Raw genomic sequence first — 72,089 nt, 5'->3', positions numbered from 1 at the left:
AAGCTTTGACACCGATCTAGATGACTCTAAGTCTCGATCTAGATACATATCGAAAGTAAGAGAAATTAGCTAGACTAGCTCCGTGCAAAGCATTGTAGACATAGAAAATTTGCAAAATACATACGGCTCTAAATGTGGCAGACCCGTTGACTAAATTTCTCTCACAAGAAAAACATGATCACTCTTTGGGTGTTAATCACATAGCGATGTGAACTAGATTATTGACTCTAGTAAACCCTTTGGGTGGTAGTCACATGGAGATGTGAACTAATCACATAAAGATGTGAACTATTGGTGTTAAATCACATGACGATGTGAACTAGATTATTGACTCTAGTGCAAGTGGGAGACTGAAGGAAATATGCCCTAGAGGCAATAATAAAGTTGTTATTTATATTTCCTTATATCATGATAAATGTTTATTATTCATGCTAGAATTGTATTAACCGGAAACTTAGTACATGTGTGAATACATAGACAAACAGAGTGTCCCTAGTATGCCTCTACTTGACTAGCTCGTTAATCAAAGATGGTTAAGTTTCCTAGCCATGGACATGTGTTGCCATTTGATGAACGGGATCACATCATTAGAGAATGATGTGATGGACAAGACCCATCCGTTAGCTTAGCATAATGATCGTTCAGTTTTATTGCTACTGCTTTCTTCATAACTTATATGTTCCTCTGACTATGAGATTATGCAACTCCCGAATACCGGAGGAACACCTTGTGCACTATCAAACGTCACAACATAACTGTGTGATTATAAAGATGCTCTACAGGTGTCTCCGATGGTGTTTGTTGAGTTGGCATAGATCGAGATTAGGATTTGTCACTCCGTGTATCGGAGAGGTATCTCTGGGCCCTCTCGGTAATGCATATCACTATAAGCCTTAAAAGCAATGTGACTAATGAGTTAGTTACGGGATGTTGCATTACGGAACGAGAGTAAAGAGACTTGCCAATAACGAGATTGAACTAGGTATTGAGATACCGACGATCGAATCTCGGGCAAGTAACATATCGATGACAAAGGGAACAACGTATGTTGTTATGTGGTTTGACCGATAAAGATCTTCATAGAATATGTAGGAGCCAATATGAGCATCCAGGTTCCGCTATTGGTTATTGACCGAAGATGTGTCTCGGTCATGTATACATAGTTCTCGAACCCGTAGGGTCCGCACGCTTAACGTTATGTGACGATTTGTATTATGAGTTATGTGATTTGATGACCGAAGTTTGTTCGCAGTCCCAGATGAGACCTGTGACATGACGAGGAGTCTCGAAATGGTCGAGACGTAAAGATTGATATATTGGAAGGCTATATTCGGACATCGGAAAGGTTCTGAGTGATTTAGGTATTTTTTGGAGTACCGGAGAGTTACAGGAATTCGTATTGGGCCTTAATGGGCCATACAGGAAAGGAGAGAAAGGCCTCAAGGGTGGCCGCGCCCCTTCCCCATGGACTGGTACGAATTGGACTAGGGAAAGGGGGCGCCCCCTTCCTTCCTTCTCCTTCTCCCTTCCCTTTTTCCTATTCCATGTAGGAGGTGGAATCCTACTAGGACTCCACGCTTTGGGTGCGCCCTATGAGGGCCGGCCTCCTCCTCCCTCCATCCTTTATATACGTGGCCATGGGGCACCCCCATAGACACACAAGTTGACCATTGATCTCTTAGCCGTGTGTGGTGCCTCCCTCCACCATAATTCACCTTGGTCATATCGTAGCGGTGCTTAGGCGAAGCCCTGTTCCGGTAGCATCATCATCATCGTCATCACGCCGTCATGCTGACAAAGCTCTCCCTCGACACTCTACTGGATCATGAGTTCGTGGGACGTCACCGAGCTGAACGTGTGCAAATCACGGAGGTGCCGTACTTTCGGTACTAGGATCGGTCGATCGTGAAGACGTACGACTACATCAACCGCGTTGTCATGATGCTTTCGCTTACGGTCTACGAGGGTACGTAGACAATACTCTCCCCTCTCGTTGCTATGCATCACCATGATCTTGCGTGTGCGTAGGAATTTTTTTGAAATTACTGCGTTCCCCAACATATACTACTCTAGTGTCATCGAACGTTAAGTGTGCGGAGCCTACGGGTTCGAGATTCATGTAGACATGACTGAGACATCTCTCCGGTCAATAACCGATAGCCAGTCCTGTATGCCCATATTGGTTCCTACATGATCCACGAAGATCTTTATCGGTTGAACCACGATGTCAAGGATTCAGTTAATCCTGTATGCAATTCCCTTTGTCTAGTGATATGTTACTTGCCCGAGATTCGATCATCGGTATCTCCATACCTAATTCAATCTCGTTACCAGCAAGTCTCTTTACTCGTTCCGTAATACAAGATCCTGTGACTAACTCATTAGCCACATTGCTTGCAAGCTCTTTACGATGTTGTACTACCGAGAGGGCCCAGAGATATCTCTCCGTCATACGGAGTGACAAATCCTAGTCTCGGTCCATGCCAACCCAACAGACACCTTCGGAGATACCTGTAGAGCACATTTATGATCACCCAATTACGAAGTGACATTTGATAGCACAAAAGGCATTCCTCTGGTATCCGTGAGTTGCATGATCTCATGGTCTTAGGAATATATACTTGACATGAAGAAAGTTGTAGCAAAAACTAAAGTGATACGATCATATGCTAAGCTTACGGTTGGGTCTTGTTCTCCTAATGATGTGATCCTATTATCAAATGACAACTCATGTCTATGGTTAGGAAACCTTAACCATCTTTAATTAACGAGCTAGTTTAGTAGAGGCTTACTAAGGACACGATGTAGTTTATGTATTCACGCATGTATTTAAGTTTCCGATCAATACAATTCTAGCATGAATAATAAACATTTATCATGAACGGGGAATATGATAATAATCATTTTATTATTGCCTCTGGGGCATATTTCCAACAGAGGATCCCTAATTTTTTAGAGAGAAGACGGCAGCGTGTATCAAAGCAAAAACGGCACGTACATGATGGGGTAGGAGTTAACCTAGCTATTTATTTTACATTATTGCATTGTTGTATTATTGGATTGTGATGAATTTATGCTATATGATCGAGGTGCGTGAATTTAAGAGTATCAATATAAGAAATATGGCTATCCGATAAAACTTTTAAGGCGTGACCTAAGGTCGAGGGGTACTGGGGATATATGATCTCCACAAGAATTCAGGATGTGAGGAAGAACAATGATAGGAGGACAAGTAGGTGAGATTAGGATGCGAGAAGGGTCAAAGTTCATCTCATACACACCCAACACGCGAGCACAACTTCATCTCATACTTTTTTCACTAAATTTGTTGGTAGCCAATTATCACTCGAGACATCAATTTGTGTGCCATCACCAACCCTCCATATATAGCCCCACTTGAAACTTCAAGACCCGACATAATACATCGCCTTGTGAATAATGATCCACTTTTTAGTTTAGATGCTATTTTTTTAATAATACTTCCTCCGTCCGAAAATACTTGTCGAAGAAATGGGTAAAAATGGATGTATCTAGAACTAAAATACGTCTAGATACATCCATTTCTCTGACAAGTATTTCTGGACGGAGGGAGTATATGATTGTGTGCATTTTTTTTCATGTGAAGTATGATGACAATATCAGAATTTGCGAACTAACCTATGGTTGGATGGTTAGGAGGACAGTGGTATCCCTAGCCCACCACAGGTCATTTATTGCAAGATTTTCGACGGTACGTGTTCAGTGGGAGGAGACGTTTCCATCGACTGCACGGTGACTTCGTAAAATCTCAATATGATACGCCGGCTCAGTTTCTCGAAGATGCTTATAGGTGTAGGATGTGCGTGTGTGTGGTCATATGAGTGAGTGTATACATGTATATATATGAGCGCTTACGTATGCACTGTGCTAAAAAATAACATCAGGATTTTTCTATCAGGCCGGAAGGTATCCTTCTTTTTCCATAAAAAAGAACATTTTTATCTACTAATAAAAAGAACAAAATCCATCACGGACCGGGTCAGGCCCAACCGGAGCCTGGCCGCAAAGCAATCTGTGTCTCGACCTAATGGGCCATGAACATCCGATCCTGATCCCAATCCCTAGTTCGACCGGAGGTAGGGTTAGCATCCGCCTTTATATGTTTAGCCGCCGCCGCCGCCCTCCTCCTGCCACAGATCCCCATCAGATTAAACTTTGCGAGGCGAGTAAATTCTGCATCAAGGATCAAATCTGCCGATGGCCGGCACCACCACCAAGCGCCTGCTGGGGCGGTGCACGGCCGAAGAGAGTTCCTCCAAGCCCACGCAGCACAAGTCAGCCATCGACGGGTTCGGCACGCCGGAGCGATGCACCACCGAGTATCCTTTTATGAAAAGGAAGGCGAAGGAGGCAGATCAGGATCAGGATGAAGAGCAGGAAAAGGAAAAGGAGATCGATGGGATTCTGGCCACGGGAAAACTCCCCAGACGCGCTGATGTTGTGTCCGTGGCCGCCGCTGACCCTATGGTGGCGGAGCAGGACATCTCCAAGGCACCGGTTTCTGAGCCTCAGGCTGAGGCAGGGACCGAGGAGCCTGTTTCTGAGCCTCAGGCTGAGGACCAGGATGTTTATGATGATGACGATGCCGATTATGATTATCAAGATGAGTATGATGGTTATTATGATGAGGATGAGGATGAGGATGACTATGAGTCTGAATATGAGGATGATGATGATTATGACTGGGAGTCTGAATTTGCGAAGCACCGGCCAGTGGTCAGGGAGACGCTGTTAAGCTTCCCCGAGGCCGCCAATCTGGAACCTCCAGAGCTGGACGCCGCGGTGGAGAGGGTCCTCGAGCAATCAAGCCCGAGTACCAGGACGTTGCCGCCCCAGGCAAGATTCGTCTGTTGAAAGACGACATAAGTCTGATCTTGGCCCATGAGAGGTTGCCCCCAATCACCCATGACCTTCGTTCCACAATATACCCAGCTGATATGATCCAGAAAAGCAAGGAGCTGGACAAGGAATTGCTGCCGGTGTACAAGAAGGCCCAGGACAGGTTTGAGAAGTTTCAGGCCAATGTCCGCAAGGATCTGATCGAGAAGGGTACGCCGAGGTTGACGAAGACTACTACGACAACAGGGACAGATTTTGGGAAGAGGTGGAGGAAGAGTGGAAAAAGATTGACTCCAGCCGCTTCCGCATCGCCAGCAGCGCTGACGGGATCATCCGTTATTCTGGAGGGCGTGGGGATTATAAACGATGATGAACCTCTTGCCGTCAAACATCATGTCTGTCCATGTATACAAGTAGTACAAGCAGGCCTGTATACAACCAAGTTTGTTGGTTTCTTCGTTCGTTGTGCCCGTCTGCCTTATTCACCCGTCCATGTTTATTATATTGATACTGTGATCCATCTTATGTTGAACCTATGGTATGTGTTCGCCTGGCTGTGGTAAATTCGACGCCTAAAATAACTATTGTACAACTCTCTGCTTGTGTTCATGTGTGTTTGGTTTACTGATATTTGATTGGGACCACTTTTGGGGGAAATCGGGAATTGTTTCCTAGTTGCGGTCGAATTAATCTTCTATCTACCATCTGCATCTTAAAAGTTCATCATCCTGTGTTGTTTTGTGGCTCGTTCCTATTGGCATTTAAGATTTGCTATATTTGGGCATCTATAAAACTCATGATCTGTATTGCCGGTTGTAATAATTAAACAAACAAAAATTATTTTCTGCTGAAGTTCACTTGTTCGTTACAGAAAAATCGTGAACTTCTAACAATATGTTATGTATGAAATGTGTCAAATACTATAAGCTTTTGCATATTGTGTCCCTGTGGTTGGACCTTGATCCATGTGTGTTCATCATTGGATAAAGTTTTGATTGATCTATAATGAAACATGCAATGGTTGTTCACTGATTCTTGTAGTTGCTCTGTGTACTGATGCACCTGCAACATCTTATCACTCGCTGTATAATTGATGCTAATTGATTCACCGGCTTTATTCTTCTACTATAGAAGACAACCATTGCATTAACCACGCATGCCTCGTACTCACAGTATCACCAAGGCCATCCATTCCATTTACTGTTAGCTAATTTTTTTCCATATTGCTCGGTGACAAAAGCTACAGCAGAGTGTATCTAAGGTGTGTGCGATGCCATTTGCTTCGATGGTGGAATGCCTCCCTCACCCCTCCCAGTCCGCCTTTTTCAATGGGCGTTGTATTCAAGATGGTATTCTAATTTCTAACTCTTCAAGAAATTGTTCACGAGGTTAAGGTACGGTGCCAGAAAGGTGTATTCCTTAAGTTAGACTTTCAAAAGACATATGACCACCTTGATGGGCCTTTCCTTCGCTTAGTTCTTGAGCAAAGGGGACTCTCGATAACCGTCAGTGTTCCTGGATAATTTAGTTGATCAGGAGTGGTAGCACCGTGATTAATATTAACGGGCAGGTTGGCCCCTAGTTTCGACCTTCGCGTGGGGTGAGGCAAGGGGACCCTATCTCCCCTCTCCTCTTCCACCTTGCGACCATTTTCGATAAAGCTAAGATGGCCAGCCACATCTGCGGTGTGGTTGGGCATATTATCGCTGGAGGTGGTCTTACGTACCTCTAATATGCGGATGACGCCATGATCATGGTTGAGGGGTCGAAACATGAGATATCATCAATCTAAAGTTCCTTCTCCACTGCTTTGAAGCCATGTCTGGTCTTAGGTTATGGTGTTAGGGTACCCTATTGATGAGTAGCAGCAGATTGCGGACAACCTTAATTGCAAGCAACTTGTCCTCCTTCCCCATTGCATACTTGGGAATGCAGCTATCTGACTTGGTTCCCATCTTGGATTTTTACCTGCTTCTGAGTCTTGTTGCTTCTAGGTCCGAGCCATGATTTCGTCAGATTTACACCCAAAGGGAGTAATAAATCCATGCCTGTCGACTTGTGCCTTTTCTAGTCTACTAATGTATATGATTGGGCTATATCTTGCTGAAAGGGGAGCATTGCTCCTTTGATAAGGAGATATCACGCTTCTTCTGGTAGGCGACTGATGGACGTTAGAAATATCATATGGTAAGTGGGCTGATATCTACTTTCTCAATTATTCTTGCATCCCGTCTCACGAACGTGGCCCTTGTGTTGAGATGGTTTTGGATGATCCTCGGAGAAGATGGGGGCTCGTGTCTTTTAGCTAATCAAAGCAAAGTATCTGTGGGGTTGCCCCTTCTTGCGTTTAACCGTAAGAATCTCATTTTTTGAGTCAATTCAGTCGATCAAGAGTGGGACTCGTCTAGGGCTCTCTTATCTCCATAGGCATAGGAGATGGACCCTCTTCTACCTTTAACCCTTTGGTGAGTAGATCTCCGCTCTACGATGAATTTCCATACTTATTTAATATCTTCTTCCTTACTTATTTAATATCTGCGTGAATCTGATGTTGTTGTCCTCGGCGGCCAATAATGGGAGTTGGAATGTCTCGTCCCGACGAACATTTGGCCCCGAGGAAACCGTTTGTTTTTCTAGTGCGTTAGGCCTTGTTTTAGAGTGGCGTAGGTCCCCTTACTTTGTCGGCCCGCCCTGAGGCACGGATGTCATGAAAACACTAGGCAACCTTGCCAGCAAGATCAGTCTTTACAATTTGCACTTGGAAAGTTTTATCTCAAAAAAGATCTAGTGGCTGATCTTTCATAGACAGAGTTATCTCTTTGTAATTTCAAAATATTCTATCAAAGAATGAGCTCAGACTTTAAGCTATGTCCAGTTCTAAACCTTTCCTGATCAGCATCAAATGTACTTTTATTTAGCGAAATTGTATTTTGTTCCCCTTCTTTTTGCATATATCGATGAATCAAATGGTGTTCTTGATGGCCACAATTATCCTATCCATATCTTACAAAGTTTTGATCTCATGTCTCGGACTCTCAACTGCACCAGGTTCAGATTACTAGTTACTGGTGTCATAATAGAGTAGAAATTACTTGTTTGGTGCTGTAATTCAGAAACTTTTGTGTAAAACTCTCATGTCATAAAGTAAATGTAATAGATGACCTCATAATATAACCATTTGATGTGTGAAAATTCATTAATACATTGCATCATGCTTGGTTTCCTTAAAACAGAATTAAGGGTTTAAGATTCTTTTTATCTGAAGGGTTTATGATTTTCACATATATGAATATTTATGATGATACCAATGACATTTATTTTAAGACTTGTTAAGTTTTTTCAAATAAAGAACAATTATTTTATGTAGTTTTACAGATATTATAAAACACAATTATACTACAACTTATATAATTTATTATAATAAATAAATTATTCAATATTCAATGGAAGGATGTTTTTTTGCGAAAACGATGGAAGGATGCTTGTTTAGGTAACACAAATTTCTACCATTTCGAGTGAAACAATTGTACAATGCATAGGACGCTACAGTGTTTGCCCTCCTACATTTTTTAGTCTAAACACGCTCATCTTTATTGATTAATGAGGATGTTCATGGGAATGCAATTCAAGTCTGGGGGATGAAGCAGCCACAGGTCACGTCCTCCGGGAAGACCTAGAACGAGCTTAGCAAGACTTTGTGCCTCGAGATTTCAAGATCTACTATCATAAATAAAATAACAAGAGGTAAAACGATATATAGAAGCTTGAATCTCCTTGATAATGACGCCATGCAAACCAGTCTAGTCAACATTTGATGTCTTTCACCAGATGCTTGCAATCAGTAGCGATCAATATGTGCTTGATATTAAGATCAACCGCTAGAGCTAGTCCTTCCCGACATGCAATGACCTCCAACGTGGCCGGACCCACAATAACTGGGAGTTCTAGAGCTAAGGTTCCCAAGTAATGTCCTTTTGAGTTTCTACATACTGCCGACGAGTAACCTTCCCGCTGTTTGACGCACACAGGCATCCTACAGGGGGCGCCTATGTCCCACTTACGCGAGACAATAGGACTTTTCCCTTCAGGCAGCCGCCAGATTGGCCCGGCCCAGCGTGGACCACAGCTCTTCAACTTTTTTCCTTCTGGTTTTTTAAAACATTTTTTCGTTCATTTTTTTATTTTTTTACTTTCCTTATAGTTCGAAATATTCTGAATATATATATATTATAAAAATCAATTTATGAAAAAATTTAAATGTTATAAAATAATTTTAAAATTATAGAAAAATGTTTCTTATATGAAAATTTTACATTGTGTAGGAAAAAATAGACGTCAAAACAAATATACAAAAATCATTTAACCATGTATTTCAAAAATGTTAAATGTGTATATAAAAATGTTCCTAATGTGTACATAAAATGTAAAATGTTTATGGGAAAACTAGATATAAATAAATATGTTAAAAAATCATGTATTTTCTGTTAATCGTTTCTATAAAAAAATGTTCATCATGTATTTAAAATATGTATAATGTGTATGGATAAAAGTAGACATAAAAAATATAAGTTTTCAAAAATATTAATCACGTATTTGAAAAAAATAAATGAGTATATAAAAATGTTCCTGATATAAACTAGTAACGTACAATGTGTATGGAAAGTAGACATTGAAAAATATATGTTTTTGAAAAATTAATCATATATTTAAAAATGTTAAACATGTATATGTCAAATGTTTCTGAGGTGTACAAAAAATGTACTCTCTCCGACACAAAATAGTATCGTGGTTTTAGTTTAGTGGGAGTACTACGTTTTTGAAAGAAGTATACATCAAAACATATATGTTTTTAAAAAAAGATTAATCATGTACATGAAAAAATGTTAAACATCTATATGAATTTTTTTGAATGTGTATGTAAAAAATAGACATCAAAAGAAATAAAAGCAAAAAACAAAAACTGAGAAGGACAACGCTACACCTACGGACAATTTGCACGAGAGTCAGGTTACGGGATGAGCTGTTAAGATGGGATAGGAAATCAAAGAGAGAGGGGGGCCACCACTAGAAATCAGGAGGTAGATGATTTTTTGAGAAACGGGTCTGTAGGCAAAAGCCGTGGAAACCATCCGTAAGTTTAGCATTTTTGAACTGAGAAACAAACAAAGAGAAACGAAACAAAGTAAGGAAAAAATCGGTAAAACCAAAAAAGAAACGATGAAAATCAAAGAAAACGAAAGAAAACCGATGAAGCAACAAAAAAAGGAACAAAACCAGTACGTGAAACCAAGGGAGCGAGCGACCAAAGCACGAGCAAAAGACCTGAGCTAACGGGCCGGCCCTATATGTGCACGCCTTCGGGCAAGACGGAAGTTATTCTCGCTATAAGCGAGATATAGCATCCGCGGTCCTACTGGACCTCTCCCGTAGCGTTCGTTCACAGGCCCGCCGACTCAACGAAATCGTTGATTGGAGAAGGGATTCTCAATCGCATCTAAGCTGCGCCGCCAGCAGCTCCACGCCTCAAGTCCTCGTCGCTGCGTCGTCTCCACGAGACCACCAGCACGATGACGCCTCACAGCCGTCACCGGAGGTTCCACCGTCGCCCAAACGACGCCACCGTCCTAGCTCTAGTCCCGCATCCCGCGCAGCCGACGGCGTACAGATTCCATCGACCGCCGGCGCCGTCTCGTTACCAGACGCGATCATCTTCGACATCCTGACCAGAGTGCCGGTGAACTCGGCGTGCCGGTTCCGATGCGTCTCCAGCGAGTGGGACGCCCTCATCACTCAAGATGGCAACGGGGCCCCGAAACCCGCGTCCCCGCGGGTTTTTATCCTAGTAGGGAACGGGGATGGGCATCTTTTCATCCCCGCAGGGCTGTTGTTGAACGCATTATACAACCCGGCACGTTTCATGGGTTTGCACCCGTTTCGGTAGTCCCCGAACCTGAAACCCGGCAAACCCGGCAAAATATTTTTTTTTACTGAAATATGCTCCTGTTTGTTGCTGAAATATGCTTATCTTCATTGTTGAAATGGGTTATAGTTGTGCTGAAATAGGCTTCTTTTAGCTGATGTTATTCCTAAGTATTGTGCTGAAATTTGCAGTTGTTTTGCTGCTGAAATATACTATGTTGCTGCTGAAATGATATCATTGTTGCTACTATGTTATGTTTGCTGCCTTCGAAATATACTATGTATGTTGTTTAACTCTGCTAAAATACACTCTATATAGCTGTTGAACCATCTATTATTGTTTTTGTTGAAATTTGCTCCAGTTATGCTGCTGAAATGTGCTTGTTTTGCTATTCAAATGTTATTCTTGTCGCCACTATGTTTGTTTAAATATTTTTATTTTCTCGTGGGTTCCCCGTGGGTTCCTCGAAACCCGGTGGGTTTAGGGGACGGGCGAAAAACCAGCCCCGCACATGATGATGAGGATGGGGATGGGTTTGTGATTTTCTTGTGGGGATGGGTTCGGAAAGACAAAACCCGATGGGTTTCGTCCCCGTTGCCATATGGACTCATCACCGATCCGGACTTCGTCGCCGCGCACAAGTCCCGCCACGCCGAGCCTCTCGTCGCGGTCTACTCCTTCCGAGAAGAACCCAGCAAAGGGACCGAACTACGGCTGGTCGACACGGACGGCAACACTGTGCGCGTGATCAAGGTCAAGGATGGACTTGGATCTAGCAAGCTCCCCCACCATGACCTCCTCTGCATCACGGACGACAATTCCGACGCGTGCCTGGTCGACCCTGCCACCGGAGAGGTGCTGGTGACCTGCCCGTGCCCTCGCCCGAGACCGAAATCGCTCGTCATGTGCTTCGGCCGGGCCGTCCCGTCCGGCGCGTACAAGGCCATGTGCTTCGTCCAAGGCGACGAAAGGTTCCACCATGTTCTTACTCTGGGAGACGCCGTCGGATGGAGGCTGATGCGGCCGAGCCCAACCAGGGCCGCCTGCCACCCGGGCTGCGCGGCCATCGTGAACGGAACCCTCCACATGTTGGCGATGGTTCGGGAGGATAGGATACATTGCTTTGACCTTGAGAGCGAGAGGTGGACGAGGACGATTGAAGGTCCGCGGAATGCAGTGGGGCACGAGTTGTGGAGGAACACGACCAAGATGGTCCGCGTGGCTGAGCTCAATGGCGTCCTCTGCATGGTCCAGTCAGAGATCCGATTGATCAACATGTGGCTTTTGACTGATTCTCGTAACAGCACATGGGTCAAGGCATACACGATCCCGACAGACCTGCACACCTATTTCCATATGCCTTTGAGAATGACGCATGGCGGCGGAAGGCTGCTCTTCCAGTGCTCTCTTTTTGGCGGCCGAGCACAGGTCGTGCGAAGCTATGATCCTTGCACCAATACATGCACGGATGTCATGAAGGCACCGGGCAACCATGCCTGCAAGATCAGTCTTTGCAACTTGCATTTGGAGAGTTTTATCTCAACAAAGATCTAGCTAGTGGTCGCTCTCCCATGCATAGTCGAGCTATCTCTTTGTATTTAGAAAGATTCTATCAAATAATAGGCTCAGAAGAATCTAAATTATATCAGGTTCTAAACCCTTGTTGGTCAGCATCAAAACATACCTCTATTCGTAATCATTAAGATAAACATCAACAATACCTCCTAAGAATTACTTGAGAAAATGCACTTTGTCCCCTTTCTGCAAATGTTGTGAATCAAATGATGATCTCAGGTCTCGCACTCTCAGCTATATCAGGTTCATAGTATTGGTTAATGGTGTCATAATATAGTAGAAACTGCTCTTCTTGTGTCGTTCATAATTTTTGTGTACAGTGAATAGTCATATATCAGGAATTCAGGATGCAAGAGTAAATGCCATCGATGACCTCATAACATGATCATATATGTGACAAGTCATAAATCCATTGTGTCATACTTGGGTTTTTAAACAAATATTAAGGTCTTACGATTTTTCACATATATGGCTATCTTATGATGATGCCGATAACCTATACTTTATGACTTGAAGAGTTTTCTTCACAAGTTTATCTTGACTGACTGATATTTGTTTGTAATTTTCTTCTTATTGTAGTGTTCTTCAATATAGTTACAACGAAATAGGAGCAATTAATACAGTTATCCGCTCACACAATCTGGCTAGCATGGATAAATTCGTCCATTTTTTAAGATGCGTGATAAGCTAATCGGTCTTAACTTTAAAATAGAGAGCAATTATTTTTATGTAATTTTGCACATAGTATAAAAATATTTATATTACATCTCAATCTAATTTTAGTCATCAACTTCAAGACTTACTATAATAAATAAAAATTTAATAGAGGTTGTTTGTTGTGACTCAAGATTTCCTCCATTTCAAATGAAGCAATTAGAAGTGGAAATGTTCAGCCACGAGGATAAACAAGTGACAAATTTTACAAATAACAATTACTGTTATGTAAAGACCAAAGATCTTGCGCGGCAGGTCCGCCAGAAAAACTCAAAAGAGAAAGAAGTCTCGTTAATCTCTTCATGCTCGTTCCAATCTTCTTTGAAGTTCTAGCATGTGCACATGCACGGGTTGATGATTGGTGAATATGAATTGCATGCGTGCTCATCTTCCTAAAACTCCCATTACAGCAGAAGAGTCGTCAAATGTTTAGGTATATATTGCTGTGCCCGGAAGATATGACTTCTAAGGATTGGCAGTTTTTTTTACTTACAGCAGCCATGATTAGACAACTACAAGTACTTAGCATGCAAGATATCAAGAGTAGCAAGCAGTGGAAGAGTAACAGTCTTGCAAATAAGTAGAAGGTTGGGTTTGTAGAATGGAAACACTCGTCAGGTGATGATTTCTTCTTGTGGTTTAGATAGTTAGTGTTATATTACATTCACATTGACGGAGACTTCAAACCAAAGAGTTCTAGGATTCAAGGATCCCGGTTGCATCGCCCACACTATTAGAATTTTACTCTACGCCGAGTGCCACAAACTCGCGGAGAAGTGCCAAATAAACTCGGCAAAGAATACTCGGCGTACACCTCTTAGGCAAACAAAATTTTGCCGAGAACCATCCATCGGGTACTCGGCAAACAGTTTGCAAAAAACGAAATGGGACCTCTCGACAAAATAAAGCAACTTCACACAACCGCTGGTGGAGGAGGGTGCCGTCAGGCAATTGCCGAGAGCTTAGGTAGTACTCGGCAAACATATGTTCATTGCCGAGAGCCAACACTCGGCTTACCTGGAACAAGCAGCTCCCAGCAACTCCCATTTACCGAGTCCCTTTCTCAGCCTCTCAGCAAAATGGCAACCTAGCTATTAACGCATGCCATGTGTCCTTTCTGTCAAACGTAGTTCTCGGCAAATGTACCTTTGCCGAGTGGTGCTCTTGGCAAAGATGGATTGTTAACCTGGTGTCTCCTTCTTTTTCAAGTAAGCTTGTAGAGAAAAAACAGATATAACAATAACATCCACTTAGAGAAATTTGTATACTTTATAAGGACGCGGATTTTGTGTACTTGCGGCCACGCACTGCCGTTATCTCGTGCGTCCGCGAGCGCGTCGTGATCGGCATCTAATATAGCCTCGCCTGCCCCACAGGAAAAACTGCACAGTGTTAATGCTGGCCAAATGTGAATACGCCCGCTATACGCTTGTACGAATGGGGCCCATGAATTTATGCTCGTACCAAACAGCCTTGTATGTTAGCGGTGTGGCTGCCGTCGTCTTCATTGATGCACCGCGTGTTAACTGAAGTAATTAATTCATGTTGGGTGTCATTATTCGGGTGCAGGGGAGCCTGCTGGTATTGATGATGCGCTGAGCCTTGTCTTATTGAAGCATTAAAGCCAATTGCGGGTGATGGGTCTCTCTGCTGTCGTTGTATGTGCGTTTACTTCTACATGGTTACGTTCGTTTTCTTAATATGGGTTGACTAATTACGTTGTGGCAGTTGTAACAGTAAGTAGATGATTTATTGATAGACCAGCTCGCAGGCTGCGTGAGCAAGCTTAACATACTGATGGGTGCATGCAGTCCACGACGCAAAGGTAAATCGTGTGGAAATGCAGTGCACTGAGCACAAGAAGAAATACATATATGGCTACAACACAGTGTACGCAGGGGGAAATGATACTACAGGGCTTGTCGGCGCTCCCTACGCAGAGGGAAATGATGCCTTAAAGCTTGTGGATGAAGATCATGGCCATGACCACCAAATTCACGAGGCACAACACCAAAACGTTCTTCAGCAGCGACTGGTTCTGCTCGAGAAGTGCGACGTGGCGATGGACCGACGCGTGCAAAATCAGATGCCACCACCGTGCGCTGAAGTACTTTATGTACTTGTTCTTCCACTTCTACACCCTCCAAGCTGCGGTGGGAGGAAAGATTAGCACGACGTGGAGGAGAAGGAATGAATAGATTTTCATAAAATCTTACCCGGTGTTGCATTCGGGGCAACAGATGAGTGGGAGTGAAGGCATCGCATTGGCAGTTTGGTGTGATGAAGATGGTGTTGAGCTGTTCTGTGACATGAAAAAACACATGCTTTGGAAGTCGCCGCAAAAATTGAGAGGGATGGGGAAGGGGAGCAACTTCGACTCGCAAGCTGAAGCAAGCGAGCAGGGCGAATAGACAGAGAAGAGCTTCGTGCAGCTAGCCGTTGCGCCTGATGTGTGATCAGGACCTGTCTCGTTCCCGCCTAGTGCAGCTAGCCGTTGGCACCGCCGTGCAATCAATTCCCAGCGACGACCCCAACGTTCCAATGCATAGTGCCATGTGGGCCATTCACTGTGGGCGCGGAGGCAAATACGAGCTAGTTTACGCTGACCCCAGGAGGTTATACACGAACGACGTATTTGATCAGCACGAATCACGTGGGGGTGAGAGGCTGCGATAACGACCTCGCGTGGCCGCATGTACACACGTGAATTATTGACTTTATAAGGATCTTAGTGTCAAAAGAATCTTATATTTTGATACAAAGATGTAAAATTGTCTTATATTTTGCTATAGAGGGAGTAGTTATTTAGCACGAGTGCCTTCTCACTAAACAACAAAGTGGTCAATGTACGCTTCCATACGATCACATATAAAAACAATACCACAGTTAGGACAAACTGAAAGCGGATTATCAAGTTCTCCAATCCACTCAACCCGATAAGCTTGCATGCACCTGACCATAACGAAAGTTGCGTCATCAGAGGAAGCCATAACTGCGAGATCGGCCGGTTCTAACACCTTTTAGCACACAATTGAAAAAAAATATAAAAATCAAACATCAAAGAATACTTTTAATCTATGCATCGCAAACCTACAAAGCTAATTTATTATGATTTGTGTGCTGACTTCGAGATCGTTGAGGCTCTCTTCAACAGCTTACAACTCTCATCTCTCAAGTTGTTATATATATAGTGGACACTCTGTCGACTGTTGGTGATGGTCAAGCCCGTGAGCCCGTCGTGCGGTACCAAGGTATCACAGGACGAACTTGCCCAGATCGACAGCCAACGTCAAAAGTCAATTTTTTTTCCTTTGGGAACGTCTCTTACAAGTCTCATCTCTCATGTGCTTGTATATATGACGGACACTATCTCACAGGTATTTTGACTGTCGGTGATGGTCGAGCTGGTGAGTCCATCTTGCGTTACCAAGGTATCACATGATGAACTCGCCCAGATCGAGCGTCAACGTCAAAAGTCAAATTATTTCCTTCAGGAACATCTCTTACAACTCTCATCTCTCAGGTGGATCTGAGTCGAGTAGACTTGTACGTGGTCTTTAGGATCCATGCGGGGCCCATGTGTTGAGCCCGCGAGTGGATGCCTATATATATAGTGGAAATGCGGCACGAATATTCAGTTGATCGCTTCGGCATTTTGTGCTAGGGCTTTGGATGTGTTGCAATTATTCACCTCTACTCATCGCCGGCTATACAATCGGATCTAGCAGTCCGCCGCATGGCGATCCTCCTGCACGTGCGGATACCATTAGAGGCGGTGCACTTGGGTCGCTCCGGCGAACCTACTCTTTGGATCCGATCGACTACGTGGGAGATCGACGAGGAGGAGATGACTCCAGTGATGTGATGCCATGACTCTTCTTCCGATGCCCAGCACTGCGCGTCGAGTGGTGTTGATCTCTTGATCCATTTCCCATGACATGTTCATGTTCGATCTGCGTTAGAAATTTTTTATATTGAAGTCGATGCACCTACCGTAGCCCAATAAACTTGCCATGGGTGTGAAGTTAAAAGAACGCCATGGGTATATGGTAAATATACATAGAAAAAATAATTTATATACATAGCAAAACTATTGCACATGTTGTGGTATTTTTTATTCAGCACAAATATCCATGGCCAAACAAGTACATTAAATAAATTTGTCATGGTGCGTGAACTAAATTTGCCATGATCCAAAAAAATAAATTTGCCATGGCATATACGTTAACATGATGGCAAAATGTTTGCATCAGTAGTTTCGCATGGCAACATTCTTTGAATTGAAAATGGCAAGACACGGCAAATATTGCCATCATGACAACATATGCTTTTAGTTGCCATGGCATACACATCTTTTAAATTGATAAAATTACATATGATTTTAATTGCCATGGAAACACATTATGCAACCATGTGCTCTAAGTTGCCATGCATTTACTGATAAAATTTAATAACGTTATAGTGAGTTTGTCAATCACAAAACCTATGTGCAACTCCTGGGACATTAAATGGCAATTTGAAAAAAAAATGAACCGGAAATGAAAACAGAAGGGTTATGCAATGTAACACCCCCAGTGTCATGCTACAATAACCTCACCCTAATGATGCCAGGTCACCATGCTTACTGAGCTAATTATCACTTGATGAAAAATCAAAGTCAAATTCAAATTCGAATTATAAGTGAATTTAAAAAATACACAAACATGAAAACAAAAATGTTCATCTTGTGGAAAAACATCACTAGTTAATATTGGTGAATGTTCATCAACAATACCTCCTAAGAATTACTTGAGAAAATGCATTTTGTCCCCTTTCTGCAAATGTCTGTGAATCAAATGATGATCTCAGGTCTCAGCATATATCAGGTTCAAAGTATTGGTTAATAGTGTCATAATATTGTAGAAACTGCTCTTCTTGTGTCGTAAATTGATATTTTTTGTGTGCAGTTAATATGTCATATATTAGGATGCAAGAGTAAATGTCATCGATGACCTCATAACATGATAATATATGTGACAAGTCATAAATCCATTGTGTCATACTTGGGTTTTAAAACAAATATTAAGGTCTTACGGTTTTTCACATATATGACTATCTTATGATGACGCCGATAGCCTATACTTTATGACTTGAAGAGCTTTCTTCACAAGTTTATCTTGACTGACTGATATTTGTTTGTACTTTTCTTCTTATTGTAGTGGTCTTCCATATAGTTACAACGAAATAAGAGCAACTAATACAGTTATCTGCTCACACAATCTGGCTAGCATGGATAAATTCGTCCATTTTTTAAGATGCGTGATAAGCTAATCAGTCTTAACTTTAAAATAGAGAACAATTATTTTTATGTAGTTTTGGACATAGTATAAAATTATTTATATTAGATCTCAATCTAATTTTAGTTATCAACTTCAAGACTTACTATAATAAATAAAAATTTAATAGAGGTTGTTTGTAGTGACTCAAGATTTCCTCCATTTCAAATGAAGAAATTAGAAGTGGAAATGTTCAGCCACGAGGATAAACAAGTGATAAATTTTACAAATAACAATTATTGTTATGTATCTTCTTTGAAGTTCTAGCTTGTGCACATGCACGGGTTGATGATTGGTAACTATGAATTGCATGCGTGCTCATCTTCCTAATACTCATGTTACAACAGACAGGAGTCGTCAAATGTTTTGGTATATATTGTTGTGCCCGGAAGATACGCAACTTGTAATGTACCCAAAATAGTTTGGAGATTGCATCTACATTTTTAACGTGCCTTTGGCAATTATTTGTGTGGTGACTTTACTCCATTGTTAGAATCAACAGAGGTCCAAGGACTAGGGGGGAGGGGGTGAATAGTCCTTCTAGCTCAATTTTTTAAGGATTGGCAGTTTTTAACTTAAGCAGCCATGATTAGACAACTACAAGTACTTGGCATGCAAGATATCAAGAGTAGTAAGCAGGGGGAAGTAACAATCTTGCAAATAAGTAGGAGGTTGGGTTTGTAGAATGGAACATTTCTTCTCGTTGTTCGGATAGTTAGCGTTATCTTACGTCCATGTTGATGGACACTTCAAACCAAAGGGTTCTAGGATTCAAGAATCCCGGTTGTGTCGCCCACGCTACTAGATTTTAACTCTACACCGAGTGCCACAAACACTCCTAGAAGGGCCAAATAAACTTGAGAAATTCTTTGCTGAGAATTGCTCTCGGCAAAGAGCAATCGGCATACACCTCTCAGGCAAACAAAATTTTGCCGAGAAATATTCATTGGTTACTCGGCAAACAGTTTGTCAAGAACCAAATGGGACCTCAGCGCAAAATAAAGCAACTTCATGGCCGCTGGTGGAGGACAGCGCCATCAGGTATTTGCTGAGAGCTTAGCTAGCACTCGACAAGCATATGCTCATTACCGAGAGCCAGCACATAGCTTACCTGGAACAAGTAGCTCTCAGCAACTCCCATTTACCGAGTCCCTTTCTTCGCCTCTCAGCAAAATGACAACCAAGCTGCCAACACATGCCATGTGTCCTTTCTGGCGAACGTAGTTCTCTGAAAAGGTACCTTTGTTGAGTGATGGTCTCGGCAAAGATGGATTGTCATCCTGGTTTCTACTTCTTTTTCAAGTAACCCTGCAACAAAAACAGATATAACAATAATATCCCCTTCGAGAAATTTGTATATTCTATAAGGATCACATACATAACAACAAACTCAAAAATCATTATATATACTCCGCACAAGCTTCATATGAAGACACAAAGTACTCCCTTCGTATCAACATATAAGACACTTTTTGACACTATGATAGTGTCAAAAAGGTCTTATATTTTGATACAGAGGGGGTGCCTATTTAGCATGAGTGCCTTCTCACTAAACAACAAAGTGGCCAATGCATGTTTACATACAATCACATGATAAAAAAACAACACAATTAGGACGAACTTTGCTCTTCAGTCTCGCCGACGGCACACCGGTGCCATTGTTCGATCTCGGTTGTCCATGCCTTTTCGGCCGTGCCGACGACTTTCCACGGCTAGCTGGTGGGTGGCCCCGTGGACTCCCCTGCCTTGGTGTTGCGAGGTTTCTCCATGGAGCCACTCGCTTGGCTTAGGCTTGGAGCTTTGGTGTTGGCCGGTTCGCTTCTCGATAACCTCCCCCTTCCTCTCCTCTTGATTTGTGTGCGTTTTAGCTTGGGCAATTGGCCCTGTGTAATCTTCGCGCCTCATGGGCGCTCCTACCAGTTACCAGTAATGCTCCTACCATCCTTACCGTGTGAACCACGGTTAATTGAAATGTTCAAGTGGGCAGTTTCGGCCTCCCGTTGACCCTTGAGAAAATACGGTTGAAAAATCTGAAATAAATCTTGAATTCATACTTGAAGTCTGAACTGAACCCTTACCTCTTGATCCCTGAAACCGGCACCCTGTGTTTATCAATCCCAGTAATCTCCGCCCTAGACCTATTTGTCGCACCAGGTAAAAAACAATCCCGGCCGGGTTTACTCACTTCTCTTGCGACTAGTTTAGGCCTACAGCGGCTGACCGCTACAACATCGTCAGAAGGCTGCTGAAGCTCGACCCCGGCCTCCTCATCAAGCTCACCATTCTCTGCCAAATCAGTGTGCAAGTCGCCCTCAGGATAAGAACACCCGCTTCCTTGTGCCACTGCTGGCGAGCCCTCCCGCGCGCGAACCTTTCCCGCTTCCTTTGTTAGTATCTTGTTCACTAGTTTTGAAGCCAAAGAAACTTTAATCGTAGAATGATAACTGTTGATAGTTCTCCTTATGATGAAGAAAAGAATGACTTCCTTTCTAAATTACATGCACTTTTCTTAGATGATCACTCAACCATTCTGATAGGTGCCGATCTTAATATTGTTAGATATATATCAACAAGATAAAAGTAATGATATCATAGACCACAGGTGAATGCCTGGTTGGAAATTTGGATCCTAACGGAAATCTAAAAACCTGGCATGCAATTCACCTAGGCAAACAACCAGGTTGATCTTGCCATGTCCACAATATAGCTTATGTTTTGGATCCTCCTGGAAACTATGAACAGTTCTGATGGTTGGCTGGGCAAGCTTCTGTCCTACAATGGTAGATTAGTGCTTACAAAAGTTCATATGGATCAAGCCTCTTGAATGATTTTGAATGACACAAAAAGCCTCCACCTAGCTAACTGGGGGCTTATTTGCATGGAAAAGGAATTTGAGGATTTGGAGCTAATCTAAAAGATGTGAATATGCGCCTATTAGGATCTCTGATAAAAAAAATGGAGATGAAAAGTTGTGGAAACAGCCATGCATCCCTCTCTATTATGGCTAACCTAGAAGATGTGATGTCCAAAGTAGATAAAATTATGAAGAGAATTGATGGTTGGAGGGGCAACCTTCTGTCATGCAATGGTAATGGCCGACTACTGCTTACAAATGTTCAGATGGCTCACACCTAACTACTACTGCTCCACAACATTGATTCAGATGGGGCAACGATGAAGCACTTCACTATCATCGTGATTGATATGCTCCACAAAATTGATCTGTATTTCTTTACCGGCCGTCGTCGTTGATGGTTACAATACTAAATTAGTGGGACCTACTACTGACATAACCCTAATTACTACTGACAACCATAATTATTATGAAAAATAGATAAAAGTAAACAACAATATTCTTTAACTTTATTGGGAGGAGTCGGACCCTTTATATAGTATAAACAAGAATTGATAACAGTGCAGTAAGTCCATTCAATCTCTAATACAATCACTAAACTTGTTGGACTCTATTCTAACAAATAAAAACCCCCATGCTTGATGGGGATGACCCACATAACAAACAAGTGAATAGTTTTCCCACACGAATCTTCCACGAGATGCGCTCATCAAATGAAAAGGGCTACGCTTGCCCAAAACAAGATAAAAGGGCCTAGGCAGGAAGACCATCAAAGAACTTCATGTAGTCGTCAAATGTTTCACCGTGCCTGATCTTAACAATGGACCCATCGTCCTCTACCTGTAGTGCAAAAAAGACAACAAATTGGTTCGAATGAACATCCAGCATAAAAGAGGGGCAAGTACATCGATGGCGAGTAAAGGAATAAAAGTTCGTCTCCACAGTTTTGGGTTGAGAAAACTGCGAAGCGATGTGTTTCAAGCAACAATCACCAAAAATTGCACAGAGAAGAATAAGCAAATAGTTTGTACCCAATACTCGGCTGGCCTCATCTTCAGGTTGTAGGTCGAAGCCATGCTCATGCAGTAGGCTCCTGCGTCGTGGACAACCAAACCAGCTCCCTACAAAAGCAATGTCAGAAGGGTGCAGACATGTAGGGGGTTAAAGTTATCTGAAAGGAAACATAGATGGTACGGTCAAACCTTGTCAGGTGTTGGAAGCTCCCTGTCTTTGCCAAGGAAATCTGCAGATTCGCAGACTGGCCCAACAATATCGAAGGTTGCTACTTCTGCACCTGGAGAGGGAGAAACTAGTTCTATATGCTGCAACACAAGAATTATGATCAACAGGTAAATAATGATACACCTGGTCAAATAACTGCAGCTGTTGATTTTGTGTATATAGGTTCCAAAACAAAGTAATACCAGACAAGAAGCAGTAGTACTAATTATTTCGTTGTAACTCTAGACAAACCTGATATGCTCCATATAGACTAGGCCTGATGAGCTCGGCCATGCTGCCATCAACTACAATGAAATTCTTCGTGCCATTCGATTTTACACCAGTGACCTTATTGACGAAGCAGCAAGTATTGGCGATCAGGGATCTTCCAGGTTCAATAATGAGAGTAAGATCCCGTGAGAGGACCAATTCCCGGACCTACCAAAATTGTGATACCAACTTTTCAGCCTTTACCATAAAATACATTGTGATACCATAAACAGAGGGTGAGCTCTACATGAAGAAACTAGAAAGCATCTGTTCCTACAAAGATATAAAGCATAAACATAATATAGATACTGAAGCTCACAGTGTTGATAAGATCCATAGGTGTAGGCAAGACTGCACCAGTGTGGTGGTAGTCTATCCCCAAACCACCTCCAATATTCAGGTACTCCAACTCAAAACCTTGTGCTCGAATTTCATCAACAAAGTTCACCATAAGATTTGCAGCGTCTCTGAATATATCGACCTAAACAAAAGGAAGTCGCAACTTGGTTCAGACACACACAAGCTACTTGATTTCAACAGAAATACTACATGTTAAAAACTTAACTGAAGTGACAAGACATGTATAGCAAATTCACCTTTATATAAAAAGAACTACATGTATAGGATGAATAACGAGCACATATTGGAAGGTTCAAGGGAAAAAGAGTATGAATTCAGTATTCTGCACATAAAGAGCCAGTTCAGCAAATGGGAGGAAGCTATTGTGTATAGGTGATACTGAATTCAGTGCAAACTAATGATATCCAAGTGCAATTCATCAAATGGACTAGCCCCAGCTAGGGTTGCAATCAGGTAAAACGCCCACACCCAAACTTTAATGACCTGATGGGTGCCGACTGCACATACCCAGTTTACCCATTTCCTATTGGGTAGGCAGTGGATAATCACAATATTCACCTTAGTAGCTAATATGGGGGGTGTCTGTCTTCCATCGAACACTTATATACAGAGTGGAATCAAGGTTAATAGTGCACTGGAAGTAGTGTGATATGAACCAGAACCACCCCTCTATTCTAGAGGTCACAACTAAACCATCTTCTACACAATGATTTGTTCATATGTAGCTCAGAATAGTACATTAGCTGATACAGAACAGAGTATTCCTTCCATAAAAAGACACATTTAATGTTATGTGATGCAGCATTACAGTTGTCCCATAGTGCAACAAAAAGTAAAATCAACTCTGTGCTAAAGAGTGCCGGTAGGCCTCGCACAAGATGTTGTCGCCGCACAGAAATGCAATTTAAAACTAAGCTTAGTACACCAAAAATTTAAGCAACTAAAGAAAAAACTTATTATCAAATGGTGCAAGACATTACCTTTGTAATGGTAGATCCAAGATGGCAATGAACACCCACCAGTTTGATATCATTTGAATATGATTTAATAGAGTCTAAGAACCACTGCAATTTTTCATTGCGAATCCCAAATTTGGATGTTTTGTTTCCAGTGGCAACGTAGGGATGAACCTGATGACAAGAACATAAATACAACAATCAGAATACCGCTCCACAACAGAAAATGCCTTATATGATGTGCAGAATTCAATGGATCATACAATCTTCCACATGATTAATTAAAGTAAAAAGAAATATGCTTTGATCATCGTTTACTACAGAAAGCTATAATGCCTCTTCTAAATTATAACAAACGCACGTACGACACACAAACAACAAATATTTAAAAAAAAGGTAGCCCAAGTAAATAGAAGGGAAAAGAAAAATGGAGTCCATAATCAACAAGTAATTTGATTTGCCACATAATCATATTTGTCATGTGTGTGCTTTGGAAGGGAGGGATAATTGTACCTGTGGATCCACATCTGGATTAATTCTGAGCAAAACAGGCACTTGCCTTCCTGCAACTCTTGCAGCAGCGACAATATTCTCCAAATCAAATTCACTGTCTATATTTACAAATACTCCACTCTCTGCGGCTAAAATAAGATCTTCCAATGTCTTTCCATTTCCATTAAATATGCACCTGATCTTCAAAATATACAAACTCAACATGGTTAGTTACCTTCTCTGTAGGAAAGTTTCTCATCAACCGATAACAATTAACTGTTCCAGATAAAGGGTTTAGACCAACATACAACTTGTAAAGAATGTTCTATTGTAGGATTCCATCATGGACTGTCGAGATGAAAGTTATGTACAATACAAATACAAATATCAGACTGTAAACCTTGAACTCATCCTTGTAAAGTGATTTCTAGTAAAAGCTCTTTAGGCCAATGGAATTTTACATAACCAGGGTATGTTTGACAGCCTAATTTTTCCTTATACTGTTGCCGAGTTATGGGCAACCAAATGGAATTGGCGAGAACTTGGTCACCCCTGCTTTCGCCAGAGGTTTCCTGTATAACTACCGCAGTATAAGGAAAATTAGGCTGTTGTGTACAAAGGAAAATAGACAGGCTCCTGCGATAAGATTAATTACACAATTAGTCATTTTCATCCTTCATTCTTCTTGTCTTAAGACCTGAGCTGGAAAAAGAATGTTTCGTTAGGAGACTGGCGGTTACGAGTGTAAAAACTAGATGATCCATCTTTCTGTAATTCATCTAGAAATAAACGGCCTAATTCAAATTGTAAACTGAGGAGCTGTAAATCGATCCACCAAACAAATTCTTGCACTCGTACATTCAAATGAAGCATCCAACAGGGGGGGGGGGGGGGATCTAACTTCCATGCTTTAAGTTGTTGTCTTCAAAACATACATAGAAGGCATAGAAAACTAAACAAGTTATGGTACAAATGCAGGTCTTCCATCTACGTTTGCTAATACTTTCATCTGACATACAGGATATTGGCACTTGCAGCACTATGCAAGTATGGGCGACAATCCAAACAGCCCTTAATCACCACTAAACTAGTTATACTCACTATATAAGAACTAAAATATAATTTCCTGGACACACAAATATCCCATTGCATATAATGCACAATTGCATCAGAAAATATGAACAAACAGCCACAGATTATACGCATAGGCGAGGCCCGTTAGCTGAACAAAATTATGGCAAACATGACTTAGGCTCAATGAAATCTGCACCTTTCACAGCCTGTACTTGCACACTTACTGGTACACACAAGAAGCAAAAAACGAAACAATAATGTCCACCGTCAACATTAAAAAACGATAGTTTCCTCACTCATCAGTAACAAATGCATCATAATGTGTTCTACTTGATCCAAAATTAATAGCAAATGCACAAGACTTCCACATAATGCATCCAAAGTAGAAGAAACACAAGGAAGAAAGCCGCACCTGGTGGGGTCAAATCCTGCCCGTAGCGCGAGGCGGAGCTCGTTGCCGCTGACGAGGACGGCGCCGCACCCGAGCCCCCGCAGGAGCTGCAGCACGCTGAGGTTGTTGTTAGCCTTCACCGCGTACCCCACGATTGAGCGGAGCCCCTGGAGCGCCTTGTCGTAGGCGGTGAAGTTCCGGACGACCTGCGGCTTGCTGTAGAGATAGAACGGGGTCCGGTCTGCCGCCGCCATCGCGTCCTCCACCCGCACCCCCTCGCAGTAGAGGTGGCCGTCGGCGCCGCGCTGGAAGCAGTGCTTGGGCGCCTCCCCCATGGCCACGCGCGTGGACGGGGAGGCCGTGGAGAGGGAGGCGCGGAGGGGGGCCGCGGGCCCGTGACGGCGGCGCAGCGAGACGGATGCGGCGCGGCTCCGGCTTGGTTGGCTGCCGGGGTTGGGGGTCAGCGAGGGGACGAGGGAGCGGGAGAGGAGGTTGGCCGCCGCCATTGCTAGGGTTTGTGTGGGGTGGGGGAGGGGTTGGGGAGAGTGGGTTTAAGCTGTTTGGGAATGGCCGACGCGTCGGCTGGATGAAGATAGGTGAACAGTCCGCCGTCACACCGTTACTGACCGTCGGATTTACTCAAAGGGCAACTACGGCCATATTCGTCGGAGTCTTGGACTTAGTAAAATTCTAGCTACTCCCTCCGTCTAGTGCATAGGGCAATTTAATGAAAATTAAATATTTTAAAGAGTGGATTAGGCCGATGGTGTTATAATTTTATTAACACAGTACAGACGCAAACGCTCAAATTCATGCGCATACACTCATTCTTATACGCACACACGCACTCCCTACCCCTATGAGCACCTCTGAAAGATTGAGCCGGCATATTATATTGAAATTTACGAAGTCATAGTCGGCACCTCGTCGTTGACGGGAACATTCCCTCCCACCGAATGTGCATTTGTCGAAAATCCTGAAATAAATCCAACATAAATGCAAACACCAGAACTTGATCCCTGATGGACTGTGGATATCACAGTCCCTCTAACCATCCAACCACAGGTTGGTTAGCGGTGGTCTAGAACTTGACGTAAACGGTCACTTTGGTGCTAGAAATTGCGATGTAGATTGAAGTGGTGCAAAAACTTGTCTCTGGCGTGCAAACACCTTGCTCATCTCGTCTGTACACAAAATATGCGATGACTAGGCGTCTCGAGCCCGCTATCAGCCACTGGACCGGGTAGGAGGGGCATGTGACCTGATTTTTTTTAAAAAGAAATCCCCCTCAGAATATTTATATTTCATAAAAAAAAACTATCGACATGGCATTCTTCACCTATATGATGAGAGGATCCCGCCTGTAAAATTAAGAGGAAAAACATAACGCCCAGGTTTCGAACTTGCAACCATCGGCTAAAGAACGAATCAGTCTAACGACTCCGTTATAAACTAGGTCCAGACGATCCCCCGCTCCTAGGGTTCCCCCGCCGTCGCCGCCGCCGGCTCCACCGCGCGGAGCCGCCGCAGCGGCCGAAGCCCGCCAGAGCCACCAGCCCCTTCGCTGTACCCCCGTGTCGCCTCCCCGAGCGAGGCGACCGGGAGGGACTTCCCTCGCGCCCCTTCAGCTCTCTCCCTCGCCCCTCCCTCCTCCCGCCGCCGTCAGCGTGCACCGCCGGTCCTCGGTCGCATGGTGCTGGCGGCGGTGGCCATGCTGAAGGAAATATGCCCTAGAGGCAATAATAAAGTTGTTATTTATATTTCCTTATATCATGATAAATGTTTATTATTCATGCTAGAATTGTATTAACCAGAAACTTAGTACATGTGTGAATACATAGACAAACAAAGTGTCCCTAGTATGCCTCTACTTGACTAGCTCGTTAATCAAAGATGGTTATATTTCCTTACCATAGACATGTGTTGTCATTTGATGAACAGGATCACATCATTAGAGAATGATGTGATGGACAAGACCCATCCTTTAGCTTAGCACTATGATCGTTTAGTTTATTGCTGTTGCTTTCTTCATGACTTATACATGTTCCTATGACTATGAGATTATGCAACTTCTGAATACCGGAGGAACACCTTGTGTGCTATCAAACGTCACAACGTAACTGGGTGATTATAAAGATGCTCTACAGGTGTCTCCGATGGTATTTGTTGAGTTGGCATAGATCGAGATTAGGATTTGTCACTCCGATTGTCAGAGAGGTATCTCTGGGCCCTCTCGGTAATGCACATCACTATAAGCCTTGCAAGCATTTTGACTAATGAGTTAGTTGCGGGATGATGCATTACAGAACGAGTAAAGAGACTTGCTGGTAACGAGATTGAACTAGGTATGATGATACCGACGATCGAATCTCGGGCAAGTAACATACCAATGACAAAGGGAACAACGTATGTTGTTATGCGGTTTGACCGGTAAAGATCTTCATAGAATATGTAGGAGCCAATATGAGCATCCAGGTTTCGCTATTGGTTATTGATCGAAGATGTGTCTCGGTCATGTCTACATAGTTCTCAAAACCGTAGGGTCCGCATGCTTAACGTATGTTGTTATGAGTTATGTGATTTGATGACCGAAGTTTGTTCAGAGTCCCGGATGAGATCATGGGCATGACGAGGAGTATCGAAATGGTCGAGAGGTAAAGATTCGTATATTGGAAGGCTATATTCGGACATCGGAAAGGTTTCGAGTGATTCGGGTATTTTTCGGAGAACCGAGGAGTTACGGGAATTCACCGGGGGAAGTATAGGTGTTGGGGAATGCAGTAATTTCAAAAAAATTCCTACGCACATGCAAGATCATGGTGATGCATAGCAACGAGAGGGAAGAGTGTAGTCCACGTACCCTCGTAGACCGTAAGCGGAAGCGTTATGACAACGCGGTTGATGTAGTCGTACGTCTTCACGATCCGACCGATCCTAGTACCGAAAGTACGGCACCTCCGCGATCTGCACACGTTCGGCTCGGTGATGTCCCACGAACTCACGATCCAGCAGAGTGTCGAGGGAGAGCTCCGTCAGCACGATGGCGTGATGACGGTGATAATGATGCTACCGGAACAGGGCTTCTCCTAAGCACCGCTACGATATGACCGAGGTGGATTATGGTGGAGGGGGGCACCGCACACGGCTGGAATGTAACACCCCGGATGTAACTTTCCCAATTTGTACTCCAACTCTTGACGTTTTCGGCGTTAAGTTAATTTATTTCCTCGGGTTCGGTTTCTTTGTCTCCGTGTGTTGTTGTCATTGTCATGCATCTCATATCATGTCATCATGTGCATTGCATTTGCATACGTGTTCGTCTCGTGCATTCGAGCATTTCCCCGTTGTCCGTTTTGCATTCCGGTGCTCTGTTCTCCTCCGGTGGTCATTTCTAGCTTTCTTTCGTGTGTGGGGATTAAACATTTCCGGATTGGACCGAGACTTGCCAAGCGGCCTTGGTTTACTACCGGTAGACCGCCTGTCAAGTTTCGTATCATTTGGACTTCGTTTGATACTCCAATGGTTAACCGAGGGACCGAAAAGGCCTCGTGTGTGTTGCAGCCCAACACCCCTCCAATTTGGCCCAAAACTCACCTAACTCTGCTCCATCATCTAGAGCATTCGATCACGATCGCGTGGCCAAAAACCGCACCTCATTTGGACTCTCCTAACTCCCTCTATGCCTATTTAAACACCCCCCCGATTGTCGGATCTCCTCCTACCTCCGAAACCCTAGATCTCAGCACCGCGCGCCGCCGGACAAAGAGCCCACCGACGGACATTGTCCGGCCTGCCTCTCCGCCGCCACGTGGCGCCCCGGGATTCGTCCGCCCAGGCTCCCACATCGCTCGCCGCCGCCACTCCCGCTCCGGCCCGACCGGCCCGCAGCCGGCCCCCGCGGGCCCAGCCGCGTGCGCCGCCGCCTCCTTCGCTCCCCGCCAGCCGCGCGAGCCGCCGCGCTGCCAAGCCGCCGTCGCTGCCGAGCTGCCTCCGCGCCGGCCGCCGCGGTCCACCTCGACGCCGGCCCGGCCCCGCGCCACCGAGCCGCGCCCGGCCGGACCTCCCCGCCTCTCCTTCGGCTCCGGGAGCCTACTCCGGCGGTCCCGAGCGCTGTTCCGACGAAGATCCGGCCGTCCTCGTAATCCGTGCAAACCCTAGATCTGTCCCGGAGAGGTTGATTTTTTTCCACTAAGTCCCAGAAATTTCAGTCCATGTGCACATGTTTGTGGCTCCGTAACTTTGCATCCGTGGCTCCGATTCATGCATATAGCATATCAAAATGTTCACCTTGGATAGTACATCATTTTATTCCATTGCATCATTTTCATTTGAGCTCATCTTGATGCCCGAAATGCTGTTAGAAGGAGGCTACTTGAGTTAATTGTCAGATCTGCTACTCCGTTTAGCACTTTTGTCATTTTTGCCATGATTAATGTGTGCATGATATGCCCGCGAGTTCTACATGTGTTTTGTTAAGGGTTTTGTCATCTCTCTAGAGGTGCAACCCATGTATTTTTGTTATGTGTGTGGTGACTTGTGCAAGCTTGCAAAGTGGTGCACTTGCTAATTCTATTTTCAGGGACTTAGTAATTTCACTAAGTCCTGGAGCTGTTTATCTCATGATGCCATATGTTCATGTTGTTTCCTAGTGATCCGTGCCTCTTTTGAGGATGATCAGTAAGGATGTTTTGTTAATATTATAGTTCTCTATCCATCCGTGTCTTTGTTTGCAATTATGGAGCACCCTAGCTTGAGTCAATCGAGCTCTACTTTTGCTACTTTGTGAATCTGGGCAGATTGTCAACTTGTTTGCAATTTTGCCGGTGATGTTGTAGTTGATCCGTGCATGCTATGCCATTGTTCTTGCCATGTCTAGCTTGCATTTGGTGCCTTCTTGATGGGTGCATGCTTGTCTTGCCATGACTTGCACCGTAGTGAGTGCATCGAGCTCGTAAACATGCCTACTTGAGTTGTATTTCAGCATGTGCCAGTTTTCACTAAGTCTGAAAACTGATTGTGTTTTTGCTATGTTCACATGCTTGCAATTGTATTTTCTGATCCATTTTATCTCAAGGTCACTAAGGGACTTTTGTTAAGCTCTTTGAGTAGCTCCATGCCATGCTTTACTTTGCCATGTTCAGGTCCTGTAGCATGTAGTTTTGTTGCTCCGAAGAGTGCTACCTGATCTGAAATTCCAGACAAGTGTTAATTTCACTAAGTCTGAGATATGTTTGCCATATGCATTTTTGCCATGCTTGTTTGAACCCGTTAATGGATGAATTGGCCGTAGCTCAGTGCTAGACTTTTGTTAAGCATCTTGTAAGCATCCCTGCCATGTATTTTGTTGTCATGTTTGGGTGCTGTAGCATGTTCATCTCATTGCATTTAGATGCCTACTTGCTGTAAATCGCAGACCGGTGTCATTTTTGAATCGCTTGCCATTTCCAAACCGTAACTCCGATTCCAGCGTTCTTTATATCGTTTTCAAGCGATTTCATCTCATCTTTCCAGTGGCACACTTGGTTTTCCAAGTTGAGGCCAGGTTCATGCATTTCCTGTCATATCTTGCATTTTGCATCCCGCATCGCATCCCGCATAGCATACCATCTTTGCATTGTGTTGTTTGAGTTTGCACGTGGTTGATTGTGTCCTTGTTGATTGTTTGTCTTGTTTGGGTAGAGCCGGGAGACGATTTTGCTAACGAGGAGCCCGTTGAGTTTGCTTTCGAGGATCTAGTCAACTCTGACAACTGTGCAGGCAAGATGATCATACCCTCGAAATCACTACTATCTTTGCTATGCTAGTTTGCTCGCTCTTTTGCTATGCCATTGGTACGATGCCTACCACTTGCTGGCAAGCCTCCCAAATTGCCATGTCAAACCTCTAACCCACCATTGTCCTAGCAAACCGTTGATTGGCTATGTTACCGCTTTGCTCAGCCCCTCTTATAGCGTTGCTAGTTGCAGGTGAAGATTGGAGCCCGTTCCTTGTTGGAACATTTATTTACTTGTTGGGATATCATTATATTATCTTTCTATCTTAATGCATCTATATACTTGGTAAAGGGTGGAAGGCTCGGCCTCTCGCCTAGTGTTTTGTTCCACTCTTGCCGCCCTAGTTTCCGTCATATCGGTGTTATGTTCCCGGATTTTGCGTTCCTTACGCGGTTGGGTTATAATGGGAACCCCTTGATATTTCTCCTTGATTAAAGCTTTTCCAGCAATGCCCAACATTGGTCTTACCCTTTGCCACCTAGCCTCTTTTTCCCTCGGGTTTCCGGAGCCCGCGGGTCATCTTATTTTAAACCCCCCCGGGCCAGTGCTCCTCTGAGTGTTGGTCCGACCGAGTAGACTGCGGGGCCACCTCGGGGCAACTTGAGGGTTGGTTTTACTCGTAGGATGTCTCATCTGAGTGTGCCCTGAAAAAGAGATATGTGCAGCTCCTATCGGGATTTGTCGGCACATTCGGGCGGTGTTGCTGGTCTTGTTTTAACCTGTCGAAGTGTCTTGAGTTACCGAGATACCGAGTCTTATCGGAACGTCTTGGGAGGAGGTCTATTCCTTCGTTGACCGTGAGAGCTTGTCATGGGCTAAGTTGGGACTCCCCTGCAGGGATTGAACTTTCGAAAGCCGTGCCCGCGGTTATGGGCAGATGGGAATTTGTTAATGTCCGGTTGTAGATAACTTGAACCTTAACTTAATTAAAATGAATCACCTGAGTGTGTTACCGTGATGGCCTCTTCTCGATGGAGTCCGGGAAGTGGACACAGTGTTGGAGTAATGTTTGCGCAGGTTGCTCTTTAGTTTCTCGCTCGCGCTTTGCCTCCTCTTCTCGCCCTCTTTTGCGAATAAGTTAGCCACCATATTTGCTAGTCGCTTGCTGCAGCTCCACCTATATTTACCTTGCCATACCTTTAAGCTTAAATAGTCTTGATCGCGAGGGTGCGAGATTGATGAGTCCCTGTGGCTCACAGATTGCTATTACACCAGATGCAGGGCCAGATGATTCCGCTCCAGGAGACGCGTATGAGCTAAAGTGGGAGTTCGACGAAGACTCTCAACGTTACTATGTTTCCTTTCCCGATGATCAGTAGTGGTGCCCAGTTGGGGGTGATTGGGACCATTGTCGCTTGTTGGGTTCTCTTTTATTTTGGCGCCATAGTCGGGCCATGAGTGTTTGGATGATGTAATGTTATTTATGTACTTGATTGACGTGGCGAGTGTAAGCCAACTATGTTATCTCCCCTTTATTATTTATACTACATGGGATGTTGTGAAGATTGCCTAACTTGCGACATATGCCTTCAATACGATTATGTCTCTAAGTCGTGCCTCGACACGTGGGAGCTATAGTCGCATCGAGGGTGTTACATGGAAACAATCAACTTGTGTGTCTATGGGATGCCCCCTGGCCACGTTTATAAAGGATGCAGGGAGGAGGAGGCCGGCCCTCATAGGGCGCGCCCAAAGTGTGGAGTCCTACTAGGACTCCCTATGTCCTAGTAGGATTCCACCTCCCACATGAAATAGGAAAAAGGAAAGGGAGAAGGATAAGGAAGGAAGGGGACGCCCCCTTTTCCTAGTTCAATTCGGACCAGTCCATGGGGAAGGGGCGCGGCCACCCTTAAGGCCTTTCTCTCCTTTCCCGTATGGCCCGTTAAGGCCCAATACGAATTCCCGTAACTCTGTGGTACTCCGAAAAATACCCGAATCACTCGAAACCTTTCCGATGTTCGAATTGTTGGGGAACGTAGTAATTTCAAAAAAATTCCTACGCACACGCAAGATCATGGTGATGCATAGCAACGAGAGGGGAGAGTGTTGTCTACGTACCCTCGTAGACCGAAAGTGGAAGCGTTAGCACAACGCGGTTGATGTAGTCGTACGTCTTCACGATCCGACCGATCAAGTACCGAACGCATGGCACCTCCGAGTTCTGCACACGTTCAACTCGATGACGTCCCTCGAACTCCGATCCAACCGAGCTTTGAGGGAGAGTTCCGTCAGCATGACGGCGTGGTGACGATGATGATGATGTTCTACCGACGCAGGGCTTAGCCTAAGCACCGCTACGATATGACCGAGGTGGATTATGGTGGAGGAGGGCACCGCACACGACTAAGAGATCAAGAAATCAATTGTTGTGTCTTTGGGGTGCCCCCTGCCCCCGTATATAAAGGAGTGGAGGAGGGGGAGGGCCGGCCCTCTCTATGGCGCGCCCTAAGGGAGTCCTACTCCCACCGGGAGTAGGATTCCCCCTTTCCTAGTAGAACTAGGAGCCCTTCCAAGTAGTAGGAGTAGGAGGGAAGGAAAGGGAAGGGAAAAGGAGAAAGAAGGAAGGGGGCACCCCCCTTTCCTAGCCCAATTCGGACCAGCCCATGGGGAGGGGTGCGGCCACCCTTTGAGGCCTTTGTCTCCTTTCCCGTATGGCCCATTAAGGCCCAATACGAATTCCCGTAACTCCCCGGTACTCCTGAAAATACCCGAATCACTCGGAACCTTTTCGATGTCCGAATATAGTCGTCCAATATATCGATCTTTACGTCTCGACCATTTCGAGACTCCTCGTCATGTCCCCGATCTCATCCGGGACTCTGAACTCCTTCGGTATATCAAAACACATAAACTCATAATATAACCGTCATCAAACTTTAAGCGTGCGGACCCTACGGGTTCAAGAACTATGTAGACATGACCGAGACACGTCTCCTGTCAATAACCAATAGCGGAACCTGGATGCTCATATTGGCTCCTACATATTCTACGAAGATCTTTATTGGTCAAACCGCATAACAACATACGTTATTCCCTTTGTCATCGGTATGTTACTTGCCCGAGATTCGATCGTCGGTATCTCAATACCTAGTTCAATCTCATTACCGGCAAGTCTCTTTACTCGTTCCATAATACCTCATCCCGCAACTAACTCATTAGTTACAATTCTTGCAAGGCTTAAGTGATGTGTATTACCGAATGGGCCCAGAGATACCTCTCCGACAATCGGAGTGACAAATCCTAATCTCGAAATACGCCAACCCAACAAGTACCTTCGGAGACACTTGTAGAGCACCTTTATAATCACCCAGTTATGTTGTGACGTTTGGTAGCACGCAAAGTGTTCCTCCGGTAAACGGGAGTTGCATAATCTCATAGTCATAGAAACATGTATAAGTCATGAAGAAAGCAATAGCAACATACTAAACGATCGAGTGCTAAGCTAACGGAATGGGTCAAGTCAATCACATCATTCTCCTAATGATGTGATCCCGTTAATCAAATGACAACTCATGTCTATGGTTAGGAAACATAACCATATTTGATCAACGAGCTAGTCAAGTAGAGGCATACTAGTGACACTCTGTTTGTCTATGTATTTACACATGTATTATGTTTCCGGTTAATACAATTCTAGCATGAATAATAAACATTTATCATGATATAAGGAAATAAATAATAACTTTATTATTGCCTCTAGGGCATATTTCCTTCAATCTCCCACTTGCACTAGAGTCAATAATCAGTTCACATCGCCATGTGATTTAATACCAATAGTTCACATCATCATGTGATTAACACCCATAGTTCACATCGACATGTGACCAATACCCAAAGGGTTTATTAGAGTCAATAGTCTAGTTCACATCACTATGTGATTAATACCCAAAGAGTACTAAGGTGTTATCATGTTTTGCTTGTGAGAGAAGTTTAGTCAACGGGTCTGCCACATTCAGATCCGTAAGTATTTTGCAAATTTCTATGTCAACAATGTTCTGCACGGAGCTACTCTAGCTAATTGCTCCCACTTTTAATCTCTACTCCTAATGGACGAGTTGGTGAATCGTCTCCACGGTTTATTTTCGCTGGGTTTTTTTTCGTCTCTCCTTCCACCACCCCCTCCCACCCTGGTCCGCGGTTTATTTTCGCTGATTTTTTTTCGTCTCTCCTCCCACCACCCCCTCCCACCCTGGTTCATCGGTTTATTTTTCTCTCCACTCTTTATTACATCCAGAACTTTCCTAACGTATAACAAATCACGGATCTGACTTCCTTAAATTATGCAAATCAATCGATTCGTTTTATTGGTTCAATTTGTCTTAGGAAACAAATAACAGATTTTCAGGAAACAAATAATACATTTTAATCTAACTTCCTTAAATTATGCAAATCAATCGATTCCTTTTATTGGTTCAATTTGTCTTAGGAAACAAATAACAGATTATTAGGAAACAAATAATACATTTTAATCTAACTTCCTTAAATTATGCAAATCAATAGATTCTTTTTATTGGTTCAATTTGTCTTAGGAAACAAATAACAGATTTTCAGGAAACAAATAATACATTTTAATCTAACTTTTCTAACTTATCTAAATCAATCAATTTCTCTTATTAGTGAAATTTGTTTTAGGAAACAAATAACAGACACGTCACAACTTTCCTCCCAATAAATAGTTTCTTAACATTTGCAAACTTTCCTAATCAGACACGTCACAAATGGGCATGTACTAATATCACATTACCAAACAATAAAACCCCATTTGCATAGAAATCAGTTCAAAAATCCTAACTTTCCCAAAATTTTACCTTTCCTTAATGACAACCAATATTTCCTATGTTTCCCACCTATTGAAGAAAATCACCCCTCCATCGATACTAGCATTTTTTTGAACTGAGATCTCCGGGTTATGATTTTTTTGTGATTCTTTCCAATTGTGACCTCTCCTTCCACTCCGGCTCCTTCTCGCATAAACACCTCCACCACAGCCAGGTGACACCGCCCCATACCTCCTGCCTCTCCACACCTTCTCCGCCACCTCCTTCTCGTACTCCATTAACAATCCCTCCGCCACATTTGTCCACGGCAGTGTCGAGGGCATGGCGCAGCAGCGTACCAGCGGTAGAGCAGCGCATAGCAGCAAGAAGCAACACGCAGCAGGCGAGGCGAGCGGTCGACGGTGGAGGGCAGAGATGCGGCCGGCGTGGCTGAGGGGCGGCCGGCAGAAGATGGCCACGACTGGAGGCGGCGCGAGGCAGGGGCGCGACAGCGGGGCGAGCGAAGGGATAGGCGGCAGCAGATTGGGCGAGCGCAGCCAGCGAGAGTGTGGCGCGCGGCCAGGGTGTGTGTCGCGCGGGGCACAGTGGTGCGGTGGCTGCGGCGAGCGCGATGGCAGCGCCGGGCGCGACTGACGCGGTGTAGCACGGGCGTGGGCATGGAGAGGGAATGGCCCCGTGGGCGCAGAAGAAGAGCGGCAGGCTCGGGCATGAGCGTGCATAGGAGCGGGCATGTGCCACAGGGGCAATCCGAGGAGCTCGGTGGCTACCCTGCAATGGCCATGGCGGACGGTGGTTCTCGGCCACGGCGAAATACGTAACGAAAGCAAACGAGAGGGGAAACAGGGGAAAGGAAAGAGGAGATCATGGCGGTGTCAATGGCGCCCTAGGGGAAGACATGGGAGCTCGGGGCGGCGTGGATCGAACGACAATGTCGCGGTGGCCCAAGGTTGAGGAAGACGGCAACGACGTCGATGCGGGGGTGCTGGACTTGATCTCGTTGGCACAGACGAAGTAGCAAAGGCGTTCGGAGCTCCTCGACAAGCTCCTAGCCCGCAGGGAGGGTAGTGGCCATGTGGACGGGGTCGGTCATGGTGGCCGTGGCGTCCGACTTCATCTAGATCGACGGGATCGAGCGAGCAAGGAGGAGAAGTGGATTTGGGAGGGGGTGTCGAGGAGGAGTGAGGCCATGGGGGCAGGGAAGGAAGGGCGTCACCCTTATCCATTTCCCTTCGATGCCAGCGAGGTGGTTGGGCGGAAGCCCGGCTCTGTAGTGACGCGGCTCAGGGAACAGGAGAAGACGACCGCGCGGGGACTGGACCACTGAGCCGGTTCGGTGGCAAAGCCCGGGGGGCAGAGTGAATCCCCTTTTATATATTCCTTTTGGTTTTTCAATGTATTCTAATCTATTTCTCCTTTTTAACACCGTTTTCTATTTATTCTTATCAATTAAATGATCTCTACTCCTAATGTCTCAGTTGGTAGTCTTTGTTCCGGGTTTATTTTCGTCCCACCTCCCGAGTGAGGGAGAGGGGGAGAGAGAGTGAGGAAGAGGGAGGGAGAGGGTGTGTGTGAGAATTTGATGGTAAAAAAGGTCATCAATGTCACTTAATATGTATGAGAATATTAAATATAATATTAACATAATTGATATTAAACTTTTAAAATTAATATGGCCCCGTTGCAACGCACGGGTGTTCTTCTAGTATTTATCCAGATTGAGACTTTGAGTCATCTGGATCAGTGTCAAAACTTGCATCAACGTAACCCTTTATGACGAATCTTTTGTCACCTCCATAATCGAGAAACATATCCTTATTCCACTAAGGATAATTTTGACCAATGTCCAGTGATCTACTCCTAGATCACTATTGTACTCTCTTGTCAAACTCAGGGTAGAGTATACAATAGGTCTGGTACACCGCATGGCATACTTTATAGAACCTATGGCTGAGGCATAGGGAATGACTTTCATTCTCTCTCTATCTTCTGCCGTGGTCGGGTTTTGAGTCTTACTCAACTTCACACGTTGTAACATAGGCAAGAACTCCTTCTTTGACTGTTCCATTTTGAACTACTTCAAAATCTTGTCAAGGTATGTACTCATTGAAAAAACTTATCAAGCGTCTTGATCTATCTCTATAGATCTTGATGCTCAATATGTAAGCAGCTTCACCGAGGTCTTTCTTTGAAAAACTCCTTTCAAACACTCCTTTATGCTTTGCAGAATAGTTCGACATTATTTCCGATCAACAATATGTCATTCACATATACTTATCAGAAATGCTGTAGTGCTCCCACTAACTTTCTTGTAAATACAGGCTTCACCGCAAGTCTGTATAAAACTATATGCTTTGATCAACTTATCAAAGCGTATATGCCAACTCCGAGATGTTTGCACCAGTCCATAGATGGATCGCTGGAGCTTGCATATTTTGTTAGCACCTTTAGGATTGACAAAACCTTCTGGTTGCATCATATACAACTCTTCTTTAATAAATCCATTAAGGAATGCAATTTTGTTTATCCATTTGCCAGATTTCATAAAATGCGGCAATTGCTAACATGATTCGGACAGACTTAAGCATAGATACGAGTGAGAAACTCTCATCGTAGTCAACACCTTGAACTTGTCGAAAACCTTTTGCGACAATTCTAGCTTTGTAGATAGTAACACTACTATCAGCATCCGTCTTCCTCTTGAAGATCCATTTAATCTCAATGGCTCGCCGATCAATGGGCAAGTCAATCAAAGTCCATACTTTGTTCTCATACATGGATCTCATCTCAGATTTCATGGCCTCAAGCCATTTCGCAGAATCTGGGCTCATCATCGCTTCCTCATAGTTCGTAGGTTCGTCATGGTCAAGTAACATGACCTCTAGAAAAGGATTACCGTACCACACTGGTGTGGATCTCACTCTGGTTTACCTACGAGGTTCGGTAGTAACTTGATCTGAAGTTACATGATCATCATCATTAGCTTCCTCACTAATTGGTGTAGTAGTCACACGAACAGACTGTGATGAACTACTTTCCAATAAGGGAGCAGGTACAGTGACCTCATCAAGTTCTACTTTCCTCTCACTCACTTCTTTCAAGAGAAACTCCTTCTCTAGAAAGGATCCATTCTCAGCAATGAATAACTTACCTTTGGATCTGTGATAGAAGGTGTACCCAACATTTTCTTTTGGGTATCCTATGAAGACGCACTTCTCCGATTTCGGTTTGAGCTTATCAGGTTGAAATTTTTTCACAAAAGCATTGCAACCTCAAACTTTATGAAACGACAGCTTAGGTTTCTTGCCAAACCATAGTTCATACGGTGTCGTCTCAACGGATTTAGATGGTGCCCTTAACGTGAATGTAGTTGCCTCTAATGTATAACCCTAAAACGATAGCGGTAAATCAGTAAGAGATGTCATAGATCGCACCATATCTAATAAAGTACAGTTACGACGTTCAGACACACCATTACACTGTGGTGTTCCAGGTGGCGTGAGTAGTGAAACTATTTCACATTGTTTTAACTGAAGGCCAAACTCGTAACTCGAATTTTTTACTTCTGCGATCATATCATAGAAACTTCTATTTTTGTTACGATGATTCTCCACTTCACTCTAAAATTCTTTGAACTTTTCAAATGTTTCAGACTTGTGTTTCATCAAGTAGATATACTCATATCTGCTCAAATCATCTGTGAAGATCAGAAAATAATGATACCTGCCGTGAGCTTCAATATTCATCGGACCACATACATCAGTATGTATGATTTCCAACAAATCTGTTGCTCGCTCCATTGTTCCAGAGAACGGAGTCTTAGTCATCTTGCCCATGAGGCATGGTTCAAAAGCATCAACTGATTCATAATCAAGTGATTCCAAAAGCCCATCAGCATGGATTTTCTTCATGCGCTTTACACCAATATGACCTAAACGGCAGTGCCACAAATAAGTTGCACTATCATCATTAACTTTGTTGGGGAACGTAGTAATTTCAAAAAAAAAATCCTACGCACACGCAAGATCATGGTGATGCATAGCAACGAGAGGGGAGAGTGTGATCTACGTACCCTTGTAGATCGACATCGGAAGCGGTTGGTTGATGTAGTCGTACGTCTCCACGGCCCGACCGATCAAGCACCGAAACTACGACACCTCCGAGTTCTAGCACACGTTCAGCTCGATGATGATCCCCGGACTCCGATCCAGCAAAGTGTCGGGGAAGAGTTCCGTCAGCACGACGGCGTGGTGACGATCTTGATGCACTACCGCCGCAGGGCTTCGCCTAAGCACCGCTACAATATTATCGAGGACTATGGTGGAAGGGGGCATCGCACACGGCTAAGAATATGATCACGTGGATCAACTTGTGTGTCAAGGGGTGCCCCCTGCCCCGTATATAAAGGATCAAGGGGAGGAGGCCGGCCGGCCCTCTATGGCGCGCCAAGGAGGAGTCCTCCTCCTAGTAGGAGTAGGACTCCTACTAGGAGGGGGAAAGAAGTGGGGAGGGAGAGGGAAAGGGGGGCGCCGCCCCCCCTCTCCTAGTCCAATTCGGACCAGGGGGAGGAGGCGCGCGGCCCACCTTTGGCTGCCCCTCTCTCTCTCTCCACTAAGGCCCATATGGCCCATTACTTCTCCCGAGGGGGTTCCGGTAACCCTCCGGCTCTTCGGTTTTCTCCGAAATCACCCGGAACACTTCCGGTGTCCGAATAAAGCCGTCCAATATATCAATCTTTATGTCTCGACCATTTCGAGACTCCTCGTCATGTCCGTGATCACATCCGGGACTCCGAACTAACTTCGGTACATCAAAACTCATAAACTCATAATATAACTGTCATCGAAACCTTAAGCGTGCGGACCCTACGGGTTCGAGAACAATGTAGACATGACCGAGACACGTCTCCGGTGAATAACCAATAGCGGAACCTGGATGCTCATATTGGCTCCTACATATTCTACGAAGATCTTTATCGGTCAGACCGCATAACAACATACGTTGTTCCCTTTGTCATCGGTATGTTACTTGCCCGAGATTCGATCGTCGGTATCTCAATACCTAGTTCAATCTCGTTACCGGCAAGTCTCCTTACTCGTTCCGTAATACATCATCTCGCAACTAACTCATTAGTTGCAATGCTTGCAAGGCTTATGTGATGTGCATTACCGAGAGGGCCTAGAGATACCTCTCCGACAATCGGAGTGACAAATCCTAATCTCGAAATACGCCAACCCAACATGTACCTTTGGAGACACCTGTAGAGCACCTTTATAATCACCCATTTACGTTGTGACGTTTGGTAGCACACAAAGTGTTCCTCCGGCAAACGGAAGTTGCATAATCTCATAGTCAGAGAAATATGTATAAGTCATGAAGAAAGCAATAGCAACATACTAAACGATCGGGTGCTAAGCTAATGGAATGGGTCATGTCAATCAGATCATTGACCTAATGATGTGATCCCGTTAATCAAATAACAACTCCTTGTTCATGGTTAGGAAACATAAGCATCTTTGATTAACGAGCTAGTCAAGTAGAGGCATACTAGTGACACTCTGTTTGTCTATGTATTCACACATGTATTATGTTTCCAGTTAATACAATTCTAGCATGAATAATAAACATTTATCATGATATAAGGAAATAAATAATAACTTTATTATTGCCTCTAGGGCATATTTCCTTCAGTCTCCCACTTGCACTAGAGTCAATAATCTAGATTACACAGTAATGATTCTAACACCCATGGAGCCTTGGTGCTGATCATGTTTTGCTCATGGAAGAGGCTTAGTCAACGGGTCTGCAACATTCAGATCCGTATGTATCTTGCAAATCTCTATGTCTCCCACCTGGACTAGATCCCGGATGGAATTGAAGCGTCTGTTGATGTGCTTGGTTCTCTTGTGAAATCTGGATTCCTTTGCCAAGGCAATTGCACCAGTATTGTCACAAAAGATTTTCATTGGACCCGATGCACTAGGTATGACACCTAGATCGGATATGAACTCCTTCATCCAGACTCCTTCATTTGCTGCTTTCGAAGTAGCTATGTACTCCGCTTCACATGTAGATCCCGCTACAACGCTTTGTTTAGAACTGCACCAACTGGTAGCTCCACCGTTTAATGTAAACACGTATCCGGTTTGCGATTTAGAATCATCCGGATCAGTGTCAAAGCTTCCATCAACGTAACCTTTTATGATGAGCTCTTTGTCACCTCCATATATGAGAAACATATCCTTAGTCCTTTTCAGGTATTTCAGGATGTTCTTGACCGCTGTCCAGTGATCCACTCCTGGATCACTTTGGTACCTCCCCGCTAGACTTATAGCAAGGCACACATCAGGTCTGGTACACAACATTGCATACATGATAGAGCCTATGGCTGAAGCATAGGGAACATCTTTCATTTTCTCTCTATCTTCTGGAGTGGTCGGGCATTGAGTCTTGCTCAACTTCACACCTTGTAACACAGGCAAGAACCCTTTCTTTGCTTGATCCATTTTGAACTTCTTCAAAACTTTGTCAAGGTATGTGCTTTGTGAAAGTCCAATTAAGCGTCTTGATCTATCTCTATAGATCTTAATGCCTAATATGTAAGCAGCTTCACCGAGGTCTTTCATTGAAAAACTCTTATTCAAGTATCCCTTTATGCTATCCAGAAATTCTATATCATTTCCAATTAGTAATATGTCATCCACATATAATATCAGAAATGCTACAGAGCTCCCACTCACTTTCTTGTAAATACAGGCTTCTCCAAAAGTCTGTATAAAACCAAATGCTTTGATCACACTATCAAAGCATTTATTCCAACTCCGAGAGGCTTGCACCAGTCCATAAATGGATCGCTGGAGCTTGCACACTTTGTTAGCTCCCTTTGGATCGACAAAACCTTCTGGTTGCATCATATACAACTCTTCTTCCAGAAATCCATTCAGGAATGCAGTTTTGACATCCATATGCCAAATTTCATAATCATAAAATGCGGCAATTGCTAACATGATTCGGACAGACTTAAGCATCGCTACGGGTGAGAAGGTCTCATCGTAGTCAATTCCTTGAACTTGACGAAAACCTTTTGCGACAAGTCGAGCTTTGTAGATAGTAATATTACCGTCAGCGTCAGTCTTCTTCTTGAAGATCCATTTATTCTCAATTGCTTGCCGATCATCGGGCAAGTCAACCAAAGTCCATACTTTGTTCTCATACATGGATCCCATCTCAGATTTCATGGCTTCAAGCCATTTTGCGGAATCTGGGCTCACCATCGCTTCTTCATAGTTCGTAGGTTCATCATGATCTAGTAGCACGACTTCCAGAACAGGATTACCGTACCACTCTGGCGCGGATCTCACTCTGGTTGATCTACGAGGTTCAGTAGTATCTTGTTCTGAAGTTTCATGATCATCATCATTAGCTTCCTCACTGACTGGTGTAGGTGTCACTGAAACAGTTTTCTGTGATGCACTACTTTCCAATAAGGGAGCAGGTATAGTTACCTCGTCAAGTTCTACTTTCCTCCCACTCACTTCTTTCGAGAGAAACTCCTTCTCCAGAAAGTTTCCGAACTTAGCAACAAAAGTCTTGCCTTCGGATCTGTGATAGAAGGTGTATCCAATAGTCTCCTTTGGATATCCTATGAAGACACACTTCTCCGATTTGGGTTCGAGCTTATCAGGTTGAAGCTTTTTCACATAAGCATCGCAGCCCCAAACTTTCAGAAACGACAACTTTGGTTTCTTGCCAAACCATAGTTCATAAGGCGTCGTCTCAATGGATTTTGATGGTGCCCTATTTAACGTGAATGCGGCCGTCTCCAAAGCATAACCCCAAAACGATAGCGGTAAATCAGTAAGAGACATCATAGATCGCACCATATCTAGTAAAGTACGATTACGATGTTCGGACACACCATTGCGTTGTGGTGTTCCGGGTGGCGTGAGTTGCGAAACTATTCCGCATTGTTTCAAATGTACACCAAACTCGTAACTCAAATATTCTCCTCCACGATCAGATCGTAGAAACTTTATTTTCTTGTTACGATGATTTTCAACTTCACTCTGAAATTCTTTGAACTTTTCAAACGTTTTAGACTTATGTTTCATTAAGTAGATATACCCATATCTGCTTAAGTCATCTGTGAAGGTGAGAAAATAACGATATCCGCCACGAGCCTCAATATTCATCGGACCACATACATCTGTATGTATGATTTCCAACAAATCCGTTGCTCTCTCCATAGTACCGGAGAACGGTGTTTTAGTCATCTTGCCCATGAGGCACGGTTCGCAAGTACCAAGTGATTCATAATCAAGTGGTTCCAAAAGTCCATCAGTATGGAGTTTCTTCATGCGCTTTACACTGATATGACCTAAACGGCAGTGCCACAAATAAGTTGCACTATCATTATCAGCTCTGCATCTTTTAGCTTCAACAGTATGAATATGTGTGTCACTACTATCGAGATTTAACAAAATCAGACCACTCTTTAAGGGTGCATGACCATAAAAGATATTACTCATATAAATAGAACAACCATTATTCTCAGATTTAAATGAAGAACCGTCTCGCATCAAACAAGATCCAGATATAATGTTCATGCTTAACGCTGGCACCAAATAACAATTATTTAGGTCTAATATTAATCCCGAAGGTAGATGTAGAGGTAGTGTGCCGACTGTGATCACATCGACTTTGGAACCGTTTCCCACGCGCATTGTCACCCCATCCTTAGCCAATCTTTGCTTAATCCGTAGGCCCTGTTTCGAGTTGCAAATATTAGCAACAGAACCAGTATCAAATACCCAGGTGCTACTGCGAGCATTAGTAAGGTACACATCAATAACATGTATATCACATATACCTTTGTTCACCTTGCCATCCTTCTTATGCGCCAAATACTTGGGGCAGTTCCGCTTCCAGTGACCAGTCTGCTTGCAGTAGAAGCACTCAGTTTCAGGCTTAGGTCCAGGTTTGGGTTTCTTCTCTTGAGCAGCAACTTGCTTGTCGTTCTTTTTGAAGTTCCCCTTCTTCTTCCCTTTGCCCTTTTTCTTGAAACTAGTGGTCTTGTTGACCATCAACACTTGATGCTCCTTCTTGATTTCTACCTCCGCAGCTTTCAGCATTGCGAAGAGCTCGGGAATAGTCTTATTCATCCCTTGCATATTATAGTTCATCACGAAGCTCTTGTAGCTTGGTGGCAGTGATTGGAGAATTCTGTCAATGACGCGATCATCTAGAAGATTAACTCCCAATTGAATCAAGTGATTATTATACCCAGACATTTTGAGTATATGCTCACTGACAGAACTGTTCTCCTCCATCTTGCAGCTATAGAACTTATTGGAGACTTCATATCTCTCAATCCGGGCATTTGCTTGAAATATTAACTTCAACTCCTGAAACATCTAATATGCTCCATGACGTTCAAAACGTCGTTGAAGTCCCGATTCTAAGCCGTAAAGCATGGCACACTGAACTATCGAGTAGTCATCAGCTTTGCTCTGCCAGACGTTCATAACATCTGGTGTTGCTCCAGCAGCAGGCCTGGCACCCAGCGGTGCTTCCAGGACGTAATTCTTCTGTGCAGCAATGAGGATAATCCTCAAGTTACGGACCCAGTCCGTGTAATTGCTACCATCATCTTTCAACTTTGCTTTCTCAAGGAACGCATTAAAATTCAACAAAACAACAGCACGAGCCATCTATCTACAATCAAGCATAAACAAGCAAGATACTATCAGGTACTAAGTTTCATGATAAATTTAGGTTCAATTAATTTACTTAAAGAACTCCCACTTAGATAGACATCCCTCTAATCCTCTAAGTGATTACGTGATCCAAATCAACTAAACCATGTCCGATCATCACGTGAGATGGAGTAGTTTCATTGGTGAACATCACTATGTTGATCATATCTACTATATGATTTACGCTCGACCTTTCGGTCTCCGTGTTCCGAGGTCATATCTGTATATGCTGGCTCGTTAAGTATAACCTGAGTATTCCGCGTGTGCAACTTTTTTGCACCCGTTGTATTTGAATGTAGAGCCTATCACACCCGATCATCACGTGGTGTCTCAGCACGAAGAACTTTCGCAACGGTGCATAGTCAGGGAGAACACTTCTTGATAATTAGTGAGAGATCATCTTATAATGCTACCGTCAATCAAAGCAAGATAAGATGCATAAAAGATAAACATCACATGCAATCAATATAAGTGATATGATATGGCCATCATCATCTTGTGCTTGTGATCTCCATCTTCGAAGCACCATCATGATCACCATCATCACCGGCACGACACCTTGATCTCCATCGTAGCATCGTTGTCGTCTCGCCAATCTTATGCTTCCACGACTATCGCTACCGCTTAGTGATAAAGTAAAGCATTACAGCGCGATTGCATTGCATACAATAAAGCGACAACCATATGGCTCCTGCCAGTTGCCGATAACTCGGTTACAAAACATGATCATCTCATACAATAAAATTTAGCATCATGTCTTGACCATATCACATCACAACATGCCCTGCAAAAACAAGTTAGACGTCATCTAATTTGTTGTTGCAAGTTTTACGTGGCTGCTACGGACTTAAGCAAGAACCAATCTTACCCACGCATCAAAACCACAACGATAGTTTGTCAAGTTGGTGCTGTTTTAACCTTCGCAAGTACCGGGCGTAGCCACACTCGGTTCAACTAAAGTTGGAGAAACTGTCACCCGCAAGCCACCTATGTGCAAAGCACGTCAGGAGAACCGGTCTCGCGTAAGCGTACGCGTAATGTCGGTCCGGGCCGCTTCGTCCAACAATACCGCCGAACAAAAGTATGACATGCTGGTAAGCAGTATGACTTATAACGCCCACAACTCACTTGTGTTCTACTCGTGCATATAACATCAACATATAAAACCTAGGCTCGGATGCCACTGTTGGGGAACGTAGTAATTTCAAAAAAAATTCCTACGCACACACAAGATCATGGTGATGCATAGCAATGAGAGGGGAGAGTGTGATCTACGTACCCTTGTAGATCGACAACGGAAGCGTTTGGTTGATGTAGTCGTACGTCTCCACGGCCCGACCGATCAAGCACCGAAACTACGGCACCTCCGAGTTCTAGCACACGTTCAGCTCGATGACGATCCCCAGACTCCGATCCAGCAAAGTGTCGGGGAAGAGTTCTGTCAGCACGACGGCGTGGTGACGATCTTGATGCACTACCGTCGCAGGGCTTCGCCTAAGCACCACTACAATATTATCGAGGACTATGGTGGAAGGGGGCACCGCACACGGCTAAGAATATGATCACGTGGATCAACTTGTGTGTCAAGGGTTGCCCCCTGCCCCCGTATATAAAGGATCAAGGGGAGGAGGCCGGCCGGACCTCTATGGAGCGCCAAGGAGGAGTCCTCCTCCTAGTAGGAGTAGGACTCCTACTAGGAGGGGGAAAGAAGTGGGGAGGGAGAGGGAAAGGGGGGCGCCGCCCCCCCTCTCCTAGTCCAATTCGGACCAGGGGGAGGAGGCGCGCGGCCCACCTTTGGCTGCCCCTCTCTCTCTCTCCACTAAGGCCCATATGGCCCATTACTTCTCCCGAGGGGGTTCCGGTAACCCTCCGGCTCTTCGGTTTTCTCCGAAATCACCCGGAACACTTCCGGTGTCCGAATAAAGCCGTCCAATATATCAATCTTTATGTCTCGACCATTTCGAGACTCCTCGTCATGTCCGTGATCACATCCGGGACTCCGAACTAACTTCGGTACATCAAAACTCATAAACTCATAATATAACTGTCATCGAAACCTTAAGCGTGCGGACCCTACGGGTTCGAGAACAATGTAGACATGACCGAGACACGTCTCCGGTGAATAACCAATAGCGGAACCTGGATGCTCATATTGGCTCCTACATATTCTACGAAGATCTTTATCGGTCAGACCGCATAACAACATACGTTGTTCCCTTTGTCATCGGTATGTTACTTGCCCGAGATTCGATCGTCGGTATCTCAATACCTAGTTCAATCTCGTTACCGGCAAGTCTCTTTACTCGTTCCGTAATACATCATCTCGCAACTAACTCATTAGTTGCAATGCTTGCAAGGCTTATGTGATGTGCATTACCGAGAGGGCCTAGAGATACCTCTCCGACAATCGGAGTGACAAATCCTAATCTCGAAATACGCCAACCCAACATGTACCTTTGGAGACACCTGTAGAGCACCTTTATAATCACCCATTTACGTTGTGACGTTTGGTAGCACACAAAGTGTTCCTCCGGCAAACGGGAGTTGCATAATCTCATAGTCAGAGAAATATGTATAAGTCATGAAGAAAGCAATAGCAACATACTAAACGATCGGGTGCTAAGCTAATGGAATGGGTCATGTCAATCAGATCATTGACCTAATGATGTGATCCCGTTAATCAAATAACAACTCCTTGTTCATGGTTAGGAAACATAAGCATCTTTGATTAACGAGCTAGTCAAGTAGAGGCATACTAGTGACACTCTGTTTGTCTATGTATTCACACATGTATTATGTTTCTGGTTAATACAATTCTAGCATGAATAATAAACATTTATCATGATATAAGGAAATAAATAATAACTTTATTATTGCCTCTAGGGCATATTTCCTTCAAACTTTGCATCTTTTTGGCTTGCATATGAATATGTGTATCACTACGATCGAGATCCAACAAACCATTTTTGTTGGTGTGTATGAACATCGAAGGTTCTATTCATGTAAACAGAACAACAATTGTTCTCTAACTTAAATGAATAACTGTATTGCAATAAACATGATCAAATCATATTTATGCTCAACGTAAACACCAAATAACACTTATTTAGGTTCAACACTAATCCCGAAAGTATACGGAGTGTGCGATGATGATCATATCAATCTTGGAACCAATTCCAAGACACATCGTCACTTCACCCTTAACTAGTCTCTGTTTATTCTGTAACTCCTGTTTCGAGTTGCTAATTTTAGCAACCGAACAAGTATCAAATACTCAGGGGCTACTATAAACACTAGTAAGGCACACATCAATAACCTATATATCAAATATACCCTTTGTTCACTTTGCCATCTTTCTTATCCACCAAATATTCAGGGAATTTCCGCTTCCAGTGATCATTTCCTTTGCAGTAGAAGCACTCAGTTTCAGGCTTTGGTCCAGCTTTGGGCTTCTTCACGGGAGTGACAACTTGCTTGTCATTCTACTTGAAGTTCCCTTTCTTTCCCTTTGCCCTTTTCTTGAAACTAGTGTTCTTGTCAATCATCAACACTTGATGCTCTTTCTTGATTTCTACCTTCGTCGATTTCAACATCACGAAGAGCTCGGGAATCGTTTTCGTCATCCCTTGCATACTATAGTTTATCATGAAGTTCTAGTAACTTGGTGATGGTGACTAGAGAACTCTGTCAATCACTATTTTATATGTAAGATTAACTCCCACTTGATTCAAGAGATTGTAGTACCCAGACAATCTGAGCATATGCTCACTGCTTGAGCTATTCTCCTCCATATTTTAGCTATAGAACTTGTTGGAGACTTCATATCTCTCAACTCGGGTATTTGCTTGAAATATTTAACTTCAACTCCTAGAACATTTCATATGGTCCATGAAATTCAAAACGTCTTTGAAGTCCCGATTCTAAGCCGTTAAGCATGGTGCACTAAACTATCAAGTAGTCATCATATTGAGCTAGCCAAACATTCATAACGTCTGCATCTGCTCCTGCAATAGGTCTGTCACCTAGCGGTGCATGAAGGACATAATTCTTCTGTGCAGCAATGAGGTTAATCCTCAGATCACGGATCCAATCCGCATCATTGCTACTAACATTTTTTAACATAGTTTTCTCTAGGAATATATAAAAAATTAAACGGGGAGCGATATCGCGAGCAATTGATCTACAACATAGATATGCTAATACTACCAGGACTAAGTTCATGATAAATTAAAGTTCAATTAATCATATTACTTAAGAACTCCCACTTAGATAGACATCCCTCTAATCCTCTAAGTGATCACGTGATCCAAATCAACTAAACCATGTCCGATCAACACGTGAGATAGAGTAGTTTCAATGGTGAACATCACTATGTTCATCATATCTACTATATGATTCACGTTCGACCTTTCGGTCTCCGTGTTCCGAGGCCATATCTGTTATATGCTAGGCTCGTCAAGTTTAACCTGAGTATTCCGCGTGTGCAACTATTTTGCACCCGTTGTATTTGAACGTAGAGCCTATCACACCCGATCATCACGTGGTGTCTCAGCACGAAGAACTTTCGCAACGGTGCATACTCAGGGAGAACACTTATACTTTGATAATTTAGTGAGGGATCATCTTATAATGCTACCGTCAATCAAAGCAAGATAAGATGCATAAAAGATAAACGTTACATGCAATCAATATAAGTGATATGATATGGCCATCATCATCTTGTGCTTGTGATCTCCATCTCCGAAGCACCTCCATGATCACCATCGTCACCGGCGCAACACCTTGATCTCCATCGTAGCATTGTTGTCGTTTCGCCAATCTTATGCTTCTACGATTATCGCTACTGCTTAGTGATAAAGTAAAGCATTACAGGGCGATTGCATTGCATACAATAAAGCGACAACCATATGGCTCCTGCCAGTTGCCGATAACTCGGTTACAAAACATGATCATCTCATATAATAAAATTTAGCATCATGTCTTGACCATATCACATCACAACATGCCCTGCAAAAACAAGTTAGACGTCCTCTACTTTGTTGTTGCAAGTTTTACGTGGTTGCTACGGGCTTAGCAAGAACCGTTCTTACCTACGCATCAAAACCACAACAATAGTTTGTCAAGTTGGTGTTGTTTTAACCTTCGCAAGGACCGGGCGTAGCCACAGTCGGTTCAACTAAAGTTGGAGAAACCGACACTCGCCAGCCACCTGTGTGCAAAGCACGTCGGTAGAACCAGTCTCGCGTAAGCGTACGCGTAATGTCGGTCCGGGCCGCTTCATCCAACAATACCGCCGAACCGAAGTGTGACATGTTGGTAAGCAGTATGACTTATATGGCCCACAACTCACTTGTGTTCTACTCATGCATATTACATCAACGCATAAAACCTGGCTCGGATGCCACTGTTGGGGAACGTAGTAATTTCAAAAAAATTCCTACGCACACGCAAGATCATGGTGATGCATAGCAACGAGAGGGGAGAGTGTTGTCTACGTACCCTCGTAGACCGAAAGCGGAAGCGTTAGCACAACGCGGTTGATGTAGTCGTACGTCTTCACGATCCGACCGATCAAGTACCGAACGCATGGCACCTCCGAGTTCTGCACATGTTCAACTCGATGACGTCCCTCGAACTCCGATCCAGCCGAGCTTTGAGGAGAGTTCCGTCAGCACGACGGCGTGGTGACGATGATGATGATGTTCTACCGACGCAGGGCTTCGCCTAAGCACCGCTACGATATGACCGAGGTGGATTATGGTGGAGGGGGGCACCGCACACGGCTAAGAGATCAAGAGATCAATTGTTGTGTCTTTGGGGTGCCCCCTGCCCCCGTATATAAAGGAGTGGAGGAGGGGGAGGGCCGGCCCTCTCTATGGCGCGCCCTAGGGGAGTCCTACTCCCACTGGGAGTAGGATTCCCCCTTTCCTAGTAGAACTAGGAGCCCTTCCAAGTAGTAGGAGTAGGAGGGAAGGAAAGGGAAGGGAAAAGGAGAAGGAAGGAAGGGGGCGCCCCTGATGAAGCTATGTACCTAGGGTAGGGTCATGGATCTGTCCAACATACCCTCCCCAAGGACATCTCTACAAAGAATCAGAAGCAGTCAAAGAGAAACCATCATCCACTCGACCGTGAAGATGTACTCACTCTACCACCTTGAAGACACTCGACCACCAGAAGATGAGAAACCCTCCACTCTGCAACGGTCGGGACTTAAACCATAGCTTTATGGGCATTTACTACATTTTACTGCAGACGTTACCAGTAACGCTCCTCCTTTATGAACATTGAACCCTGTGTAATGGAGGGGAGTAGGGGTCATGGCGCACTCTATATAAGCCACCCCCTCCTTTGGGACAGGGGTTCACACTTTCTGTAATTCACACACATATATTCAGTCGACCGCCTCAGGGCTCCAAGACGTAGGGTTGTTACTTCCTCCGAGAAGGGCCCGAACTCGTAAAACTCGTGTGTACAACTCCTCCATAGCTAGGATCTTGCCTCTACATTCTTACCCCCCTATTCTACTGTCAGTCTTAGAACCACGACAGTTGGCGCCCACCGTGGGCAGGTGTCTTAGCGACTTGTTGGAGAAGTTGCAATTTTTCCGATCCCCTTCATCATGGTTTCAGGCGGAGGTTTGGCTGAGGGCCGCGAGATCCGTCTCGGCGCGCTCGTGTTTGTCGCCGATGACTCCGCTTGGCTTCAGGAGGCTCCACTCGACGTCGACGTGCTCCCCACTCACAGGGCGACGCACTTTCGCGCGTGCGTCCACGACGTCCTCCTGCGGCAACCGTCGACCCAGTATTAGTCGACTCTGTCAGCTTTCCCCCTCCCTGCGGCTCACCGGAGCAAACGCTCCGGTCGGTCGAGGCTTCAGCAATGGGTGAGGCATGCGGTGGCCCGCTAGTCGGCCAGCCCTCAAGTCGCGGCGATCGAGCCCGACGAAACTCTCTACGGCCTTTTCGATCTGTCGTCTGGCTCCGTAGAGACCGCATCCGAGTGCAACAGCAGCGACCCAGTGGCTGAAGTTCTGATGGTCAATGGAGCACGCAGCCCTCCTGGCTTCAACCATGAAGACGGAGGCGACGGGAACGGCGATCCGTTGCGCGTTCACGAGGAGTACCGCCCCGAACCTATCTCCTCGCAGCAGAGGGAGGAACTTCGCCGCCGGAACATGGATGCATTGCATACTCCTATAGTTGGAGAAACCCCTGAGGCCCAGGCCTTGGAGCAGGCGCGCTTGGCCAACCTGGCTGAGCGCACTCGACTGGAGAACCTCCAGCGCGCACTCGACGATCACGCTTGGCAGCGCGCTCCTGAATCCAGTCGACGCCAGCTTTTTCCTCCTCCGACTCAGGTATACCGAACCCTGATCCAGAATCTGGCTGCTGCTGTCCGGATAGCGGAGTCGATCCAACCCTCCCAGTCAAAAGCTGGTCGAGGTCTGGTGCAGATCCGAGCCTTGCTCCGGGCGACAGGAGAATAGAATACGGTTGTATCTCAGTCGCGGGATAGGATCCACAGCAGATCTGTGATGGCAGACACAGTTCAGTCGGCCCATAGACCAAGATCGCCTCCGAGGCGTGAGGGACGTGGGGATCGACGAGATCAGTACAGAAACCGAGAGCAGTATGATCACCGAGTCGATCGTGATGATCGCCGTCGACAGAAGTAGAGCTCACCGAGAGGGCCATGATAGAGATCCACAAACCAGCAACAGGGTGCATGTCTCTGGTCCAGAGTGCTTCAGCAGAGCTATCAGAGCTGCGGTGATTCCCCCCAACTTCAGGTTGGCGTCTAGAGTTAGTAAGTTCACCGGAGAGTCCAAGCCTGACACTTGGCTTGAAGACTACCGAGTGGCTGTCCAGATTGGTGGCAGCAATGATGAAGTGGCCATGAAACACCTTCCTCTGATGTTGGAGGGCTCAGCTAGAGCATGGCTGAATCAGTTAGCGCCTGGCAGCATCTATACTTGGGAAGATCTCGCCCGAGTGTTTGTCAGAACATTCGAGGGCACTTGCAAACGGCCGGCAGGTTTAACAGAGTTACAGTGTTGTGTTCAGAAGCCGAATGAAACTTTGAGGGATTATATCCAGAGATGGATCACCCTACACCACACGGTAGAAGATGTGTCGGATCATCAGGCAATTTGTGCCTTTAAGGAAGGCGTCAGGTATTGAGAGTTGAATATGAAGTTCGGCCGGACAGGAAATATGACTCTGGCTCGGATGATGGAAATTGCCACCAAGTATGCCAATGGTGAAGAAGAAGAGCGACTCCGGAGCGGCAAGCACAAAGCAGTCGCCCATGAAGCTGGAGGAGGAAACTCCGGTCGGAAACAGAAGCGCAAGGCCGAGCCAGCTGCTCCGGGTGAAGCCTTGGCTGTGGTGCAAGGAAAGTTCAAGGGAAAGCCCAAAGGGCCGTGGAACCCCAAGAAAGTAAAAGATCAAGATGGAAATGACGTGCTGGATCTGCTGTGCCATATCCACACCAAAAAAGATGAAGAAGGTAATTTCATTTACCCGAAGCACACCACTCAGCAGTGTCGGATCCTAATCCAGCAGTTCCGAGAGAAACAACCCAAGGAAAAGGAGAAAGAAGCAGACAAGGCTGAGGATGAGGAAGAGGATGATGATGGTTATCCCCACGTGAATTCCAAGCTGATGATTTTTGCTGACGTTGAGAGCAAAATTCGATTGAAAGTCATCAACAGGGAAGTGAACATGGTCGCTCCGGTGACACCCAGTTACTTGAAGTGGTCACAGACTGCCATTACATTCGACCAGTCTGACCATCCAGCGCACATAGCCACCCCTGGGAGGTAAGCACTGGTGGTCGACCCGGTGGTCGAAGGCACTCGACTGACAAAGGTCTTGATGGACGGTGGTAGTGGCCTGAACATACTATATGCAGAGACATTGAAGGGAATGGGCATTCCGATGTCCAGACTCAGCGAAAGCCATATGAGTTTCCATGGGGTCATTCCAGGAAAGAAGGCTGCATCCCTCAGTCAGATTGCACTCGACGTGGTTTTCGGTGATTCCAAAAATTACCGCAAAGAAAAGTTGATGTTTGAAGTTGTGGATTTCCAGAGTGCTTATCATGCAATTCTAGGCAGGCCAGCTTATGCACGATTTATGGCTCGATCATGCTACGTGTACCTCAAACTGAAGATGCCTGGTCCCAGAGGAGTGATCACTATCTTTGGTAACAGGAAGAAGGCAGAAGAATGCTTCCAGAAGGGCTCAAAGATCGCCGATGCCCAGATGGCCGTGGTAGAATTGCAAGAATACCAGAAAAATGCAGATCCGAGTGACTTGCTGCGAGCCAAGAAGCCAGTCACAGATTCAGCGTTCCAGTCGTCTGGTGAAACGAAGTCGATTCACATTCACCCGACGGATCCCAATGCAGCTCCGACTCACATTTCAACCACACTCGACTCCAAATAGGAAGAAGCGCTCATCCAGTTCCTCCATGAGAACTAGGAAATCTTTGCATGGAATCCTTCTGACATGCCAGGTGTTCCCAGGGGACTGGCTGAGTATCATTTGCGAGTCGACCCGAAGGTGAAACCAGTTAAAGAGCATCTTCGACGGTCCGCCGTCCAGAAAAGAAAGGCAATCGGTGAAGAGGTGGCTCGGCTTTTGGCAGCTGAGTTTATCCGAGAGATTTATCACTCTGAGTGGTTAGCCAATGTTGTCATGGTCCCAAAGAAAGACGACTCACTTCGCATGTGTATTGATTTCAAGCATATCAATCGGGCCTGCCCGAAAGATCACTTCCCTCTCCCTCGCATCGATCAGATAGTCGACTTGACTGCAGGGTGCGAGCGTTTGTCCTTTTTGGACGCCTACTCCGGGTACCACCAGATCCGTCTGTACGGACCCGAGGAGATAAAGAAAGCTTTCATCACCCCGTTTGGGTGCTTCTGTTATGTCACAATGCCATTCGGTTTGAAGAATGTCGGAGCCACATTCATGCGGATGATTCAGAAGTGCCTGCTCACTCAGATCAGTCAGAATGTGGAAGCATACATGGATGACATTGTGGTCAAGTCACGTAAAGGTTCCGACCTACTGACTGACCTTGCTAAAACCTTTGCCAACCCCAGAAGGTATGATACCAAGCTCAATCCATCAAAGTGCACGTTTGGAGTTCCAGGCGGAAAGTTACTCGGTTTTCTTGTTTCCGAATAAGGAATCGATGCTAACCCAGAGAAAGTAGGTGCTATACTCCGAATGAAACGCCCTGTGAGTGTGCATGATGTCCATAAGCTTACTAGTTGCTTGGCCGCCCTAATTCGATTCATTTCTCGCCTCGGTGAAAAGGCGCTGCCTCTTTACCGACTAATGAAGAAATCAGACAAGTTCGAGTGGACCCCAGAAGTTGATGCAGCGTTTGCAGAGCTAAAAGCCCTGCTTTCCACCCGGCCGGTGCTTGCTGCTCCAATCAGCAAAGAGCCTCTACTGCTTTATATAGCAGCCACTGGACAAGTCGTCAGTACAGTACTTACGGTCGAGCGGGAAGAAGAAGGAAAAGCTTATAAGGTTCAACGCCCAGTTTATTATATTTTTGAAGTCCTGACCCGTCAAAGCAGAGATATCCTCATTATCAGAAGCTTGTCTATGGGATTTACATGACCACGAAGAAGGTTGCACACTATTTCTCGGATCACTCTGTTACAGTCGTCAGCGACGCTCCATTGTCAGAGATTCTGCACAACAGAGATGCAACTGGTCTAGTGGCCAAATGGGCGATTGAACTCCTTCCCTTGGATATCAAGTTTGAGGCAAAGAAAGCTATCAAGTCCCAAGCAATAGCAGATTTCCTCGCCGAGTGGATCGAACAGCAACTGCCGACTCAAGTTCACTCTGAGCACTGGACCATGTTCTTTGACGGATCCAAGATGCTAAACGGTTCTGGTGCTGGAGTAGTTTGGTATCCCCTCGAGGAGACAGGCTCAGATATGTCCTCCAGATTCACTTTGATTCCTCCAACAATGAAGCAGAATATGAAGCACTCCTGTATGGGTTGCGCATGGCCATCTCACTCGGCGTCCGTCGCCTCATGGTCTATGGCGACTCAGATTTAGTAGTTAATCAAGTGATGAAGGAGTGGGACGTTAGAAGCCCAGCCATGACTGGTTACTGCAACGCGGCGAGAAAGCTTGAGAAGAAGTTTGAGGGGTTAGAACTCCACCACATACCCCGACTGAAAAATCAAGCAGCCGACGATTTGGCAAAGATAGGTTCCAAGAGAGAAGCCATTCCCAGCAATGTGTTTTTGGAGCATATTCACTCACCAACAGTTCAGGAAGATCCTTTTACTAAAGAGCCCCTGCAACCTAAGAGCGCCACAGATCCGACTGAAGTCGAGGTCCCAGCCGTGGTCGACCTGATCATGGAGGTTCTGGCCATTACTCCCGACTGGACGGTGCCCTACATTGCGTACATCCTCAGGAAAGAACTCCCAGAGGATGAAGAAGAGGCTCGACAGATTGTCCGTCGATCGAAGGCCTTTACTGTGATAAGAGGGCAGCTGTTCAGAGAAAGCGTGACTGGAGTCGGTCAAAAATGCATAACACCAGAAGAAGGTCGAATGATCCTCAATGACATCCACTCGGGGACCTGTGGTCATCATGCGTCCTCTCGGGCCATCGTGGCTAAAGTATACCGAGCTGGATTCTATTGGCCACGCGCAAATGAAATGGTGAAAGATATAGTCGACAGATGTGAAGGCTGCCAGTTTTACTCTAACATGTCTCACAAGTCAGCATCAGCCCTGAAGACCACCCCCCTCATCTGGCCCTTTGTTGTTTGGGGACTGGATATGGTTGGACCACTGAGAACTGGCAGGAGCGGCTTCACTCATGTGCTCGTTGCAGTCGACAAGTTTACCAAATGGATCATAGCTGAACCTATCAAGAACCTTGATGCTAGCACCGCTGTCAGTTTTATCAGAGAATTGACATTCAGATATGGAGTCCCACACAGAATCATCACGGACAATGGATCGAACTTCGATTCCGATGAGTTCAGAGCTTTCTGCGCCTCTCAGGGCACTCGAGTTGACTATGCTTCTGCCGCTCACCCGCAGTCGAACGGACAAGCAAAAAGAGCCAATGGCCTAATTCTCAAAGGACTGAAACCCCGACTGATGCGTGGTCTCAAACACGCAGCAGGCGCTTGGGTTGATGAACTTCCGCCAGTTCTGTGGGGTTTGAGGACAACTCCTAATCGGTCGACCGAACGAACTCCTTTCTTCTTAGTCTATGGAGCCGAAGTTGTTCTGCCAAGTGATCTGCTCCACAATGCACCCCGAGTTGAGCTCTTCTCCGAAGAGGAAGCAGAGCGGGCCCGGCAAGATTCAGTCAATCTCTTAGAGGAGGAAAGAGAGATGCCCTTGATCCGCTCGACCATTTATTAGCAAGACCTGCGTCGATTCCACGCCAGAAATGTGAGGGGTCGAGCCTTTCAAGAAGGAGACCTGGTTCTTCGATTGGATCAACAGAAACCGCACAAGCTTGCCCCGACTTGGGAGGGCCCCTTCATCATCACCAAAGTTCTCCACAACGGAGCATACCATCTTTACAGTATTGAGCATCAGAAAGACGAGCCACGAGCTTGGAACGCGGAGCTGCTCAACCCCTTTTATACTTAAGCACTCGTTCGAATAAAATGTAATAAGAAACACATTTGTAATTTGTTTATCAAAGACAAGAGCTTATGGTCCTATCATTCGATTGTTGTGTTCTTATTTACTTCTGAAATCCCCCAGTGGGTGGGCTTAGTCGCGAATCCGTTTCGCCTAAGTTCAAAAGAAAATCCTACCGAGTGGAGAGCAATCCTCCCACTCGGGGGCTTAGGGCATCTCCAGCCGTTGGCCCCCCAGGAGGGGCAAAAAATCGCCCCCTGGGGGCGCACCGGCGCTAAACCACGCACTGGGGGCGTGATGCCCCCCCAGTCGCGGCCCCCCATGGGTTTTTAAAAAAGTTAAATACGGCGCAAACACGACTCAAATTTAACACAAACATCAGCGAGTTCGTTCAAATTTAAACATACTTTACAAAAAAAGGAAAAACTACCGCGGGCTACCCCCGCCGTCTCCCTCGCCGCCCGCCTCACCGCCCGCCCACGTGGTTCTACATGCCGAGGAGGCGGTAGAACCGCGTGTAGTCACCGCCGTCATCGTCATCGTCGCCCCCGCCGACGCCTCCGCCGTCCCTGCTGCATCCCTCCCCCGGTTGACGCGGCGGGTTGGACAGTCCGGGGGCGTCGTCGTCGTCGTCGCTGTCGAGGACCACGACGCCGTGCTCGTCCTCGCGCCCACGCTTGCGGGCGGCGATCTCCTCCAGGGCCCGGCGCTATCGGACCATCTCGTCGCGGAGGTAGTCGTCCCGCGCCCACTGCAGGGTGTCCTCGTCGGAGAAGCCACGCCGGGCTATCTCCTCGTACTCCACGGGGAGGCCGAGCTCCGGCTTGGGCTCGACGAGGAAGAAGCGGTCGGTGGGGGAGGCGTTGTCGCTGATGCGGACGCCGGAGCTGTGGGTGCGCGTGTTGACAGGCGTGCCCTGGGGCTCCGGCTTGACGGGGTGGAAGTGGAGGCAGGGGGAGCCGCCGGACGAGGAGGAGGACCCCCTGGTCTCCATGCGCCTCGGGGTCCAGGAGCTTCCCCGGCGGCGTGTGAAGGACGGGGGAGCGGGGTACTCGAGGCGCGGCGTGTTGCCGCCCTCGATGTACTCGAGGACGGCCTCCAACGTGCGCCCGGGCACGCCCCACCACCGATGCCGGCCGACGGCGTTGAGCCTGCCGGAGGGATCGACGCCGTTGGTGGCCTCGAGCTGCTCGGCGTGACGGCGGCGGAAGTAGGGCTCCCAGAGCAGGCTATCGGGGACGTACCGTGACCCCTCCCTCGCCGCACGTGGCAGGGACGAGCGGATGCGTGCGATCTCCGCACGCCGCGCCGCGCCGGTGGGTATCGGGGGCACCGGCACGCCGCCGGCACTGATCTCCACGCCTCGGGTACCCGCATGTCCGGCGGGACCGGGTACTCGGCCTCTAAAAGGAGGCGAGCCTCGCTCTCATGAAGATGGCGGCGGCCGAAGCCGTTCGCCGCCGCGTCGTCGCCTGGGAAGCGCTCGGCCATGGGTGCTGGAGACGGCGAGAGAGAGGAGAGGAAGGAACGACAATGGCGAGAGAGAGGAGAGGGAGGATCGACGACGGCGAGAGAGTACGAGTCGCCGAGTGCGCTGGGGCGCGTCTTATATAGGCCGAGGCACCGCCCATGCGCGAGCCGCCGTGAGTACGCGTGGCGGGCGAGGGAGGGCGAGGGACGCGCATTATCCGGTCTTCACTGCGCCGTCCGTGAGGCATCAATGGCGCAGGCTGACCGGCGGCAGTGCGGCAGCTTTGGCATTGATTCACTGCGGGAAACGAGGCGATGAGGACGACGAAGGGGCGAGAAGAGGGTAGAGTCACTGACGCGGCGGGCCCGCGGCTGTTTCGCGCCAAAACAGTTCGCCCCGGTGCGCCGGGTTCGGCCTGGGTCCGCCGGCGCTGTTTTTGGCCCAAGCCGGTGAAAATCGGGATCCTAGGGGCGCGACTGGGCCGATTTTTCGGCGCCGGCGCAAAAAAAAACGCCTGGGGAGGCCTTCCTGGGGGCGTGGCTGGAGATGCCCTTAGCTGCAGTCCAGTGCTCGCCTAAGTTTTCTCACTAGGAGACTTAGCTGCAGTCCAGTACTCGCCTAAGTTCGAAAAAATCCTACCGAGTGGAGAGCAATCCTCCCAGTCGGGGGCTTAGCTGCAGTCCAGTACTCGCCTAAGTTCTCTCACTAGGAGACTTAGCTACAGTCCAGTACTCGCCTAAGTTTGAAAAAATCCTACCGAGTGGAGAGCAATCCTCCCACTCGGGGGCTTAGCTGCAGTCCAGTACTCGCCTAAGTTCTCCCACTAGGAGACTTAGCTGCAGTCCAATACTCGCCTAAGTTTGAAAAAATCCACCGAGTGGAGAGCAATCCTCCCACTCGGGGGCTTAGCTGCAGTCCAGTACTTGCCTAAGTTATCTCACTAGAAGACTTAGATGCAGTCCAGTACTCGCCTAAGTTTGAAAAATCCTACTGAGTGGAGAGCAATCCTCCCACTCGGGGGCTTAGCTGCAGTCCAGTACTCGCCTAAGTTCTCTCACTACGAGACTTAGCTGCAGTCCAGTACTCTCCTAAGTTTGAAAAAATCCTACCGAGTGGAGAGCAATCCTCCCACTCGGGGGCTTAGCTGCAGTCCAGTACTCGCCTAAGTTCTCTCACTAGGAGACTTAGCTGCAGTCCAGTACTCGCCTAAGTTTGAAAAAGTCCTACCGAGTGGAGAGCAATCTTCCCATTCGGGGGCTTAGCTGCAGTCCAGTACTCGCCTAAGTTCTCTCACTAGGAGACTTAGCTGCAGTCCAGTACTCGCCTAAGTTCGAAAAAATCCTACCGAGTGGAGAGCAATCCTCCCACTCGGGGGCTTAGCTGCAGTCCAGTACTCGCCTAAGTTCTCTCACTAGGAGACTTAGCTGCAGTCCAGTACTCGCCTAAGTTTGAAAAAATCCTACCGAGTGGAGAGCAATCCTCCCACTCGGGGGCTTAGCTGCAGTCCAGTACTCGCCTAAGTTCTCTCACTAGGAGACTTAGCTGCAGCCCAGTACTCGCCTAAGTTTGAAAAAGTCCTATCGAGTGGAGAGCAATCCTCCCACTCGGGGGCTTAGCTGCAGTCCGGTACTCGCCTAAGTTCTCTCATTAGGAGACTTAGCTGCAGTCCAGTACTCGCCTAAGTTTGAAAAAATCCTACCGAGTGGAGAGCAATCCTCCCACTCGGGGGCTTAGCTGCAGCCCAGTACTCGCCTAAGTTCTCCCACTAGGAGGCTTAGCTGCAGTCAAGTACTCGCCTAAGTTTGAAAAATCCTACCGAGTGGGGAGCAATCCTCCCACTCGGGGGCTTAGATGCAGTCTAGTACTCGCCTAAGTACCTCTATCCGCAAGGACGACGAGGTGCAGGTCGACTGCAACCTTCTCCTTTGGAGCTACGGCACAAATACAACGTCCGCTCCATCCCTATCCGCAAGGATGACGAGGTACAGGTTGACTGCAACCTTCTCCTTCGGAGCTATGACACAAGTACAACATCCGCTCCATACCTATGCGCAAGGACGACGAGGTGCGGGTCGACTGCAACCTTCTCCTTTGGGGCTACGGCACAAGTACAACGTCCGCTCCATCCCTATTCGCAAGGTCGATGAGGTGCAGGTCGATTGCAACCTTCTCCTTTGGGGCTACGGCACAAGTACAACATCCGCTCCATCCCTATCCGCAAGGACAACGAGGTGCAGGTCGACTGCAACCTTCTCCTTCGGAGCTACGGGACAAGTACAACGTCCGCTCCATCCCTATCCGCAAGGACGACGAAGTGCAGGTCGACTGGAGCCGCCACCTCAGAGCTGCGTCTGTAGCGCAAAGACTATTCCAAGCAGTGAGCAAAGTCCATTCGAAGGCAAACGCAAGCACATTCGGAAATAAACCAAATCCAGATAAATCCTAAAAAGTCCAAGCAGCAAATCAAAAGTACTCAGGCATCAAGCCCGAAGGAGTTCAATGGTTACAGCAATCACTCGGCATTCCGAGGCAAATTTAAAGCAGATTCAAGTTTCATATGTTTGTTCACTCGGCCGGAGGAGGGCTGGCAGGCTCCACGAATGAGTCCAGGTCGATCCCATCAGCTATCCGAGTGGCGGCAGCAATGAAAGTCTCCATGAAGGACTGGAAGTCATACTTTTTGGTGTTAGCGACTTTGATCGCAGCCAGCTTGTCTTCACGAACTTCCTTGCAATGGACTCGCACCAAGGACAGCGCCACGTCAGCACCACACCGGGCGGAGGATTTTTTTCATTCTTGCACTCGGTCAGGGATTTCGTTCAGTCGAGTTATCAGGGATTCCAGGTCATTCTGAAGCGTCGCCTCCGGCCAAAGCGATGAGTCGATTCGGGAGACTACCTCCTTCAGGCGCGCGAGGTAGCTTGTGGCGCTGGCGATACGGGACTCTAGTCGGAGCACGTTCATTGCAGTTTCGTCGCAGACTAGAGAAACGATAGGGTCCAGACCCGTCTCGACCCTTCCAGTTTCCTCGTCGAAGTCTTGACAGAATTCTATAGCAAAAAATTAGTCAATCAGCCGAGCAAGATCCGATCGCAAGCATCAACACAGTCGGATTAAAAGAAATACCTTCCAGCATGAGATAAAGCTTCTTGGTAAGAGTCCTCGGATAAGCTTCCGTGTCATTCCTCTTGTGGATCGCAGACTCCAGCTTTTCATTCAGGGCGACCTTGTCCTTCTTCAGACTGGTCACTTTGCGGTTAGCTTCATTAAGACAAGATTTCAGTTTGGTCACCTCTCCTTCCAGCGTTCCGATTGAAGCAAGCTTCTGGTCTGTGAGAGCAGTTTCATCTTGGGCTGCTTTTTGCGTGGCGGCGAGGTCCGAGTCCTTCTTCTCCAGAGCCAACTTCATTTCTCTGCAAAAGAAGCAATCGAATCAAAGAAAAGATCAAAGAAATGTATTGAAAGTCAGTCGACGGTTAGTTACCTTCCATACCAGCGGCTTCGTCTTGAGCTTTCTTCAGATTTTGCTGGGCTAATTCCAAGTCGAGGTTGAGTTGCCTCTGCTTCTCCTCAAGTTCAGCAAACTTAGAAATGAGAGTGCAAGACTTCTATAGAAGGCAAAAGACGGATCAGTCGATAAGATCAAAAGTTGTTTACTTCCGAGTGAATAAAACCTAAAGAAGTTCGCTTAGACCCCAGCCGACTACACATAGTCGACTGCGGTCTCAGGGGCTACACCCAGCGGGTGCACTTGGCGTGCCCCCGCTGACTAAGACTCAACTCGACCGGTCTGCCCGGCCCAAAAAAAACCCTTCTCAGACCCCAGCCGACTGCCACCAGTCGACTGCGGTCTCGGGGACTACACCCAATGGGTGCACTTGGCGTGCCCCCACCAGTTCAGATCCCACTCGCCCAGACCGACTGGAAGAACGAAACTACTCGACCGGTCCGCCTGAGTCGAGTGTAAGGAGTACAAAAGAAAGGAAAGAAGAACTCAGACCCCAGTCGACTGCCAGCAGTCGACCGCGGTCTCGGGGACTACACCTAGTGGGTGCACTTAGCGTGGCCCACCGGTTCAGATCCCACTCGCCCAGACCGAGTGGAAGAACGAAACTACCAAAAACAACAAAACACCAAGTGGGTGCTCTAATTCGACGCAAACAACAGCATATTATGTAGAAGAAGATTTTTTCGAGTGACACTTTCTCACAGAGCAAAAACAGTCGGAAAGTCTACTCACTTGGACATTGGCCCGAAGGGCAGCACTGGCGTCGTAGGCAGCCTGGCTGTTCTCATGCACCGTCTTCACCCGCTCCACCATCATGTCAGCATGTCGGATGGCTTCCGCAGCCGCTTCTGACTGGTTGTCCGGGACGGGGTAGCTGGTGAAAAAGTGAGCAGTCGCCCCAGGTGCGGCGGCTTGGAGCTCCGTGGTGTGGAGTTGGACGACTGAAGGAATCACAGGTGCAGTCGGCGGTGTGGGGTGCTCACTCGACAAAGGTGCAGCGAAGGTCACAGAAACCCTGCCCGTGTCTTCAGGTTGACGGACGGGAGGTGTCGTAGTTGGTTCTTGCCGAGACATCCTACCAGCGGCTACCTTCTTGCTCTTCCTGGGCTTAAGAGCACATCTTCATCGTCATCTGGAAGATCGATGATGTTGGGTGGAGCTGCAAGGCAGATCATTCGACCCCAAGTGAGCCACTCGAACGCAATCGACCAAAGAATCAAGAACGAAATCGCAAGAGTTTATGCCTGGGTTGGAGGTTACCGCATCTTCCATTTCCTCGTCCTGGTATTGGAGAGAAGAGGTTCCTGACGTAGCAGCACTGCAAAGACCCGCATTCAATCGGTTACGTCCGGTTAATTGAGTCGACGAGAAGGACAAGTCAGATGGTTACCCGGAGATAGTAGAAACGGTCACTTTGATCCTGGGCAAAGCTTTTGGCAACTTGGAGGAGGTAGCTTTCGGCGCTTTCAGCGCTGGAGGCGGCGCAACTTTGGACTGCTTTGGAGCCTTTTAAGTCGGCGTCGGGGAAGACGTCCTAGGACGCTTCGAAGACTGACCAGTCGGTGCGGCCACCAAGTCCGGAGCACTCACCGGGTCGTGAGCGTGTTTGGATCTCCTTTCCCTGCGAGGAGGCGAGTCGACTTCTTCGTCATCGGTCGATTCGTCGCTGCGGCCACCAAGTCCGGAGCACTCGCCGGGTCGTGAGCGTGTTTGGATCTCCTTTCCCTGCGAGGAGGCGAGTCGACTTCTTCGTCATCGGTCGATTCGTCGCTCTCCTCGTCCTCCTCGGTTAACGAGATCTGGGTATTTGATATGAGTCTGGCTACTGGCCAATACGCACTAACCAACTACGCGGGAACAGTTATGGGCACTCGACGTCGTGGTATCAGCCGAAGCCTCCGTGACGTCAGCGACTGAGGGCGCGCGCCGGGTTGGACTGGAACGCCTGCTCTTGTATAAGGGAGGCTAGGTCTGCTCACCGGCCGCGTACGCAACGTGCAGGTGTGCAATGGGCGATGGGCCCAGACCCCTGCGCCATAGGATTTAGACCGGCGTGCTGACCTCTTTGTTGTGCCTAGGTAGGGCTGTGACGTGTTGATCTTCCGAGGCCGGGCATGATCCAGACAAGTGTGTCCAGACAAAGGGGATCGAGCGTGTTGGGAAATGTGGTGCACCCCTGCAGGGAAGTTAATCTATTTGAATAGCCGTGATCTTCGGTAACATGACGACTTGAAGTTGTACCTTGACCTTATGACAACTAGAACCGGATACTTAATAAAACACATCCTTCCAAGTGCCAGATACAATCGGTGGTCGTTCTCTCACAGGGCGATGATGGGAGGATCATCGGTTAGGATTATGCTATGCGATGTTATTTGGTGAACTTACCATCTACTCTCTTCTACATGCTGCAAGATGGAGATTACCAGAAGAGTAGTCTTCGATAGGACTAGCTATCCCTCTCTTATTCCGGCTTTCTGCAGTTCAGTCCACATATGTTATCCCTTTTCCATTTGATACCAATGCATACATATGTAGTGTAGCTCCTTGCTTGCGAGTACTTTGGATGAGTACTCACGGTTGCTTTGCTCCCCTTTTTCCCCCTTTATATACTCGATTGCTGCGACCAGACGATGGAGCCCAGGAGCCAGACACCACTGTCGATGACGACTGCTACTACTCGGGAGATGCCTACTACTACGTGCAGCCCGCTGACGATGACCAGTAGTAGTTTAGGAGGATCCCAGGCAGGAGGCCTGCGCCTCTTTCGATCTGCATCCCAGTTTGTGCTAGCCTTCTTAACGCAGACTTGTTTAACTTATGTCTGCACTCAGATATTGTTGCTTCCGCTGACTCGTCTATGATCGAGCTCTTGTATTCGAGCCCTCGAGGCCCCTGACTTGTAATATGATGCTTGTATGACTTATTTTTTTTTGTAGAGTTGTGTTGTGATATCTTTCGTGAGTCCCTGATCTTGATCGTACACGTTTGCATGTATTTCCTATATAGTGCACGAATATCAACTCATATGGACCGTTGGATCTTTCTTATCCAATGGCTCACATTTAATGATATTAGTTAGAAGACAACGTGGCTGCAACTACACCGTCGGATAGACTAATCCAATGGTCCATACTGCAGGGATTCGCGGTGTCCCTGCCAATGTTGCAGCATGCCCTCAACAGGCTTGTACACACGACGTGATTCTCCCATTTCTGTGTAGAAAGTTCTCGCACTCACGTGATTAGTGATTAGTAGGACTACCAACAGAAGAGATAAACGTGAGTGGTAGTACTACTAGGCTACTAGCAATAGGAAGAAGAGAGAGGGATTAGAAAATTCTAGCATGCTCACTGTAGTAGGAGATAGAAGAAATGACATGAAGGCATGCAGCGGTACAGTCTCTGAAAAAACGTTTTTTTCCTACCAAACTAGAAAACCATAAGTAAAATAGAAGTACCCCTCCAGTCTTTTTTCCTTCGCATGCAAATTTTATCTGAAGTCAAATTTCAGAAAGTTTGACCATATTTATGTTTAAAAAATCAACACCTATAATATGAAAATTATATCCATGATACATATACTGATATTGATTTTATATTTTGACTGTTGATATTTTTTTCCTATAAAATTGGCCAAACTTACAAAGTTTGACTTCAGAAAAATCTTATATGCAGAGTAAAAAGGATCTAAGGGAGTGTGAATGTGATTTATGGTGGAACTAAATATCTTTTCCTTTACTTATAGATCATTTTACAAATGTTGTGACATGGTTTTCCCTTTGTTTAATCAACAATTTTTTAGTACAAAAATTGATCAAACATATGTAGTCGTTCGGATAATCATCTGTTTTATAACAATAAATAATAGACTTAATTTCCCTACATTTCTCATCTAGAACTTATTAAATTTTATCAAGAAAAACATTGGTGGGGTTATCTTTTTTCCTTGGAACTTAAAAACGTGCAAAGCCAATAATGCACTGCTACAATCTTTTTAAAAGTTTCTATAGTTGATCATTAATTAATTAATGATTTTTGTGAATATGCGCATCATAGCTTTAATGATGATAGCTAAGTTACACACACCCGTGTGTGTATGCCTTTCTCTTGAGATTAGCAGACTTATTATCGTGTGTGTACTGATCTTAGTTGAAGAAAATAAGTTAATAAACACATACAAAACAAAATTGACATAAATCCCTCGAACTATGACATTTCACAACACGTGCATAACACGTGCCATTTACTAGTATGATTAGTGTACGATTGAATCGGGGACGTCACAACTACACACTATACAGGTAGTAACATAGACTAGTAACATATACTCCCTCCGGTCCTTTTTTACTCCGCATATAACATATGTCTGAAGTCAAACTTTATCAACTTTGACCAAATTTATATGACAAAATATCAACATCTATAATATTAAAGTTATATAATATGAAAATTAAGTTCATGACGCATCTAATGATATTGATTTTGTATTGTGATATTTTTTATATATAATTGGTCAAACTTTACGAAGTTTGACTTCAGACAAATCTTATATGCAGACTAAGAAGGACCGGAGGGAGTACTAGTCTAAGTTACTCCACACTATGGGTAGTCTTAATGGTTGGCTCCTCTCAATTTTCACAATTAGGAGCTTACTATTGATTTTTAATTTAATATCCTCCGTCCAATCTTCACAAACCTAGATTGTGATGTCTCCCTCCATCTCATAATATAAGAACGTTTCTATGCTAATATAGCTTTAAAATGCTCTTATATTATGAGACGGAGGGTGTAACTTCTTAGAGCAGCTCCAACGCGTCGGCCCAAACGGACGTGTGTTTTTTGCTGTTTGTCCGTTTGATCGTCTGTCCGCTTGTTGTCCGCCTGTTTAGGACCGGTGCGCCCAACCGGCCGACCCAATTCTCGTCCGCGCAGAAAACAATTTTATGATAAAAAGGAGTTTGTCCTTGTCCTTTGTGTACGCATTCATCTGAATGCTTGACGCTTCTTGTTTGCATTAATTGGCTTCGGTGGTGAGCTCATCGGCAAACAAAGGCTCCCCCTCCATGTCCACTTCATCCTCTTCTTCTAGGTTGTAGTCCTCCGGGAACTCATGGTCTTGCGGGAAAGTGCTGCCCATGCCATCTTGGCCTTGCATGAAGCGGTCGGTCATGACACCGTGGCCTTGAGAGAAGGTGTCGGCCGTGCTATCGACGCCGGCCATGAAGGGGCCTCGATCATCTTGGTTTTGGGCCTTGTCGGGATCGTAGGCCGTGCCACCCAGACCGCCTTCGAAAATGATGTTCTCCATGATGAAACAGTTGGCTGTGTCGTCGTCCGTGGCCGGCATTGTGTCGAACAGGTTGTGGGCGTCGGGATGCATGCAGGCGGGGATCTCGCGCGGCCGTTTCCTCTGGTCCTAGGTGGACGACCCGCCGGCCACAGGCGTGGTGTTGAGGTCGATGGGCATGGACGAGGGGGTGGTCGGTGTGACCACGCTCATCTCAGGCAAACCAGAGCCCGACGAGGTGGAGAAAATGGAGGCTGCAGGTGAGGATGAATGCCGTGCGTTTGTGGCGTGGTGGACGTGCGCGACAACTCTGGCCATGGCGGACGAACGGCCGACAAGCCCGTGCTGGCCGTGGCCATGGCGGCCGCGACAAGTACCATCCTTTTCAATTTGCTGGTCATCTTTCATGTTGAGAAGCCACTTCTAGCAATTGTATTGTATATATCCTCTAAAGAAACAAGTTCGCAGATTGTTGTACCTTGCAGACTAATATAACAAGCGTAGATATACCACCTTACTTCCCTTTGTAAATTATTACATTTTCCAGACACATCATTACTGTCTTTGTCTAAACCCTAAGCTTAAACTCTTTCTCCCGCGCTACCAAACGTCATTACAACCGAACAAAGGCAGGGCTTGATCATGCTACTTCGAGAGGGCTGCTTCGACATCTATGGTCTTTTGTGTCCCATGCGTTCATACTGCAATAAAACTTTTTTTTTAAACTCATATTTTGAACGTGTCTTGCCAGTTTATCTTTTGACAGAGTTGCACGTTCCTCTATGTAACATGATAAACTTTATTTTCACTTACCCACCTACCAACATGATTTCTAACTGTGTACTCGAGACAGCTCCCAAAAATGACACGACCGCTGTGTCAACAATATTTCCATGCAATTATCGTATCCGGTTGCCTGCCGTTTGATGGGCAACGCGCGGCAAGCCCCGCCATCTATCTAGTAATCCATCACCCAGCCACAGCTACACACACCAGTCACAGCCACAGCGAGTCAGCGACAGACACACAATTCAAAGAAGCAACCATGCCGAAGATCTTGCTGGTGCTTCTCCTCATCCTTTCCCTCCTCTCCCAGTGACCCAGTCCACACACAAAATCTGTGATAGATTTCCTCAGCAAAAAAATCCATGACAGAAGAGTCGCGTTCCATTTGGATATACGTGAAGTTGAAATTTCTTTCTGTCATGTCTGCAGACGACTGCTGCAGCGTGCATGGATGAGAGCAAACTATATAAGCTTGGATTTGATTTTCTCCAAAATCTCACAATAACTCAATAAAAGTAAAGGTGGATCTTCCATCGCCCTTTAAGCTAGCCATATATAAGCGGTCTTCCCTGTGATCCGCTAGTAGTTGGTCAAGTCGCATCTGGACTTCTTTCGTCGATCCTTTTGCGTTGGCCGGAACGGCCTGGGTCGTTGTTCTAAGACTTGTTGTGTTGTTGCTACGCTACCTGTCACTACCGGAATCGCCCCCTATGCCGACGGCCAGGGCCGTCGGCATAGGCCTGAGTCCCGTCGGGATAGACCTATGCCGACGGCCTCCGTCGGCATAGGGCCGTCGGCAACATATGCGTCGGCACAGTCAGGAAGGCCGTCGGCATATATGATACGCCGACGGGGGCCGTACATCTATGCCGATGGCCCCGGCCGTCGACAACTATCACGCCTAACGGCGACCGCCGTCAAGTCTGCCCAACGACTGGTCGCCACATGGCACCCCTATGCCGACGGCCTAGCCGTCGGCTTAGTCAAAAACTATGCCGACGGCTCGACCGTCGGCATAGGTGTGCCACGTGGCGACCAGCCGCTGCTCGTGGACCAGGGCGATGCCGACGGCTGGGCCGTCGACATAGTTTGAAACTAAGCTGACGGCCAGGCCGTCGGCATAGTCCTTCATACAGAGCTCCCAGTAGGTGACACATGGGCGCCTATGCCGACGGTCTAGCCGTCGGCACAGTTTTTAAACTAAGCCGACGGCTAGGCCGTCGGCATAGGTGTCACGTGTCAGCTACTGGGAGCTCACGCTAGCCCTATGCCGACGGCCTAGCCGTCGGCATAGTTTGCTTTTGCTTTTTTTTCTTTTTTCTGTTTGTTTTCAAATCAATTCAATTCAAATAACAGCACATATCAGCAGATATATATGATGGCATAGACATATAAAACACAACGGGATATCATCCGGCACCATCACAACAATATATGCATAAGCATCATCACACACAAGTCTCTAAATGAACATCATCACAACCAACATAAGCATAAGCATATAGAGAAGCACACAAGTCATCTAAATGATCATCACCACACACAAGTCATCTCAAGCATCATCACCACACACAAGGATCATCGAGCACCGCGGAGGTCGTCACCGCCAAGACGGTCGAAGCCCAGGTCGTCACTGCTAGCGGCAGCGCTACCGCCAAGACCGCCTCCACCTCCGCCTCCGCCTCCGTGGATCGGAGTGGTCGGGCTCCGTGTCTCCGGAGTGCTGCGAAGACCACCGCCAACGGTAGATCCACCTGTTCCCTGGATGTTGAAAAGACATATGCACGGGATATATGACTGTGTTGAAAGGCATGACATGCTTTGGGTGAATAGATTGGGGATGAACTAACCGGCGAGGGGCCAGCGTTCTGTGCCACAAACTCCTCAAAGCTCATCAGCACTGGTTGTGCTGGAGGGCATTGTGCTGGAGGGAACTGAGGACACCTGCCGGCCGCCATATCCTGAAAAGCCTGCTGCATCTGTCTATCCCTCTGCACTTGGTGTTCATAAAGTCTCTGATGCCACGCCATGGTCTCCTGGCGTGTGTACTCCAGGTA

The 72,089-nt window shown here is 46.0% G+C and overlaps 1 protein-coding gene and 1 pseudogene across 1 annotated transcript; one reads left to right on the top strand and one right to left on the bottom strand.

Moving 5' to 3' along the window:
• Nucleotides 1-4,097: 4,097 nt before the first annotated feature.
• LOC147964247 (uncharacterized) lies at nucleotides 4,098-5,470 on the top strand (annotated as a pseudogene).
• Nucleotides 5,471-21,743: 16,273 nt separating this feature from the next.
• LOC125515240 (putative diaminopimelate decarboxylase, chloroplastic) lies at nucleotides 21,744-26,577 on the bottom strand. The gene is made up of 8 exons (XM_048680677.2): nucleotides 26,042-26,577; nucleotides 24,577-24,751; nucleotides 24,088-24,237; nucleotides 23,067-23,228; nucleotides 22,730-22,915; nucleotides 22,459-22,578; nucleotides 22,288-22,377; nucleotides 21,744-22,096 (listed from the first exon to the last, which is right to left on the bottom strand). The coding sequence occupies exons 1-8, from the start codon at nucleotides 26,524-26,526 to the stop codon at nucleotides 22,010-22,012; spliced, it is 1,455 nt and encodes a 484-aa protein (XP_048536634.1). The 5' UTR covers nucleotides 26,527-26,577; the 3' UTR covers nucleotides 21,744-22,009.
• Between the last annotated feature and the right edge of the window lie 45,512 nt (nucleotides 26,578-72,089).

Source organism: Triticum urartu, chromosome 6A (genome assembly GCF_056163025.1).
Source record: "Triticum urartu cultivar PI428250 chromosome 6A, HENAU_Tu73, whole genome shotgun sequence".
NCBI lineage: Eukaryota > Viridiplantae > Streptophyta > Magnoliopsida > Poales > Poaceae > Triticum > Triticum urartu.
This window is presented reverse-complemented; position numbering and strand designations above follow the sequence as displayed.

Coding starts and splice junctions, on each gene's coding strand:
- LOC125515240 (XM_048680677.2), bottom strand. CDS start 26,526: ATGGCGGCGGCCAACCTCCTCTCCCGCTCCCTCGTCCCCTCGCTGACC. Junction 22,916..23,066: donor CTATGGATCTTATCAACACT/GTGAGCTTCAGT, acceptor CAATTTTGGTAG/GTCCGGGAATTGGTCCTCTC. Junction 22,378..22,458: donor AGCTTCCAACACCTGACAAG/GTTTGACCGTAC, acceptor TTGCTTTTGTAG/GGAGCTGGTTTGGTTGTCCA.